The sequence below is a fragment of the Ornithodoros turicata genome, unplaced genomic scaffold (assembly GCF_037126465.1).
Source record: "Ornithodoros turicata isolate Travis unplaced genomic scaffold, ASM3712646v1 Chromosome39, whole genome shotgun sequence".
Taxonomy (NCBI): Eukaryota; Metazoa; Arthropoda; class Arachnida; order Ixodida; family Argasidae; genus Ornithodoros; species Ornithodoros turicata.
Genome location: NW_026999369.1, coordinates 890,791 through 962,879, shown reverse-complemented (window position 1 = coordinate 962,879; position 72,089 = coordinate 890,791). Strand labels below are relative to the sequence as shown.

General features: G+C 47.4%; 2 long non-coding RNA genes across 3 annotated transcripts; one reads left to right on the top strand and one right to left on the bottom strand.

The window, feature by feature from the left end:
- Window positions 1–13,162: 13,162 nt before the first annotated feature.
- LOC135374027 (uncharacterized) lies at window positions 13,163–22,161 on the bottom strand. Its single transcript, XR_010416722.1, has 4 exons — window positions 21,145–22,161; window positions 20,154–20,353; window positions 18,786–18,993; window positions 13,163–15,376 (listed from the first exon to the last, which is right to left on the bottom strand). It is a non-coding gene; the product is annotated as an uncharacterized LOC135374027 (long non-coding RNA).
- A 19,071-nt stretch (window positions 22,162–41,232) lies between these two features.
- Window positions 41,233–42,232, top strand: LOC135374010 (uncharacterized). 2 transcript variants are annotated; one of them, XR_010416716.1, is made up of 3 exons: window positions 41,388–41,617; window positions 41,694–41,770; window positions 41,922–42,232. It is a non-coding gene; the product is annotated as an uncharacterized LOC135374010 (long non-coding RNA). The 2 variants fall into 2 exon arrangements; XR_010416715.1 differs by having other exon boundaries at window positions 41,233–41,770.
- Window positions 42,233–72,089: the final 29,857 nt, after the last annotated feature.

The following is a 72,089-nucleotide window of genomic DNA, read 5'->3' as shown; positions in this document are numbered from 1 at the left end:
TTCCACCAAAGTGGAGTTCACAGTTCCCGACAGCATTCTTGGTGAGCGAACTGAGCCTTTCATGGAACAGAACATGGAACATTTCATTCTTATTCTTGCTTCTTGGTTTCTTCTATTCCTCTAATTTTTCTGTATGCTAATTTTCACAGATGTTCCTTCACGGCAAGATGTTCCTTCTGCAAAGGCCGCCCACGAAATCTTCCAAAGTGGAGTTGACAGTTCCCGACAGCATTCTTGGTGAGTGAACTGAGCCTTTCATGGAACAGAACATGGAACATGGAACATTTAATTCTTATTCTTGCTTGATGGTTTCTTCTGCTCCTCTAATCTTTCTGTATTGTAAATTTCACAGACGTTCCTTCACGGCAAGATGTTCCTTCCACCACCTATCTTTGTGCAGCTTCAGATGCGTTTTCGTAACGCGTAAGCTATATAACGCTAGTTGGATGATACAGATAACGCTTTCGGAGCAGATTGTTACAGCGTCAGATGCGTTTTCGTAATGCTCCAATTTTTTTTAACGATCCCGACGCAGAGAAAAAAAGTACTGCGATGCAGACACGTTGCGACCGTCTACGACCATAGGTGGGTATTTTCCAGCGGCCTCACTCATCCTCACCTCACGAAGCACAGATTTTATTGGCCTCACTCACCCTCACCAAATCTTCCTCACCAGTAACTAAACCTCAGTCACCCTCACCCTCACATTCCATTTTAAATTTTGCCCTCACAAACCTCATCTCAGGGCATCGGGATCCCGAGAGGCCTTATCATCCTCATCCTCACATGCCTTCACCTCATGAGGCTATTCACAACCCTTATGGCCTCACGTATCTTCACCTCATGAGGTCCTCATCCTCACGGCGCCTCACGTACTTTCGCCTAATGAGGACCCACATGGCCTCACGAGTCCTCATCCTCACGTACCCTCACCTCATGACGGGCCTTATGGTTTCACGTACATTCTTCTCATGAGGACCCTCATGGCCTCACGACCCCTCATCCTCACGAGTCTCGCCTCGTGAATACCGTTATGGCGTGACGTGTCCTTCAAGTCACTAGTAGGCACATAAGCCTTAAAAGAACTTTCCTTCATGTTCACCTGACACGTCGGCGTTGAACTACTGTGTCAGTAGTTGGTACTAATGATACTGCGCGGCATTCAACTGCTTCAGGGTTTCATCGAGTGATTGGATAAATTTGGTAACAATTGCTACTGTCACAGTGAGATATAACGTTAGTGTTTGGCATCAGCAAAGAGGAGCCCGAACCCATCACCTCATCTGTGAGCTGCGTCACGGACCGTCAGGACTTCACGACCTCATCCGTGAGGTCCCTCACGAAAGGCCTCACAGCCTCATCCGTGAGGTCCCTCACGAAAGGCTTCACAGCCTCATCCGTGAGGTCCCTCACGAAAGGCTTCACAGCCTCATCCATGAGGTTCCTCACGAAAGGCCCCATGGCCTCATCCGTGAGGTTCCTCACAAAGGGCCTCACGGCCTCAGCCGTGAGGCTCCTCACAGAATTCGTTGTACCCTCACGTATTGATGGCCTCACGACGACTGGCCTCATGAGGGCCCTCACAGTGGGCCTCATGAGGGACAATGCCTCACGACTGTCCTCGTGAGGAACATTCAGCGTGGTCTGGCCTCACTCACCCTCACCTCATCGTCGTGAGGTGAGGGTGAGGCGTTCTCATGAGGGTCCTCATGAGTGAGGACGCCCAGCTATGTCTACGACACAGTGGCTTAGTCGGTACTCGGTAGCCACTAAGGCGAGTCGGCGCCTGTGTCGTATTTTGGAGCACATTGTTGCAGCTTCACATGCTTTTTCGTAACGCGTAAGCTATATAACGCGAGTTGAATGCTGCAGATAACGCTTTTGGAGTATATAGATTGTTGCAGCTGCAGATGCTTTTTCGTAACGCGTAAGCTCTATAACGCTTGTTGGATGATACATATAACGCTTTCGGAGCAGATTGTTGCAGCTTCAGATGCGTTTTCGTAATGCTCCAATTTTTTTAACGATCTCGACGCAGAGAAAAAAGTACTGCGATGCAGACACGTTGGGACCGTCTACGACACAGTGGCTTAGTCGGTACTCGGTAGCCACTAAGGCGAGTCGGCGCCTGTGTCGTATTTTGGAGCACATTGTTGCAGCTTCACATGCTGTTTCGTAACGCGTAAGCTATATAACGCGAGTTGAATGCTGCAGATAACGCTTTTGGAGTATATAGATTGTTGCAGCTTCAGATGCTTTTTCGTAACGCGTAAGCTATATAACGCTAGTTGGATGATACATATAACGCTTTCGGAGCAGATTGTTGCAGCTCCAGATGCGTTTTCGTAATGCTCCAATTTTTTTTTAACGATCCCGACGCAGAGAAAAAAGTACTGCGATGCAGACACGTTGGGACCGTCTACGACACAGTGCCTTAGTCGGTACTCAGTAGCCACTAAGGCCAGTCGGCGCCTGTGTCGTATTTTGGAGCACATTGTTGCAGCTTCACATGCTGTTTCGTTACGCGTAAGCTATATAACGCGAGTTGAATGCTGCAGATAACGCTTTTGGAGTATATAGATTGTTGCAGCTTCAGATGCTTTTTCGTAACGCGTAAGCTATATAACGCTAGTTGGATGATACATATAACGCTTTCGGAGCAGATTGTTGCAGCTCCAGATGCGTTTTCGTAATGCTCCAATTTTTTTTAACGATCCCGACGCAGAGAAAAAAGTACTGCGATGCAGACACGTTGGGACCGTCTACGACACAGTGGCTTAGTCGGTACTCGGTAGCCACTAAGGCGAGTCGGCGCCTGTGTCGTATTTTGGAGCACATTGTTGCAGCTTCACATGCTTTTTCGAAAATACTCCAAAAGCCGGGAGATGACATAACGAAAGAAAGAGAGGACTCCGACTTAACGTAACAAATAACAACTTTAAGCAGACGTTTCGCCTGTCATACGACGGGCATCATCAGTGCAAGACTGAGCGGGAGAGCCAACAACCAGTCGCTACTTAAGGAGATGACAGTATTGTTCGGGAAGGGGGCCACGGTTTTTGTTAACAAAAACCGTGGCCCCCTTCCCGAACAATACTGTCATCTCCTTAAGTAGCGACTGGTTGTTGGCTCTCCCGCTCAGTCTTGCACTGATGATGCCCGTCGTATGACAGGCGAAACGTCTGCTTAAAGTTGTTATTTGTTACGTTAAGTCGGAGTCCTCTCTTTCTTTCGACATGCTTTTTCGTAACGCGTAAGCTATATAACGCGAGTTGAATGCTGAAGATAACGCTCTCGGCTCTTGTCGAGTAAGGACGTGTTTTGGGAATCTCCTAACCTCGTGTTAGCGCCTCCCAGCCTTAACAGCCCTTTTCAGGGCTAAGTGCCTCGTTCACCCTTTTGCGTTTTTCTTTTTTCTTTTACAGGAATGGACCTGGAACCGGATCCCGCCATGCTGCTACCGCCGCCGACCCCGTCGCGGGACCACGTGGCAGCGAAGGGCCCCCCGCCCACGCCAGTGAAATGTCCAAGGCGAGTTTCTCCTGACGACGTTTCTTTCCGTTCCAGATCCCGCAGCACAAGCGCCACCAGCTACCTGTAAGACGACGACGACGGCTTCGTCACGGTCGTGTACAAGAAGTCACGAAAGGCCGGCATCCCAGTGGTCTTCACGCCCGTCGACCCCGAGGTAAGTCTCCTCAACACTGACCCGAATCTGATTGCTGCGCAGGTACTCAAATCCACGCAGGAACGACTGAGGAATCACCGTTTCTCGCGGAATGGCAGCCTGACCGTCACCGTCGCATCGCTGCAAGCTGCCAAGGCCCTGCTCGGCGTCAGGTGCCTCGGAACCACCGCCGTCACCACCCGGATCCCGGAGTCCTACGCCAGGAACGTGGGAAAGATCGTCGGCGTCAACTCCAGCTACACGGACGCCCAGCTGCTGGAGTACCTGCGACCCTTCGGAGCCATCGACGCCCGCCGCCAGGTACGCTACCGCCCGAACCCGGACGGCACAACGAGCAGCGTCGTCGTCACCTTCAAGAGCGACGTCGCCATGCCCGAGGAAGTGCCGCTAGGCTTCAACAAGTTCAAGGTAAGCGAGTACTTCTCACCCACCCAGTGTTATCGTTGCCAGGGCTTTGGGCACGTTGCCAAGTACTGCCGTCGGTCGGAGCACTGCCGCGCATGCGCCAGGAGCCACGCCTTCAAGGACTGCACGACGCGGAAGGAGCAACGGTGCGCCAACTGCGGAGGTCCCCATCCAGCCAGCTTCGGAGGATGCCCAGGAGGAAGGCCGCCATCGCTGCTGTGAAGACGGAAGCCTGCGAGGTCCGCCCGTCCCGGAGCGGCCGCATCAACCCTGCCGTCGTGAAGCCAACGCGCCCGGCACCCGTCCGCAGCGCCGACGCCTTCCCAGCACTGCCGAAGCCAGCGGCCCCTGCCAAGAAGCCTGCCACAGCCAAACCGGCCTCATGTAAGATTCCTGACACTAATGCTACCCCCAGTGTTTGGGAGCTGCCCAGGGACCCTGTCCCGACCCAGAGACCGCCGCCGCCTGCCGCCAACAGACCCCCGCGGACGACGGCGGCCCCTCTCAAGCCTGCTGTACAGGAAGCTGCTGCCAAGCCGGAACCTGCACCTCCCCAGGGCACCCAGCTGGTGATGATGTTGGTCCCCTGCTCATCACAGCCTTCCGTGCCATGCTGGCTGCCATCCCAGCTGCAAGCAACATCCCAGAAGTCCAAGCCTTCAAGGTAATGGAACCAATGCTTACCAGTCTGCTTTCTACTTTCAGTTATGGACAGTAAGCCCCACCGGAGCCAACAACCTACCGCACCCGCCTTCCCCCGCGTCCTGCAATGGAACTGCGCCGGACTACGACCCAGGATGGCCGAGCTCAAGCAACGCCTCTCCAAGACCAGCTACAGCGTCATCTGCCTCCAGGAATGCAACATCCCGGACACGATGGGGCTACCTGGCTTCATTATGTACACCTCTCCCAGCATACCACACTTCGGCCACAGCTGCACGGCAGTCTTCGTCGCAAGGCACCTGGCACAAACCCAGCTGCCCACAGACCAGCTGTCGTCAGCCGTGATTGAAGTCACAGCTGTAAAGGTAAGTTTTGGAAATGACTCACTCAGTGTCGCCTCTGCTTACATCCGTCCCAGCTACGCGGTTACGGTGGACCAGATACCTGACGACTTCCTGCAGCAAGTGCAGTCCTCCCTGCCAGGCCCTCTGCTTCTCTGCGGTGACCTCAACGCGCACCATCCGCTCTGGGGTTCTTGCAAAGCTGACCGCCGCGGCCGACGCCTAGTGCAGTCCCTGGAGGATTGCAGTCTGCTCGTCGCCAACACAGGTGAGGTAACCTTTTACAGGCCACCATTATCCAGCGCCATCGACGTCACCCTGCACACCCCGGACGTCCCTGCGCAGTGGGAAGTCGGAATGGACAGCTGGGGCAGCGACCACTTCCCGATCGACGTGACCCTGGCCTACAAGCCCCGAAGCGACGGACCACCATCGTCGTGTGGGACTCCTTCCGAGCCTGCCTGGACGGACCTCCAGCCTCCCAGGACATCTGCGAGGACATCAGGACAGCCCTGGCCGCCGCAACCAAGTCCGGGACTGCACCAGCCTCCTCCTCCACGGCGGCGCCTCCGGCATCCCCCACGGACATGGACCACCCCTTCACGGCCTGAGAACTGCGCTTCGCCCTGGACCCCCTGAAAGCCAAGTCAGCCCCTGGGATGGACGGACTCACCTACCAGTGCCTGCGGAACCTACCGGACAAGACAAGTACACGGCTCCTGGATTCCATCAACCAGTGCTGGGACCACAGCATGCTACCACCATCCTGGAAAGAGAGCGTCAACGTGCCGATATTGAAGCAAGGGAAGCCCCCGGGCGAACTGAGCTCCTATCGACCGATATCGCTCACATCATGCTTGGCTAAGTTGACAGAGCGGTTGCTACATCGCCGCATTACATTTCCGCCGCCTCTTTTCCCCCCTGCATGACAGGTTTTAGACGCAACCTTTGTTGCCAGGACTCTGTGCTGGACCTGGTCTCGGACGTGGACGACGACGCCCAACGCAAGTGCAGAACGGCAGTGGTGTTCTTCGACATCAAGGCCGCCTTCGACAGCGTCCCCATCAACACAGTCATGGACTCCCTCGTCGACCCTGGAATCGGAGGCAAGGCAGCTGCTTTCATTCACGCTCTACTTTCCAACCGCCCTTTCAGGGTCCGACTGGGATCGACGCTGAGCTCCCCACCCCCACAGAACCTCGGTCTACCTCAAGGCAGTATCCTGAGCCCCCTGCTCTTCAACCTCGTCATGGCTGGACTTCCCAAGGCCCTACCAGCACCTCCCCTGCAACTCTCCATCTACGCGGACGACATCTGCCTGTGGACCAACGGCAAGGACCCCTGGAAAGTGATGAAGACCATCCAGAAGGGCGTGGACGCTACGACCGAGTACATCCGTGGCCTCGGACTCACCCCGTCAGACCAGGGTCATGTTGCTTGGTTCCACGGCAAACTGGTGTACGCTGCCCGAACCGATCCTGATGGAAAACACACCACTGGAACAGGTACGTGTCCACCGTTTTCTCGGAGTAACCTTGGATTCCAGGTCTTCCTGGGCGCCACTCGTCAAGGACCTCCAGACCCGATGCAAGACAACCCTGAACGTGACCAAGCGACTCAGCGGACCGCACTCCGGCTGCCCCCAGAGGACCCTCCTGACCATCCAGGACGCCACCACAGCCGCACGGATGCTGTTCGGACCCCCCTACGCCAAGCCCAGCAGATCAGCGCTGGAATCCCTGGAACTGCTCCACCGTCGCGGACAGAAAGCTGGCTCTCGGACTCCCACCTCGGATGCGGAACGTCGCCGTGTACGCCGAGGCTGCCGCTCTCCCTCTCCAACTACGAGCCACCCAACACCTGCTGAACCAGCTCACCAGACTGAACAGGACAACAACCGGAAGGGCGCTACTGCAGCGTCTAAGGGACCGACAACGGCGCTTCTTATTATAATTAGGTTGCATGCACACCTACTATGTAAATAACTAAGACTGGGCACGCGCCTCAGTCTTATAAAAACGGTGCATGCAAACGGAGATTAGTCAGAACAAAAAAAATGGCAGACCAGTTCTACATCAATTTACTCTCAAACGCTTCGACCGATGTATTTCCTAATAACACGATGAGTAAGTTCAGAGTTAAGCTTGCTCATCCCGTGCACTTAGATGGGAAGTGGGAAGTTGCCCTGACAGAGGTGAATGTCCCGTTTGCAATTAAGAACGTCACGGACACTGTTAACGCTATATCTGAAACTAGTCTCTTTGCTCCTACACTCACAACAGAGCAAATTAAGTTTCACGCAGGAGAAAACATTATCATACCAATTCGACAATTCCTAAAGAAACATTTAAAAAGCCAAGCAAGGATTCTACGTGTCGCTGGACATTATGAGCTACAACTGCAACTCAATACCACACTTGAGTTGAGCCTAGCTCTCTCTGCCAAGCTTGGTTTTCCTGAAAAGATTATTGGATGTTCGGAAGTGGATGAAGGTCAACCAGTAAAAGTATTGAAGTATCAAGAGGATACAGAAGAAAAAAATTACTTTAATCATGTACCGCTCACGTACAAAAAAATATGAAATTCCAGAAGGGTATTACGAGTCGGGAAAGGACCTAGTTGATGCAATAAATCATGCATACTGAACAAAGCTAGGGCTACCAGAAGGTGCACGTGTTTTGTTTTATAATCCATACAATGGAGTTTGTCAGCTGGAAGGTCGTAGCAAGGGCTATGTCACATTTCATCCATATTTGGCTCTGATGCTTGGATTCGGAAAAAGGACAACCTTCTCAAGTTTTGCTGTAGCCCAGCGGGATGTCTGTCTTTTTCCAGCACAAAATTATATCTTTATTTACAGTGACATCATCGAGAATGAAGCTGTCGGTGATATCACGGCACCTCTTCTCCGTTTACTCCCTTTCAGAGTGCAGAGTCGGAATGAAGTGATTTCATATTCTTTCACTAATCTTTACTATAAATATATATAAATATGTGATAGCAAAAGAACTGACCACCATTCAAATCGAACTGGCAAACGAGATAGGTGATTTCATTCCATTCATTGCCGGCTCAGGACATGTTGGAGTGACACTGCATTTTCGAAAATGTATATAACACAGGCACCCTGTTGCATAGCACATTATGGTACGGGCAAACGTGATCAACCACTGCCACATTATTCAGCTTCTCTTGATCAAGTCAGACCTGGTTATTTCTCTGATTTAGTGCAGCAGTTTATACCTATACTAACGAAGAAGGTAGCTCCCTACGTGAGTCGAAAGCTCCTCGACACTGGACGACACATAGCAGAAGAAGTTAAGCAGGGATTAACGTTTAGAGAGGCTCTAAGGAAAGGAGTTGGTCGTACAATCCATTCAACACGTGACAAGTTGCTTCAGAGGCTCAGAGGAAAAGGAAGGAAAAGAAAACAATCTGTCAACAATAAAAGCAAACGTAAGAGGGTGGGTCGGTCAGTAAAATCCCTGAAGAAGCGAAGAAAGGTCGATTTTTTTACTACAGAAAATGTCTAGCATCGCAATAGTACATAAGAATTCCTGCCTCTGCACCACGAACCAATTGGAACTGTTTTCTCTTCCTCCAACAAACTTTTCCTTGGAGAAGTCAGAATATGTGAAGTTTTTTCCAGTTTCTGCCCCTACAGCAAGTGGTGTAATCGAATATAATGTTCCAGGTCTCGGAGGTGGATTCTTTGACTTGCAGTCTAGTTTTCTACACATTCAATGCAAAATTGTACGGAAAAATGGAGATACAGCATCAAGTACAGTTGGCAGTACAGTGACACCAGATAGTGTGATACCTGTGCAAGCATTTGCATCCTCGCTCTTTCATCATGTCCACGTCTACCTTAATTCGACACTGGTTTCTAACTTCGAAAATTATGCATATCGTTCATACTTGGACATAATAACAAATGCTAATAATGTTACTCAAACTCACACCCTCTCTGCAATGCTCTACGAACCAGATCCAGTGGGAGAATCTGAAAATTTTGCCGCTCCTGTTGAGGCAAAATGAATTTTTGCACGCTACAAACGGACCAAAGGTTCGACACCCTGCGATCTTTATTCCCCTATCTTCAGTGATATATGTCAACAGGAAAAGTTTCTTCTCAATGGAGTCGACATAAGAATGTTCCTTCGTCAGAACACAGATGATTTTCGACTTCTTGCACCTGCCAGCGAGACTGAAAAACACACTATAGAGTTTTCACGAATTGTGTTGTACCTGCGACGTGTGCAGGTTTCTCCAAGTGTACTCGTCGGCATCGAACGAAGACTTCAGACAACTCCAGCATCATACCTCCTTCGAGGATTAGAGATTAAGTACAGGACAATTGCTCCAAATCAATCTCAAGTGATTTTCGACGACCTTTACAGTGAACGAGTTCCCTCAAAGCTGACAGTATTGATGGTTAGAAGTGAAGCCTACCAGGGTAACAGACAAAGGAATCCATTTAAACTTGAAAATTTCAAGCTTAAGAGAGCTGTGCTTGATGTTGGTGGACAACAGTACACAGATGACTTTGACTTTCAACGATCGATCTACTCTAAAGGATATATGAATTTGCTTCACAAGCTGAAGCGGAAAGACATACCTCTAGTTCCGGCTGCATATGAGAAAGAAACGTTTATGCTCTACTACCATCTCACTCCAGATGTGGAAGTGCAGTCGCTGAGTCCAGTGGTACAAGCCAATGTTTGTCTCACCCTAACATTTGGTGGAAATCTTACAGAGGCTGTTACAGTTCTCTTTGTTTCAGAAACACCTCGTGTGCTAGAAATCAACAAAGACAGACGAGTCAAATTCGTATAGAAAAAAATGAAGGAATGGGAATTTTATGCAGCCTTTGCTCGAAATCACTGCACAAGGCCACTGTTTCGTGGAACATTTGCATGCAATGAAATTGCAAGTCAAAAAGCTGAACCAGGGCTGTATGCTGTAAACACAGCTCCTAGATCCTCTCCTGGAGAACACTGGACCTTATGTTACATCTCTAAGAACAACAGCATTTCTTATTTCGACAGCTACGGCATACGACCAGTTTGCAAAGAAATCTACCAGTTTATTCACCCAACATCTTCCTTTCACTACAATGCAAAACGACTTCAGGGATATGGATCTGCTACATGTGGACTGTACTGCTTGTATGTAGGTAGTCTTCTAGCCTGTGGTTTCTCTCTTCAAGAGTGCACTCAGAAGTTTTCACCAACCAACTTCAGACACAATGACAGATTGATAGAAACACTTGTTCGAAAAAATTTCCCAAGAAAAACAGAGGATATGTCATGCTGTAGTGTACTATGAGCATTCAATAAAATTTCAGTTTGCCTGAAAAGAGCTTTATTTGTCAACTTAATTTGCACACTATATAATGAATCATTGGTAATAAAAAAAATCTCATCTGAGATAGGCTATTTACAAACAGTGACTTGCAAACAAAGACATTGTTGATGATTACATACATGCTATTAGAAACTGGTTATTTCATACACATACAGTCAAACTCCTTTATAGCGAACACGTTTTTAACGAAAATACCACTACAGCAAATTTTTTTGCGGTCCTGCTGGAGCCCTATAGGTCCAATAATGGCGAATAATGCGAATTTTTTTTGCTGTCCCCTGAGTTTCGTTGTAAAGGAGTTTGACTGTATAATCAAAAATTTTCTGACACGGATCATTAACAAACAGTGACTCTCATCTGAGACAGGCTATTTGCAAACACTGACTTGCAAACAAAGACGTTGTTATAGATTAGATACATGCTATTAGAAACTGGTTATCACATACTCTTATAATCAAATTCTTAGAAAACAGGTTATTTCACGCACATATAATCAAATTCGTCTGAGACAGTCCATTTACAAACAGTGACTTGCAGACAAAGTCAGTTGTTATTTCCATCGCAAATGCATGCAGCAATATGGGAAAGCAAACTGTCTCTTTCACTGACATCAAGAGCTACACATTACTTCAGGAAGACATGAAATTCATCAGACCAGGTCTTAGCTTAGTCATCACTCGTGGCTAACAAATATCCTCTAGCTCCTAACTCACAGTTGTAAGTAATCCCACACTGACAACCATAGATGTGGAATAATGCAATAGCTTTAGTTCATGGTTCTAACATGACATCGTTCTAATATATGACAAACCATAGCTATATGGATGTAACATCTTTATTAAAATTTTTTTCTGTGGGACCAGGAATAGAAGGGCTACATCTGTTGCGGGGGTGATAACAGATGAGTTCCCTCCTACTCCTGTATGCCAACTCTGTAATGAAACCTCGTGACAGTGCACACCCCAACACCATCGCTTCATTAGAGAGACCAATCCGTACACATTTAAAAAATTCAACCATAGCCAAAAGGTAGCGTGTCAATTCCATCATCACAAATGAAGCGTTTCGTATCCAGTGGATTGAGGGCTATTTTTGTCACTGACACACTTTTGTTGACATTGTCCTTGTGCACAATGAGGTTCTGTTTAACTTTATGCATTGTGCCCTGCTCGAGAGCATTCGTGTACATAGAGAAGCGGAGTTTTTGTGCTTCACATTGTTTAACACCCTTAGCGCAATTGTACTGCTTTTTGCTGCACAGATCGAGGGCGTACAGCTTTGGCTTCAGACAACAGAAGCCAAGAATGTGATCACGAGGAAGCTCATTTTTAAACTTTCCTAGTACCATCCTGTTTTTTGTCGAATAGAGTGGGTGATCAGGCTCATATCCAGAGTTGTCTAGATGCTCGTCAGCTAGTTCGTGGAGTACTTTATCGTCACTCAGCATCACAACGTAAGAATCAGTGTCCATGTATAGCAGTCGTGTATCAGGGGCTACACGGAGAAGATGGTTATGATAAAAATGAAACATCTTCAGCTTAGACAATTCCAATATTGTGAAGCCCAGGTACAGCGGTTGCTTCATGCGAAGAACAGACTGACTAAATTGGAACAAGATGACGTGAGAGCTCAGCGGGCGGAACTGTTTCAAGTTTGGTTTACGTAGAAGCTTCAACACTTGCTCATCTGTTACTGTGAGGCGACAATTTACGAATTTCCTGACTTGCATACATGTCCTGCCATATACACTATTAATCATTAGATTTGATTGCTGTTTCTCAAATGCGTTTGTAGCTCGCTTCTGAAGTTCGTGATTGAAGTCGACATAGGATCGCAGAAAGGGCTTCTGATTGAACTTGAGAACCCTGTGAACTTTAGTGAGACGCAACCCCAATTGCAGATACAGTTGCAAATTGCGATAGTGGAGAAAGTACCTCTCTTTATCAAATAATGTTAGCAACAGTTTTGCTTCGGTAGCTTTCTGTGGAAGATTGAACTTCTTCATGAGCGCCTTCTCATAGTCTGACAATAGCTCATAACGAACGGACATTTTTTCAGGGGCAACGGGAAGATCTCTGTGGCGTTCATGAGTTGCTCGGTCATACACTAGGTCTACCTCAAGAAAGTAACCCACAGGGGTATAATCTCGTATCTGAGCTATATCCAAGTTAACAATTTCCTCCTCAGTGAGCCACTCAAATCCTCCATAAGGCAATGGTCCTCTCATGACTGCTCCATACAGGCCATTTACATCAATGTAGTTAATTATTTTTTTTTCTTTTTCGGGATCAAACTGTTCTGTTCCTGGCACATTCGCAGTTGCTTTTCCCAGGGAGCACTGTGTGACACCTCCTCGTAAGCCATTCTCGATGAGCAGGTACGCGTTGGGGTCGTTAATTAGTTCTAGTTCTACCTGACTCATTTTTAGTGCACAAGACATGCTTAATCCTGGAAGGGATACAAAATAAAACGGTTCAATCTTGTGCACATCGAATGTCCACTTTCGAAAGTTCTGAAACACATCTGCTAAAAGCAGTGTGTCTGTCAGAAGGTATAAGTCCGAATACTCTCCAAGACTCTTGAGCCGAAATTTTTCATACACATTCTGCGCGTGGTTGTAGTCTTGTTCACTTACTTCGGTTCCATTCAAAATGTTAAAGAACTTATCTCGAGGTGGTAGCGAAGGCTTATCATAGGCTTCAAAACTGGTGACAAAGTTATAACAGAAGACCCCCTTACGAACAACCAGCTGAAAGTGCTCCTCATTTGGAAAAAACTGGCGAAGGCATTGAAAGTTGGATTCACCTTTATCACGTAGATTTTTCACCAGTGTTTCAAGGCTTGCGTTCAGAAAACTCAAACTGTCCAAGAATCGATAAGAGCCGATGTCAATTGCTTTAAATTTTTGACAGCTGGTGGCAATCACGTTGATGTCTGACTTCTTAAGCAGATGTAAATGAGACAGGAGAAAACTCATGTCATAGTTAGCATTATGTGCAATGATTGGAATCTTGGGTGGCACTCTCAGTTTCAGGTTACACGTCTGACATAGTGTTTGTCGAAATTCTACGCTTACATGGTCATGGTCTCGAACTTTTTGTCTTTTAGCAAAGGATTCTTTGCAGATATTACAATGAGTGGCTGCTGTATGTTGACGCTCATTCTCTTCGGTCATTTCTAGAGGTGCAAAAGCATGTATCCATCCTAAAATTTCGTCATGCAATTTCCGCAGCAGCTCCATAAATACTGTGACACAATTAGGACCACGGAAAAGATGCTTTTGCAACACGTGTGAGTCGGATGCACGTATAACCAAAAGGCAAAATGAGGAAGGACAGTGATCCTCATACACGTTTGTTTCCCCCAAACAAGGTGACAAAACACTTTCAAAATCATATACACAGTTGAAAGGGACTTCCGACATGAGATGTTCCCCGGCAAATGCTACCGTCTCTCCCTTCTTAGGGTAAATTGTCTTAGCAACCTTCTGATGCAAACACATCTTTAAATGATCACTGAGGATTCTGTCTGATGAGAAGCCCATCATACACCTCTTGCAATGGAACCGTCCGCTAGGTTGAAATAATTCATTAAAATTTGTGATAAGCAGAAAATGAGAGTCGATTAGCAACAGATCCACATGTTTCTCACGCTCGTCATCGACAACCTTGATGGGGTACAGAGATTTGTCTTCCCTTTCGTAGGCGTACACATTGATACTGATACCATTATTTTTTTCAAATGCTTCAACCTCTTTTGGGAAAGCTACCGGGAATGTTTTCGGAAAAACATACTCCGAAATATATGGTCTGTATGAAGATGCCCTATGCCTGCGATAACCAGTAGCAGGATGCAGTGCAGCTATTACAGAGAAGGCAAAACACATGTTCTGCTCATCTTCATGCAAACCAAAGTCCACACACAACAGAGAACGAAACTTATGCTTCAATTCTCGCGGTAACTCAAACTGGGCACATCCAATCAGTTGAGGCATCAAACGTCCAATGTTCATGATACAGGCATGAATGCGAAAGAGAAAAAAACCTGAACCTTCTACTTCGAGGTTTTCCAAATTTTGTGCTATTTCAGCAGTCACTTGAGTGATAGAAGGTTCTATATCTGCCTCTGACCATACTGTCACTACTTTGGAAGGCACGAAACTAATTTCGAGCTGTAACTTATCATCTGGCGTGTGACGACCAAGTTCCACTTTAAGCAATACAAAATAGCGCAGTGGGAAACCAAAGTGTCGTAAGACATCAGCAATGTACTGTCTGTACTCGTGAAAAAAGGTTGTAACATCATGTCCGCTAAAGTCCCTGTCGTGTAAATGTAGCTCGAACTGATTAGTATAGTTTCGCAGTGTGCACAAAGTCTCACAAAAAGGAATGCAGGGGGCTTGAAGATTGTGAACATTTGCTAAGTGAATCTGAAGACCTAATGCTGTTGCATAATACTGCCGTTCGTGCTGGGAGCATAAGTGACACATCACCATATCTCATTACTTTCTCTTCGAATTGGTGAAGATAATATCTGGCAAAATGACTTTTTTAACATCTTTGGTAAACCGTTCTTTCTTCTCCATTTTGAGATTTGGAAGCAGTCGCATTTCCTCTAGCTCTTCCTCCGACAATTTTTTGAAGCGTCCAGGTAGATACACTTTCACTGGCTTGTCGTTTTCCATGCGGAGCTCCACGTATACTGCCTCGCCATACATAGTGTCAATTTTCTGAATGTCCAGCACTTCGAACTTTTCGTTTTTGGGTATGTTGCTCATTTTCTGAATTTCACCGTCACCACATTTTTTCAGTTTATCCAACTTTTCCATGACGGATGACATAGCTTACTTGTGTTGTGGAGGCTTCGCTGTTATGATGACAATTTGCTTTCTCCTCTTGCTGTATAGAATGAACTGAAAGAGAAGAATAGATTTGTAAACTCTTACATCTTCCACAGGAATATGTAACACACCTCCTCAGTCTGACGTTCTGAATGAAGAACCACTCTCTATGTCCGCTCTTATATAGCGATTGCATGCAGCTCTCTAACATGTGTGCACAGCCTTGAACGTCTACATCCTTGCAACGTTATACGTGAAGACATGTTTCAGTGTGTCCTATCTAACTTCATTGGTCAGGTAACTAACATACCTGCGTGCAGAACCTCGAATGTCTACAACCTTGAACGTGCGTACTTCGACTTTGAGCAAGCTTAGAGCACAGACTTGTCTTTGCTTTTTGTTGTAACCTTCCATTATAGAATGCTCCTGGTCTGATAACTAACACGGCTGTGCGCAACCTTGAATGTCTACAACCTTGAATGTCTGTATTTCAGTTTAGCCAATCTGAGAGTGATGTACAGGCTCGTCTTTGCTGTAACCTTCCTTTATGTAATGTTGTGATTTCATAGCATGCTTCATTCGTTTGCAAAAGATGGCTGAGGTTGGACCTTATAGGTTTACCACTCCGGTCTCAATGACCATATCAGGTCAAAGCCAGAGTGGAAAGACGACACTTGTTACACGTCTAATTAAACATAGAGCTGCTGTCTTCGACAAACCATTTGATCATATATTGTACATATACTTGTACAAACAACCAATCTTCGATAATTTTCCAGAGGTAACCTTCAGTCAGGATATTCCTACTAATCTTGATACTGTAAGAAATTCTTTAATTATATTTGATGATTGCTTAGCCGACAAACAAAGGCTCAAAGAAATCTGCAATTTTTATGTAGCTGGCTGTCACCACCTCAACTGTTCAGCTATTTTCATAACACAATATTTATTTATTAATGATCCTCTGTATAGATGCATTCAGTTTAACAGCAGTGCCTTAATTTTATGTCGTTCCGCCTGCACTGCGGACCAAATGCAAATACTTTCACGACAACTGTTTGGTAGAAAGAAAAGTGAACTACTGCCAAGTATATATAAAGATGCTTGCAAGAAACCATATTCATACCTTGTAATTGACCTATCCCAAAACTGTTCAGACCAATTTAGAGTGTGGACTAATATATTTCCAGACGACCAGCGACAAATAGTATATAAAACATGAAACGTGTCAAGAAGAATATTCATTTTCTTCAGTTGCTTGCTGATGCAAAGTTGCCGGAGCAACGTTATTTTCTCCTGGAACATGCTACGAGAGAGCAACTAACTGCTATTCGAGAGATTTGTATGAATCTTTGTAAAGGAAACATTAAGGTAGCTCCAAGAGTGAGAAATCAGTTGCAACCTTATGCAACACCTATCCGCTTTTTGGCAAAACGAGACACTACAGGAGTGAAGAAAGTTCGAAAGGTATTGCAACAATCTGGTGGTTTTCTACAGTTCCTTTTGCCACCTTTGCTGGGTCTCCTCTCGACTTTAGGTGGAAGGGCGATAGCAAAAGCAATCGGAGTGTAGTCGATGCAGAAATACGAGCTTGTGCCTTACCGGGAAACCCCCATCCCACAGATATTGAAGAAAAATGAACCAGACGATATCAAAGCAAAAGAGATAATCCAATATCTTCACTCCTTGCTACATCCCACTGTGAGTGAGAGCACACCTACACTGGGTTCAACAACAGCGAGAGAAGAGGAAACACAGGACCGAGGAAAAAAGTAATACTGTCGTTGATTTCATGAGCAGTGGCTATAAAATCAGATCAGAAAACCTATTACGTCTTCTGGAACCAACGATCTCATGGGATAGGAAAACATTTCAGATAATTGTCGACGGTGAGCGAGTAGACAATACTAATATAATTGACCTCGTATACTATCTCGTGACGAAAGCAAGAAATGTTCAAAGACCACCCTATTTTGATCAGATTTTGCCGCTATTGGTCAAGCTAAACTTACCAGCACTTATTGTGCACCCATCTCGTCTTCAAAAACATACAGCAGAGAAAACTCTGGCCACTCCTTCACCTCATTCCGTAAGTGAAGCTTCCACACCTCGACGTGCGTCACCACCGCTCACACGAGCCGCGAAGCGCGCACGACAGCTCACATGGACACCGTACTGAACTCCGAGGAGAGAGGCTACTTCGAAGAAGAAAAAATACTGTCACACTTCCCTCCAAGACATCATAAAAAGGTATTAGCTATGCTTCAGCTGATGACAACGGTTCTGGCTTACGACGAGTACGGAAGAGTTATCTGTCACGGAAAGGTGGTGCCACACTCATCTATTGTTGAGCTTTTGAAGTACGAACTTCACAACAGGCAACCTCCCTGGATGAGAGGAGGCGTTTCAGCTACAATCAACGCTTATCTATCACTCGATGCTCTTAGAGTTTGCAGTAGGAAGAAGTACTAATGGCAGCCTACTATGACCCGCAACATGTCGGCAGCTTTGGTGGAGTGCAGAGACTTGCTCGAGCCATTGGCGAAAAGAAGAACAAAGTCACTAAATTTCTGGAGACAAGTGATGTGTACAATTTGCATAAGGAATACAAGCGACCCACGAAGTTTCGAAAAAACCATTGCACTTGGACTTCGCGAACTATTCCAGGCTGACCTAAAGGATTTGCAAAGTCTAAAGAACCAGAACGATAGTTTTCGCTATTTGCTCTTTTGTATAGATGCTTTCTCTCGGCTTCTTGCCATTGTACCTATTCGTAATAAACAATCTCCCGAGGTTATTCGAGCTTTTAAACTTGCCTTTAAAAGAATTGGGACACCCAAGCTTTTGCACACAGATCGTGGAACAGAATTTACAAACAAGGTGGTACAACAGTTTCTGAAAGCAAGGGGGATCCGGCTCATCCACACAAATTCACCTATGAAGGCTTCAATCTGTGAGCGATCTCAGCGAACAATTGTGACCACACTGTACCGTATCTTCACATTCCAGGGTCACAAGCGATATGTGAACATTTTACCTCAAGTAGTGAAAGCTTACAACAATCGCGTACACAGATCGCTTTCTGCCAGAGCCAGTGGACGTAAAGAAAGAAAACGAGCACATTTTCCGAGAGAGACTGTACCCCAGCCCGGTTGGACCACCAAAAAAGCCGTGCTACAGTGTTGGAGACGTAGTGAGAATTGCAAAATACAGACATCAGCTAATAAAACGTTATTTAGGGTCATTTACGTCAGAACTCTTCGTGGTGAGAGCGATCAAGTTAGGGTATCGTAACACGTACCTATTACGTGATCTTAAAAATGAAGACATCATTGGTGGGTTTTATGAGAGTGAAATTGTACGAGTGAGAGAGGTTCCAAAAGTAGAGAAGATCATAAAACGACGAGTTAGAAATGGGAAGCTTCAGTACTTGGTTCAGTTCACTGGCAGTCTGGACAAGAAGTGGATCGCAGAAAATTACCTTGGTTTGTAATGACCAGTCAAGACAAGTCAGCCGCCGATGACACAACATGGCCTGAGGTTGATCCTCGGCTTGATGGCGCATGGTCGTCATCATCAGACGCAGATGAAGAGCAGCCTGTGCTAGGTAGAGATGTGTGTGGCAGATGGAGAAGAGGTTACACACACGAATTTCGGATGCAGCCTGTGTGTCGTCTCAAACACGTCTCCTACAAGAGATATTGGAATGTGGGTTAACACAAGTAGGCAAAACTTCGCTCGTGGAAGCTTTTAAAATTGTGACGGATATGGTGTTGTTTCAAGCGTTGCCAGATCAACCTCCTGACAGGGTTACTTGGAAAACTGCAAAAACAATGTATGCCAGAGTTCACACCGCCTGTACGTTTGCCTCGGAATCACCTTTCGCCTTACTTGCTGAATGGTCACGTCACGTGGACGAAATTTTGACATATGCTGACGAGGTTGACGCTATGCATCTTGCTGCCGAGAGTCTATGTTTCATGGAACAAGCCGAGTCTGAAGGTTGGCACTACTTAACAGGCTACATCAGCAAGCTAACACTTGACCTCTTCAAACATCGACTGGTGCACAATGGAGCATAAAAAAATGATCACCGCTCGTGTATCAGGGAAATAAAAATGTACATTTGTACTAAGCCCTCTCATTTCATTGTGAGTGAACAGACATGGATAGATGTTTGTGTGTTCTCTTCTCCGTTGTGTGGCACACGTTTTTGCTTGTTGTGGTGATCATCGAGCTAACGAAGCTTCCATCCTCTTCCCTTCAGCTTCATCAGGGCAATTGCAGCAAAGAAGCTGAACTGGAAAAATATGTTTATGTACATTCGTGCCCTTCTGACTTGCTTGTGGTACGCATTTGGAGTGAAAACGGTAAACCGAAGCGTTCTGGTGTTACCCTAACACGAAATGAAACACGCCAGCTGCAAAAATGCTTAGAGACAGCCAATCTTACAAGGACCTATTACGATAACGAATGCTCAGATGTATGCTGTTTGTGCTTAGAACGTGAGTTAAAACTTCGCCGCTGCCCAGGCAACATTTACTCTCTTGGCAGAACAATTGGTCGACATCACTCTGGCTATGGAATCTCACTATCTAAAAGGGCTGTGATTTCACTGTCCTTGTATCTAAATAAAAAAAAAGTAACTGTTTGCAAACGTTTTCACTTCCTGTGATGGACTAGGAAAGCATTCCTTAAATCACAAAGACCTGCATGTCGCCACTGAAAGCGGGAGGCATGAAACCTTGTCGTTCCTTATATTTGCATTTCCATAAATGACTTGCATGTTCATAGAAAAGCATTATATATATATGTATTGCAAAAGAGGAGGGCAAATCCATGTACTTACCACAGTCTGTCTTTCCAGTCAAACACTCTCACGAAGAAAAAAATCTTCATCTGGAGTCCCGAGTGGATTAACTTGAAAAAAAAAGTTTTTCCACCTCTTCTCCATTGTATAGCACACATTTTTGCCTTGTTGTCAAGGAAGATCTCAAACTCTTCCCTTCAACCTCCTCGGAGTAGTTACAGCAAAAGAAGGAAGATGAACTGGAAAATATGTTTTATGTCAAACCAAAATCAAACGATTAAAAAAAAACACCGTTTCGCTAAGTTTAAATGCAAAGAAACATGCAGTAGCAAGACTGAACATTTCCTAAAGTAGGCTTTCCCCCAATGCACGTAGGAGTTGGGTGAAGACTAGCTACATCTCACAAATGAAGGTAGACACATTCCTTTCTTTCTGACCTGTTTGTCATTGACGTGCAGGTGAAGTGTTCTGTTGTTACCCGAACATGAAATGAAAGAGAGAAGCTAAAAAATGCTTAGAAGAAGTCGATCTTACAAGCCCAAAATGTGAGATGGCCCTTCAACCTCGTCGGAGTAGTTACAACAAAGACGATGAACTGGAAAATATGTTTTATGAAGAACCAAAGTCAAACAATTAAAAAAAACACCGTTCCGCTGAACTGAAATGCAAAGAAACAAGCAATCCAGCAAGACTGAGCATTTCCTAACGTTGACTTCCCGCAACGCACGTAGAAGTTAGGTGAAGCCGACTTGTAAATTAGCAATGTCCTCCAAAACATACAACGCAATGCAATGTCGTAAATAAAAAATAATGTTTTACTGTTTGCAATCGTTCATTTTTCATTTCATCTACTGCGACGATCTAAGAAGGTGCACTTTAAAATCACAAAGATTTGCATGTCGGCAGTGGGAAGGAATGAACCTCTTTTCTTTTTTTCTTTCACGTACATGCATTCCATAAATGGCTGTGACCTTGCGCGCTCACAGGGGAAGAACTTATAACAAGAGCAAAGAAAAAAGCATGTACTCACCTTAGTCTGCTTTTCCAGTCAAACACCCGCACGGAAAAACCTGAGCTGGAATGTCAAGTGAATCCACCTGAAAACAATCAAGTGGCATTCACTTGGCATTCCAGCTCAGTCTGGAAAGCGTTGCGGACGAACCGTCTTATATAGAAGTCGCTTCGTTTGCCTATGAGACTGCAGCGTCGACCGTCTCGCCCCAAAGACGTGATGAGGAAAGTGATATTATCGTTTATCCTTGAGAGGTAATTACGGCTTTACCCGGGCTGGCTCGCTCTGTTCAGAAATCAAAGCAGTCAGCATGGAGGTAGCTTCTTCTTCTTCCACCACTAGGAACAGTGGCCACCAGCCACACAGGGCGATTGGCCAGGGTTTGGTGCGGAGTAATCTCTAGAGGCTCATGAGACCCACGGTGACATGTTAGTAGAAGGAAGCCATAGCAGAGGGGAGGGAGGAAGCGGGAGGTACAAGATGTTTCAGAAGCGGCCGCAGATGGTCAGAAAGACGGCGGCTCTCGACGCTATTTCAAACCGCCATTTTTCGGTGTGGGAGGCTCCAAATGACAGGATGGCGTCCAGGGAGAGGGGAACCCCTCCCCCCCTGGAGGTAGCTGTCATTAGTATACTGCGTCTTTTCTTCTTCTTCTTTTTCCTGCGGCGCAACATGTATCGCATAGTAATTATTTTTCCTGTCTTCGAGTTGCAAAGGCGACACCGGCTAGAGTAAAAAGGTACGACCTTTATCCAACGAGTTGTCTTATATGCAAATGCGTGCTATTGCAATAACATCGTGTATCTTCGAGCGTTTATTCGACTTGCTCGCGTGCTCATGCAAATCAGGAGAAGAGATATCACAGTCTGAGTGGAAACAGCGTGACCTTCAGCCATCCCGTCGTCTAATATGCAAAGCGTCGCTAACACAACAACATCTTAATGGAATACGGAAAAAGTGATCTTATCATTTCTCGAGAGTTAATCCGTGTCGTACACAAAAACGGATTAATGGGGAGAGGTAGCCTGGTCGACTGCAAGTACAAGCATGTTTAATGAAATCTCTACAATGAATATCATGATGTTCCCCCATGATGCGTCGGATCTCGAATTTCGAAGCGGTAAGCCTTTTGTCGGTTACACGCCCTTAGCACCCTGTCCATAATCACTTCTCAATACTAGCTATGCCATATCCTTGCAATTCGCAACGATGTTGTGGCGGGGGCCGGTGCATTTTTTCTTTTTTCGATCGGTTGTCGAAGGTCAGAGCTGTAGGCTCTAGCTGTTTTTGTTTTTTTTTCGGTTACGCTCTTAGCGCTCTGAAGTTTAAGTATATACTGTCTCCTCGCACTTCGGAAGGAGACGACTGGCTCATCAACCATTTCCATTAGGCAGACGATAGCGAGGTGTCCTACTTGTCGACTTTAAAACGTAATAAGAAAAAAAAATATTTGAACAATGTTGTGCCATGTATGAATCGAGCTATCGTTTTATCCTTGCAGGGATCCAATAAACAAAATACAGAAGCCGACACTGAAGATTTTTGTTTAAGTTTAATTTGTACAAGCTTTCGCGTGGAGGTCCACGCTTCCTCTGTATTTTGTTTATGAGATCTACAGGACTTGACTCCCCTCTTCGTATACGCTTTTGCAGGGTCGAGTAAGAATTGTGCAACTATCCATAAAGAATTAATCTTCGTAATCTTACTATTATTTCTTTTTTTACTAAGATCCTTAGATGGATGAACGGTTATGGCACATTTCTGATTTCATGACTAAGCTAATTATTCATTGTTAACGTAGTTTGTTTAAAACAAGAGGTATATCATTCTGATGGAACTACACAATTAAGATGACATTCAGTGAGTGCATCCTACAGGCAAGCAAAGGGGTTGGTGCCCCCACGTGGTCAGCCACAACTGGTCAGGTTTAAAATCTGCGAGAGGGTGGAGGTAAACTTATTAAGAAGTATAACGACAGCTTCGTGGGCTGGTTCAACCTTCGTGAGATGATGGGGTGCTGCTGTAGTGGGACTGAGGGGTAGTTCAGTCATGATTAAAATACGATCTTGCAACTGTGCTTTTTATGTAGTTCCTTCTAATCTACAGTAGGCATGCAACCTAATTATAATAAGAAGCGCGTGTTGCGCGTGCGAGGGACTTGCTGGAGGCTGGCTTACGATATGGGGGCTGGTGCCCACGTGGTTAATTCCTCAGATGACACAGTGAGGTCGGTATCACTCTGACGTGGTTTACTCCAACACAGTAGGGCGTGCACCTAATCATAATATTAAGAAAGGCATGTTGCAGGGATGGCTTACCAGATGGAGTCGTGAAAGTGGGCTGGTGCCCACGTGGTTAATTCCTCAGATGATACAGTGAGGTCGGTATCTGTGGGCTGGCGCTCACGTGGTTTAGCCCTAATTAACATTCGCAAGAGCGGGATGGGGCGGGGACGGGGGCGGTCTTGTTTGTTGATGCTAAATACGCTAGCTAGCGTATCTAGCAATTGTTTTGCTAGATAGGCACTGCTAGATACACTAGCTTTTCTGACTACTCAACCGATATGAACACTGCCATCTTTCTTTCAGAGCACACCAGAAGCTGCAGCTCATCCTGGCATCCGGTCATCGCATCGCGCTGCACTGGATCCCATCCCACAAAGGCATCCCCGGCAACGAGATGGCGGACTCCCTGAGCAAGCAGGCCACCACCAAGACCCTGGTCCGCCAGGCACCATCTACCACCAGCCAGGCTAAGAAGAGGATCGCCCTCCACGTGCGCAGCTTCCACCCGGACAAGCCCACGGCGGATGGGACAGCACCCCCACCCTGCATGACGGCCGGCCTAATCAGGGACGAGGCATCGCTGCTGCTATGGCTCCGTGCGTCGTGCGCCTTCACCCCGGCGTACGGCTTCACGATCGGCCTGGTCGACGACCCACGCTGCGGAACCTGCGGTGTCCAGGAGAGTGTTGCTCACCTAATCACCCGCTGCAGAGATACTGCTTCTCAGAGAGATCTTCTTTTCCAGAACCTGTCCAGCGCCGGCATCTCCGACCACAGCCTGGTTAACCTGGCCCGCGACACCATCGCCGACGCATCCAGAGGGAGCTGCTGCAGTTCCTGAGCTCTACCGGCCTGGACACCCGCCTGTAGCTGCCTCCTCCGGACCTCCTCCGCCTGACGCTGCCTAGGGCAGCGTAGGACCCCAGGACCTGCCAGGACACCAGAAGCCACCCCTTACCTGACCCCAGGACTTCTCCAGCTGCCGCCACCTTCCTGACCCGCCTTACGTCACCCACGGAATTGCCTGTACATCAAAGCCACCCCTGACCTGACCCCTAGACGACTTCTCCTCCTGCCGCCGCCATCCTGCACCGCCCTACGTCACACACGGCGTCGTTCGACCCCTTTGCACCTGCCAGACACCAATTCCACCCCTGACATGACCCCTGGACCACCTCGCCACCTGCCGCTGCCACCTTGCACCGCCCTACGTCGTCGCACGACCCCATGGACCTTGCCAGACACCAAAAGCCACCCCTGGACCACTTCGCACACCTGCCGCCGCCACCTTGCGCCCTCTACGTCACCCACAGCGTCGCATGACCCCTTGCACTTGCCAGGACACCACAGCCACCCCTGATCTGACCCCAGGACCACTTCTGCAACTGCCGCCGCCTCCCCCCATCGCCTTACGTCACCCTCAGCATCGCACGACCCCTATGGACTTCCCAGGACACAACAGCCACCCCAGGTCCCCCGCCGCCGCCATCCTGCACCACCCTGCGTCGTCCACGGCGTTGCACAATTCCCACGGACCTGCCCCGAACCCGAGAACCTGCCTGACCTAAAAGACCTCCCCAGCAACCTTGGACTTTCCCACCCCGACCGCCCCTTTCCCAGCGGGAGAAACTTGCCGTCGGTGTTGACAGGCAGACCTCTCCCGTCTTCCTCTACGCCACTCCACTCCACTCCACGGAGTATATGAATTGTTGCAGCTTCAGATGCTTTTTCGTAACGCGTAAGCTATATAACGCTAGTTGGATGATACAGATAACGCTTTCGGAGCAGATTGTTGCAGCTTCAGATGCGTTTTCGTAATACTCCAATTTTTTAACGATCCCGACGCACAGAAAAAAGTACTGCGATGCAGACACGTTGGGACCGTCTACGACACAGTGGCTTAGTCGGTACTCGGTAGCCACTAAGGCGAGTCTGCGCCTGTGTCGTATTTTGGAGCACATTGTTGCAGCTGCACATGCTTTGTCGTAACGTGTAAGCTATATAACGCGAGTTGAATGCTCCAGATAACGCTTTTGGAGTATATAGATTGTTGCAGCTTCAGATGCTTTTTCGTAACGCGTAAGCTATATAAAGCTATATAAAGCTGCAACAATCTATATACTTAGCGCTATCTGCAGCATTCAACTCGCGTTATATAGCTTACGCGTTACGAAAAACCATGTGAAGCTGCAACAATGTGCTCCAAAATACGACACAGGCGCCGACTCGCCTTAGTGGCTACTGAGTACCGACTAAGCCACTGTGTCGTAGACGATCCCAACGTGTCTGCATCGCAGTACTTTTTTCTCTGCGTCGGGATCGTTAAAGAAAATTGGAGTGTTGGAGCATTACGAAAACGCATCTGAAGGTGGAACAATCTGGTCCGAAAGCGTTATCTGTATCATCCAACTCGCGTTATATAGCTTACGCGTTACGAAAAAGCATGTGAAGCTGCAACAATGTGCTCCAAAATACGACACAGGCGCCGACTCGCCTTAGTGGCTACTGAGTACCGACTAAGCCACTGTGTCGTAGACTGTCCCAACGTGTCTGCATCGCAGTACTTTTTTCTCTGCGTCGGGATCGTTAAAAAAAATTGGAGCATTACGAAAACGCATCTGAAGCTGCAACAATCTGCTCCGAAAGCGTTATCTGTATCATCCAACAAGCGTTATATAGCATACGCGTTACGAAAAAGCATCTGAAGCTGCAACAATCTATATACTCCAAAAGCGTTATCTGCATCATTCAACTCGCGTTATATAGCTTACGCGTTACGAAAAAGCATGTGAAGCTGCACAAGTGCTCCAAAATACGACACAGGCGCCGACTCGCCTTAGTGGCTACCGAGTACCGACTAAGCCACTGTGTCGTAGACGGTCCCAACGTGTCTGCATCGCAGTACTTTTTTCTCTGCGTCGGGATCGTTAAAAAAAATTGGAGCATTACGAAAACGCATCTGAAGCTGCAACAATCTGCTCCGAAAGCGTTATCTGTATCATCCAACTAGCGTTATATAGCTTACGCGTTACGAAAAAGCATCTGAAGCTGCAACAATCTATGTACTCCAAAAGCGTTATCTGCAGCATTCAACTCGCGTTATATAGCTTACGCGTTACGAAAAAGGAAAAAGCATGTGAAGCTGCAACAATGTGCTCCAAAATACGACACAGGCGCCGACTCGCCTTAGTGGCTACTGAGTACCGACTAAGCCACTGTGTCGTCGACGGTCCCAACGTGTCTGCATCGCAGTACTTTTTTCTCTTTGTCGGGATCGTTAAAAAAAATTGGAGCATTACGAAAACGCATCTGAAGCTGCAACAATCTGCTCCGAAAGCGTTATCTGTATCATCCAACTAGCGTTATATAGCTTACGCGTTACGAAAACGCATCTGAAGCTGCACAAAGATAGGTGGTGGAAGGAACATCTTGCCGTGAAGGAATGTCTGTGAAATTTACCATACAGAAAGATTAGAGGAACAGAAGAAACCATCAAGCAAGAATAAGAATTAAATGTTCCATGTTCTGTTCCATGAAAGGCTCAGTTCACTCACCAAGAATGCTGTCGGGAACTGTCAACTCCACTTTGGAAGATTTCGTGGGCGGCCTTTGCAGAAGGAACATCTTGCCGTAAAGGAACATCTGTGAAAATTAGCATACAGAAAAATTAGAGGAATAGAAGAAACCAAGAAGCAAGAATAAGAATGAAATGTTCCATGTTCCATGTTCTGTTCCATGAAAGGCTCAGTTCGCTGACCAAGAATGCTGTCGGGAACTGTCAACTCTACTTGGGTGGAAGATTTCCTGGGCAATATCGTAGGAGGTCCTTGCAGAAGGAACATCTGTGAAAATTACCATACAGCAAGATTAGAGGAATAGAAGAAACCTAGAAGCAAGAATAAGAATGAAATGTTCCATGTTCCATGTTCTGTTCCATGAAAGGCTCGTTCAGTCGCCAGGAATGCTGTCGGGAACTGTCAACGGAAATGCGAGCCAGACTTAAAAAAGCCCTCCTTCTTATCGTCTTTGGTGATCTTGAGCCTGAGTCTAGCGCCGCCATTTTACGCGGGCGTTGGTGATAAGGCTGCAACACGTCCATTGTCCAACACTATGTCCATTCTTTGGGGGGAAATAGGACGTTATGAACGCTGTAGCTCCGAAGCTATTTCATTTTAGTGCAATGAGGGATAGAAGAATGCGCAGATGGCGCAGCGTGTTGGCATACTATGTGCGCTTACAGCGCGGAGAAAACACAAAAAAGAAGAGGAAAGAGGCGTAGAGGCAGGCAAGAGGGTGGACGACATGCATGAAGAACGAAACCTGAACGTGGGTTCTACGTGGGTTTCTTTCAGTGTTCTCCCTGAAAAATAGTTTTAAAACCACTCAATTGTAAAAAGTGCCGCCAGAAAAACTGCTGGAAATTTCCAACACAATCCGGGCGCACTTGTGCCGAGTAAACGAGGGCAAAATATCAACAAAACATATGCGTCTTTGAGGTAGACCAAACAAAAAGCTATTCCACCTTTTATTTGTATGGGGAACAACGCATTGAACAATATCAAACTGGTTTAACCAATGAGCGTCTCTTTTCGCCACCCGCTTACGACGTCGTGTCGTTCGTCGCCAAGTGAAAGCTGGCCCTTATCCAATAGACCTCTCCCTGTTTGTAAACAAATGACGTCATAGTGCTCGAGAGCGCGACTAATTTGGTAGAGTTGATATACGTTCGAAGTTAGGAACTTACAAGGTCGCGCCCGAAAGCCACGCGCGGTCTTGGGGGAATTAATATGGTCCCTGAAAGAGACGCGACCTTCGCTCCTGCGTTTCTTTCAATCAGCGGCAGCGAACGAGTGCCCATTCGTGGAACCCAGTCCTCCCCTTCCCAGTTGTTTCGGTTTCGGTCTGTCTACCAACGTCATGATGACGTTTCTCGGGTAGAGGTCTATATAGAGGGTCGGGGAGGGGTTAATATTGTTGCTCGACGAATGGGAGATTATTTCGCACCAGGCGTCGCGCCGTGTGTTTTCACCGTAGGGTGACTCAATACAAGCTTCCTCTGCAGGGGGAGCTACCATATTCTGGCACCCTATTTCCCCGTAGCTTCAGTCGTGATTATAAACTGTTCAGGGTTTTCTGTCGCACGTAAAATTTGCAATGCGGGCGCTTCTTTCGGAATAAGCTTTCAAATACCGCTGACAATATTAACAGCCTGCCTGCTGCAGAGTACAGTCTCTCCAGAGTCCAGAGCGCTGCCGTTCTACTTGTGGCGGCACGTGGATGACTATGAAGACATGGCTGTGCTGCCGCGTGCCACTGCCCCTTGCAGCCAGTTCTACCAGCACCGTCCTAGCGTGAGGCCACGATCATCTGCCCGCTGGGACATTCCATCATCGCCGGTCAGGACTCATGTAGAGGAACACCACTTCCTCTACATACTCAACGGTATCACTCCTTTTCCGGAGCGTGGCGCTTTTGATGCACTCTCACGCTCCAGCTTGCAGGTCGGAGTGCGTAAGTGTTGTTCTGGACCCGTGACGTACGGGGGAAGGGGACGTCGGAAAACCAATGATACGCCTCGGAAACTTCGCTGGGGAGTGTATCGCGCTCGTGGCCCTGAAAGACCGTTTAGTAGAGGCACCGGAGTACGAGGGAGAGAGTACACCGAGCGCGTTGGATAGAGCTGCTACTTAACCTTCCCATCGACATTCTACGTCTTCTTCCTGGAGCGTGGCCTATATGATGGTATATGATACGCGGGGCCACGCACCGGTTGGTTACTATGGCAACCTACTGGCGCACGCACTACAACGCAATAGTGTGATCCGGACTTGGTGTGAACCCTGGTGTGAACCGGGGTTTAATTTTCGCACTAAGTTAAATAGTGTCACATAAAAAAAAAGAAGAGAGATTGGGTACAAACTCCGCGGCATTTTAATTCTTTAGGAGTCATAGTAGGGTAGCATAGTCGGAGCTATCCATAAATATCCGCTAGCTGCTTTTCTCCGATTTTTCTGTTCTTTTTCCAAGTTCAAGCTGTGAGCAAAGGCAACAATACGGTGTGTAAATAGGTAGTATATAATTTCAGTGCTCTCCACATTGTCATGATTGCTTTTGAAGAACAACGTATTCTTCTCTAATCATTTTTCGCATTTCCGGCACCCGATCTGGAAAGGCAGTTTACTCTATTTGTATTGCTGTGTCAAGTGGATCTTTCAGTAATGAATTCTTCACACACCTTCGACTCCGCAATGACTACTACACCGCTATGCTGTTTTGCGTAATTTTTATTGTATGGTATTTTAGGCGGAGGGTAATTTAAGGTACGTAATTACCGTTATTTTTGTATTTTTCTTGTTTTCATTATATTGTAATGTATTATTATAGGTATTGCTTTGTAAAATCATTATTATTTTATTATTATTTATTGTATTATTTTATGTGCATAATTATTACTATGGTATTTTGTTATAATAAAGACGTGTTACTTTGTATTTCTGTATATCAGGGCATTTTAAGGCACGTAATTACCATCATTTCTTTTCCTGGTTGGCCCTCCATGGTGTGGTCTAAGGCGAATGTGTACCACGACTAGTTTTGAGTCCTGAGTCCCCTGATCCTAGGGAGCCTAGGCATCCTATTGGAAGACGCCGTTGTATTGGAAACTATTAGGGATGACGTAAGGGATGACAAGAGCATCTTTAAGGAAGAACACTAGCTCACATAACGGTTACGAGGGGCGTTCAAGTCAAACGGGGACTTTTCATTTTTCGCAAAAGTAAAACGAACTTACATGCGAGAAATTAGTTTTATTTTTCAACGTAATCTCCAGCTGGGCACTAATGCACTTGTCTCAGCGTTTCACGAGGGCTTGGGTGCCAGCAGCGTAGAAATCCTTACCGACGCGTAGCAGCCATGATCGGACCGCATTCTTGACCTCGTCGCCGCAGCTGAAGTGGCGGCCCCCAAGGAACGCCTTCAGTGGCCCGAAGAGATGGAAATCGCTGGAGGCGAGGTCTGGAGCGTAAGGGGGATGTGGCAGCAACTCCCTGCCAAGTTCCTGTAAGGCGCATGTCGTGAGATGCGCGGTATGCGGGCGTGCATTCTCCTGTAGGAGGAGGACTTCTTTAGTGATGAGGCCTGGCTTTCCGAAACTGGATGTGTTCATGAATGATAGTGTTCAACGTTCCCACAGAAAAGTCCGTCTTTTGAGCCAGTTCGAGACATGTTATCCGTCGGTCCTTGAGGATCAGGCGCTCCACAAGTTGGATGTTCGCAGGAACTCTGACACTGGGCTCTGAGCCGCCCCGGCCGGGATCGTCCTGCACTGATGTACGGCCGTCTCGGAACCGTTTGCACCACTCAAACGCTTTGCTGCGGCTAAGTTTATCGTGGCCATACTGAGCCTGAAGTCTTCTGTGAATTTCAGATGACCTTACGCCTTCATTCACGGGAAACTTCATGACAATTCGCTATTCGATGTGCGCGCTCACCTCGTTGTCGGTCATCTTGTCTAGCACGTGTCTTCTGTTTTGCACAAACTTTGGACCACTACGTGGTGAACGCGGAGGCCTGTCGCGTGTGAAAATTATGAAAAAGAAGTAGCGGGAGTCATTTGTACACTCAGGAGACAGAAAGTCCCGGTATGACTTGAACGCCCCTCGTACAAAGTCTCTTGACGTTTCGATGTCTGTACGGACGTCATCATGATGACGTCCGTGGAGACGTCGAAACGTCCAAAACCTTTGTTACTCTTTGTTATGTAAGCCAGTAATCTCCTTCTATTAAACATGACTCCTGGCTTCTGGTCTACTTTCAGAAGCATCTTACAATAGCAGCGTTTTCCTTTTTTTTTTGCTTGGATTACTCGAGAGCGGGTGGGTGGCCCCGAACGATTTGTCTGTTGGTATTTTCCTGGGCTCCCGAGCCTCCATATTATGGGGGGGGGGGGGTGAGTTGGTCAGTGGCGTACTCAGGGGGAAGATTTCGGGAGTTTAACCCTCGCCCCGAAATCTTACTGCCCGAATCTGGTAGTGCATTTTGGGTGCAACGAGGGTGAAGTCCTCCTCTCGCACGTAGGGTCCCCATAGAATACATCGCTAAATGCTTTTTCCGGCTACGCCACTGGAGTTGACTCACACGTGGCGAAGGGTTATATGCCGCGACGGCGCTATTGCTTTGGGACCCCCAAACACTTTTTGCTCTCCTGTGCTAAAAGTATTGCGGTTGCTCACTAAGAGGGCGCTTCTCTTCCGTACGCTCGCTCACTGTGGTGATAGAACGCTTCACAGGAGACCATCATGAGCGGAGAGAGAGACGTTTGTTTGACTTCGCACCCTAACCGTAGAATGCGTTCCACATTTTAAAAAAATATTCAGTGGCGATTTAGCTGTAAATGCGAGAGGAATCAGTTAGCGCCTTTTCCAGTCCATACTTGACTTTCGGGTGTCGACTTCCGGTCTAAACTCGACTTCTGGTTCTCCACTTCCGGTCTAACCCGACTTCCAGTCTACACTTGACTTTCGGGTACCCACTTCCGCTCTTAATCCCGCTTCCGGTCTAAACACGACTTCTGGTTCTCCATTTCTGGTCTAACCCGACTTCCAGTCTACACTTGACTTTCGGGTACCCACTTACGGTCTAAATCCGGCTTCCGGTCTAAACTCGACTTCTGGTTCTCCATTTTCGGTCTAACCCGACTTCCAGTCTACACTTGACGTTCGGGTACCAACTTACGGTCTAAATCCGGCTTCCGGTCTAAACTCGACTTCTGGTTCTCCACTTCCGGTCTAACCCGACTTCCAGTCTACACTTGACTTTCGGGTACCCACTTACGGTCTAAATCCGGCTTCCGGTCTAAACTCGACCTCTGGTTCTCCACTTCCGGTCTAAACTCGACCACTGGTTCTCCACTTCCGGTCTGAACTCGACTTCTGGTTCTCCACTTCCGGTCTAACCCGACTTCCAGTCTACACTTGACTTTCGGGTACGCACTTCCGGTCTAAATCCGGCTTCCGGTCTAAACTCGACTTCGGGCTCTCCATTTCCGGTCTAACCCGACTTCCAGTCTACACTTGACTTTTGGGTACCAACTTACGGTCTAAATCCGGCTTCCGGTCTAAACTCGACTTCTGGTTCTCCATTTTCGGTCTAACCCGACTTCCAGTCTACACTTGACTTTCGGGTACCCACTTACGGTCTAAATCCGGCTTCCGGTCTAAACTCGATTTCTGGTTCTCCACTTCCGGTCTAAACTCGACCTCTGGTTCTCCACTTCCGGTGTAAACTCGACTTCTGGTTCTCCACTTCCGGTCTAACCCGACTTCCAGTCTACACTTGACTTTTGGGTACCCACTTCCGGTCTAAATCTGGCTTCCGGTCTAAACTCGACTTCTGGCTCTCCATTTCCGGTCTAACCCGACTTCCAGTCTACACTTGACTTTTGGGTACCAACTTCCGGTATAAATCCGGCTTCCAGTCTAAACTCGACTTCTGGTTCTCCATTTCCGGTCTAACCCGACTTCCAGTCTACACTTGACTTTCGGGTACCCACTTCCGGTCTAAACCCTGCTTCCGGTCTAAACTCGACTTCTGGTTCTCCACTTCCGTTCTAACCCGACTTCCAGTCTACACTTGACTTTCGGGTACCCACTTCCGGTCTAAATCCGGCTTCCGGTCTAAACTCGACTTCTGGTTCTCCATTTCCGGTTTAACCCGACTTCCAGTCTACACTTGACTTTCGGGTACCCACTTACGGTCTAAATCCGGTTTCCGGTCTAAACTCGACTTCTGGTTCTCCACTTCCGGTCTAACCCGACTTCCACTCGGCGCGTTAAGCAGGCTCCCGAGCGCCATAACCCGGGTTTTCAGGGGAACGTACGCTTGGTGTCTCTACATGATGGTGTTTGTGAGCCTATCCGGAAGCCGAGCGCCAGAGCCGCTGAGCGCGCGCCTCCTATCGAGCTTTCTTTTGTCGTCTGCTTTTAAGTAAACATAGCAGTGGACCATAGCAGTCCTCTATAATCGTATAACTATTTACCGCCGACATCCGCTGATTCCGGAAACACAAAGAGCATGGGCGGTTGCAACGTCTTCCAACGGTTGCGCCATTTCGAAATGCAGTACACCGGAACATGCGTCATGCTCCGGAACTGGCCTCGCTCTTCCCCAGCGTTCTTCGTCTCCCCGGCTCCGAAGAAGGGGTGCGCAGGGTGCACCCGGGAACGTGCACCGGAAGTCACTTTGGAGGTGTTAAATGATCCCCTGAAAGAGGGAATGTTCCCGGAGCACGAACCTAACGCGCCCAGTCCATACTTGACTTTCGGGTACCCACTTCCGGTCTAAATCCGACTTCCGGTCTAAACTCGACTTCCGGTTCTCCACCTACGGTCTAACCCGACTTCCAGTCTGTACTTGACTTCCGAGCAACTTGAGTTAACCGTTGATTAGCCTCAATTAATTTCAGTTACTCTGCAATTACCTCTAATTACCGAAGATAACCACAGGATACTTGAGGTAATCTTGAATTACACATCAGATATTCCAGCACTTACTATCATGGTTAACCATTGCATTTCCTCGTGATTCCGCCAAAACTAGCCAATAGTTCAAAGCAGCTCTTTGAGCTTTCAGGTTCTTCGCTCGCTAGGTAGAGCCCGTGGTGCCCTACCTCCTCGCTTCATCTTCCTCTTTTGGCTCCGCCGAAGATGGTCACGCTTTTTGGACAGTCGCGCGATTTTCACTTTTCTCTTTGCTTTTTTTGTGCGTAATATACCCCACCTTTCTTTTTGAGTTTATTGTTTCGTTTCCCTGATTGTATACAAGATACAGGGGTATGTATCTGACCTTTCCTGCGCTTTCTATATTTCGTTAACGCTAGGTGCAACCTAGCTACTATCGGTGTTCACCGGGTGCAGTGTCCCGCGCGGAACTGAAGCCTTCGTTCCCGTTAGCGTCACACTCCAAAGCAGCACTCCAGAACCCATTAGCATCACATTTCCAACACCTTCTCACACACTCCTTGCTGTTCGATGGGAGCCTGGTTCTCCCTTCAAGCGAGCATGCAAGAGGCGGCCATGGCGCATTAGCGCAACCCCCAGCGAACCGCGTACAATTACACTAACTCTACACTCTCCTTGCTGTTCGTGGGTGCCTGGTTCGCCCTTCAAGCGGACATGCAAAAGGCGGCCGTGGCGCATTAGCGCAAAAGCGGACCGCATTCAGATACACTAACTTTACACTCTCCTTGCTGTTCGTGGGAGCCTGGATCTCCCTTCAAGCGGGCACTCAAGAGGCGGCCGTGGCGCCCAGCGCAAAAGCGGACCGCATACAACTACACTAACGTTACACTTCATTGACACTCGTTGGGAGCTTTGCTCTCCCGTAAAACGGGCACTCAGGAATCTGACGTCATGCATAGCGCTAAAAGGACAGCAGAGAGTTACAATAGCTGTCACACCTTTGTGAGCGCTCAGCCTCCGGTTACGTTCCACACAGCAGTGTGATGAGAATCCCAGATATTGCAGCAATTTGGCTTTTATTTGGGTGTCCCAATCGCACAGACATGTCCTACTTGCCACTGTGCCATGTACATGGTAGGCTAGGCAGCTAGCTTACTGACCGTTTACTTATTCACCATTGAAGTTGGCGCATTATGGCCTTTGTGGTTGATGCGCCAATAAAACCCAAATCAAATCAAATCAAACCCATTGGAGTTTGTAACCTTCATGCGGCCCTCTTCCCTGGGCGAGAGGCAAACTGATTTTACATATTCTGCTTCCTTCTTTGTCTCAGTATGTCTGACCCAACGACGTCCCGCCTCAGCACACTCGAGACCTCCAGGGGTGGAGAGACGATGGAGGTGGACATAGGAAATATGTCCACCTTACTACAGGATCTGTTTGCAGACAGGGCGCACGCGCTCTTGCGCCCACCACATCGTCCTGAGCAAGTGCACCGTGAGGAGGTTGATTCTTCGGGGCAAGACGAAGTAATAGAGGAAGTACCCCAGGACGAGCTGCCGGCACACCAGATACCCCCAGTTCAGTTTGAGGGCCCTTCAGGCGATGCCGCAAGAAACGCGGCAGAGGAGCCTGGGACAGCTTTTCTGCTACGCCAGACTACTCCGGGGTCCGTAGCCTGCCTGGAAGCAGTACTCAGCTTCATCCAGAGTAATTGGACAAGTGAAGGCCGTACGGAGCGGTGCAAGGTAGCCAGGAAGACCTCTCTCGACCTGGCTATGGCATCCCTCCAGCCGCCGGCTTGATCGGGAGATCAAGGAGTTCGGTGTCCGTAGACACCTCAAAATAAATGCTTCAAGGGACCGCACCCTGAAGTCTCTACAAGCAGCGCTGCTTGCGGTGCTGCGACCCATGGCAAACCTTCTTGCCGAGGCAATACAAGGGCCCCCTGCAAAGTCTTCTGTCGCCAAGCACCTGAGAGGGGCCATCTCTCTCCTGGCCCAGGCAAACTCGCTGGCTCTCTCCGAGCGGAGGGAGTCGGCACTAGAGAGCTTTCCCCCTGCACTGAAGTCTTTGGTAGACAACCTCCCGGAGCCTACAGGAGAGGATGCGGGGAGGCTTTTTGGGCGAGCATACCTCTCGCGCCTCCAAGAAAATGCCCAGGTGTGGCAGTCTTTGGACTCTGCTCTGGAGTCCTCCACCAAGCGGCCTACCACGAGCAGCCAGGGCACTGCTCCACAGAAGAAGGCACATACGTTTGTGCCAGACGCTGGTGCTTCATCAGCAGTGACACCGAGGCCCTTTCTCCTTGGCCTCTCCCCGGCTGGTGGTTCCAGGGGGCGAGGCGTGTTCTACAGAGGTAGAGGTAAGTCATTCCACCCTTACCAAGCCACAAGCAACATTACACATGCAGGCAGGTCGAATAGCACGTTGCATGGAACATGGGAGAACAATAACGGACGACCCCTGGATTCTTCACTGTGTTCAGGGCTACACACTCGACTTGCTGTCAACCCCTTGCCAGCTAAGGCTAACGCGCTGCCCCGACCTTCCAGCAGCTCAGAGGTCCCTTGTCGATCAGGAGATCAAGGCCCTACCGTCGAAGGGAGCAGTGGTTCCGGTCAGCCCCACACGAAACCAGTTCGTTTCTTTCATCTTCCAGGTCTCCAAAAAGGAGGGGGTTGTCGGCCAGTTCTCAACCTGAAACCTCTTAATGCATTCCTTCGGTACGAGCATTTCAAAATAGAAGGGTGGCATACGGTTCGGTCATTGATCCTCAGCAAGGATTTCTTGACTCGCATAGACCTCCACGACGCGTACCTTTCAGTCCCTGTTCATCCGAAACACAGGAACCTTCTCTGCTTCGAGTGGGGTGGCCTACGTTTCCGTTGGGAAGTTCTCCCCTTCGGCTTTGTATCGGCTCCACGGGTCTTCACAAAGCTCCTGAAACCAGTCATCGCGTTCTTTCGTTCCCAAGGCTTCCGCTTGGTGACATATTTAAACGATATACTTCTCATGCATCAGAGTCCCCTACAGCTCTCACAGCAGACTTACCAGGTAATGCTTACTCTGCATACCCTGGGTTTCCAAGTAAACAGACAGAAGTCTCAAATCTTACCCTGTCAGTCACTGCAGTTTCTGGGCTTCATTGTCAACACCCAGACCGTGCCTATTCAACTCCCATCGGAGAAGAAAGAACGTATTTTGTCCCAGGTCCGGTCTCTTCTCGCAAAACCCAGGACCTCACCGCGGGAACTCTCTCGGATGTTAGGCACGCTCAATTCAACGGTACTAGTCGCGTTTCCAACGCCGCTACACTACAGAGCCCTACAGCAATCGCAGAAGGTAGCTCTGCGCACGGGTTCATATGAAACAACTGTAGCTTGGACTCCTGCAGCTACGGAGGAGCTCATCTGGCGGGAGAAGAATCTCCCGCACTGGAGCGGTCGGTCCCTCCTAGACGAACAGATTGTCTTGGTGATTCAGTCGGACAGTTCACTTCTTTGCTGGGGAGCGGTTTGCAGAGGTCTTCATGTGGGACACCTATGGTCGCCCCAAGACTGCAGGCTTCACATAAACGAGCTGGAGCTCAAGGCGGCACTCCTAGCCCTCCAAACATTTGCGAAAGATTTGCGGCAGGGTCGCGTGCTGATTCAGATGGACAACACAGTCGCGATAGCTGCGATCAACAAGCTAGGAAGCGCACGCTTTGCAACCTTGTCTTCCTTAGCACTCGAAATGGGGTCCTGGTGCTTCAGAAAGGAGTTAACAGTCAGAGCGGAACACATCCCAGGGAAACTGAACGTCCAGGCAGACTGGGCAACGAGGGTGGATCACGACAGCAGCGGCTGGAAACTCGATCCAGACCAGTTCGACAAGGTAAGTTGCCTTTGGGGCCCGTTTCAGATAGACTTAATTGCAGACTCCACAAATTTCCAAATCCCAGCCTTCTACAGTTGGAATCCGGACCCTCTGTCTCAGAGGGTGGATGCCTTCACCAAGGATTGGACCAACGGCATCAACTATGCTTCCCCCCTTTCGTCTGGTGGGGAAATGCCTCCAGAAGCTGAGACAAGCCAGGACAACGTTGGTCCTAATTGCACCGGTCTGACCTGCACAGACCTGGTACCCAACTCTGCTTCAGGCTCTCGTAGACCATCCCAGGCTGATTCCACACCACCCACAGCTTCTTCTCAATAATGCCCAACTTGGTCACCCCTTAGTTTTGAGCGGTGGACTCCGCTTGGCAGCGTGGAAAGTCTCCAGCAGTCTTCCCCAGTCTTCGCAGTCGCTTTCACTTCACACTGCCACTCTCATCAATGCATCATGGCGCCAGGGCACCAGAGCGGTTTATGCTTCATGCTGGCGAAGGTGGTGTAGCTGGTGCAGTGCACAACAGGTTGATCCACTTCACCTCACTTTAACAAACTTCCTCAACTTTCTGAGTGAACTTCACCTTCAGGGGCTTTCTTATCGTTCAATTGGCTGTTATCGATGTGCCATCTCCCAGTCGGTTCACCTACTTAACGGTGTGAGTTTGGGAGATCACCCACTCACGTCTCGCCTTCTTAAAGGCATTTTCAACTCTACACCCCCGAAGGGGAGGTCCATGCCATTATGGCAAGTGAGCAAAGTAACTACATACTTGAGCAGTTTAGGACCTAACTCCTCCTTAACTCCTATATCTCTGACCTATAACCTCTTTATGCTGTTGGCTTTGGTAACGGCAGGTCGCTCTGCCGACCTTTCTATGTTATCGATGCATGCTTTAGCAAAGGCCCCGGTGGGGTGGCACTTACAACTGTTATGACACCGTAAGACCTCTCGACCTGGTCACTGCCTCAATTCTATGTTTGTTCCTAGCTTCCCACATGGTGAGGAACTTTGTACTCTCAAGTGCCTCGAGGAATACCTTAGTCGTACAGCCCCGCCTCGCCAGGGCACTGAGCATCTATTCCTTATCACACGCAAGCCGTTTGCTCGTGCCACCAGGGACAGAATTAGCCACTGGATTAAGCGTACGTTCGCTTCAGCTGGAGTGGATATGAATAATTTTACAGCACACTCTACTAGAGCAGCAGCGGCCACCACTGCTCTAGCAAGAGGGGCTTCGTTGGCAGATATCTTGAAAGTAACTGACTGGTTATCAGAATCTACTTTTAACCGTTTCTTTTACCGGCCGGCAACCGCTCTATCCTTTGGGGTGCAGGTCCTACGCTAGGCTTTGAACATGCAATGGTTAACCATGATACAACAACAACAACAACATAGATGAATGGATGATGATGATGTGGGATGTTTCCCTGCGTTGAGTGCAGGACCCTACCCCATTCCAAAGAGGTTCGTATGAGAGGATGACGAGGGAAGGAAATCCCTACAGTTCATGAAGGAGGCCGGTAGCCCTCAGAAAGGAAAGGAAAGCACCAAGTGCACGGCACTGATGTCCAGGGTTACTCCATGGGCCATGATAGTAAGTGCTGGAATGTCTGAAATGTAATTACCAGTTTTAACGAATGGTACTTACCTGAAGTTAAAGCGGGAATTATACGAAGTAAATGGAAGCACTTACTATCATGGTGCTCCCACCCGACCCTCCCTGCAATCCTAACGCCTCTCCTTACACTTTCAGCGATTTCTCGCGGAGCCGGTCGAGGTTGTTCTGGCTTTGCTCAGTGAAGTCTCAAGCGAAGTGAAGCAAGCACTACAGATTCAAACGACCTGATTACACAAATTTGCACCCTTTAGATTGTGTTTTGCTCGGTTATGTTATTCTGAACTTCACTATCTTTGGACTGTCCTCGGAGGCTCGACGCGACCGACGTCGCCAATTCGGAAGAGGACGCGAGGAGGTAGGATGGGCAGTGAGTGAATGATTCGTTCTTGGTGAACGAATCAATAGCTTGAACTGAGTGAATCAATTCACCCTCCCTAAAAAGATTCGTTCATTGATTCACCTTCAATGAGGGTTCTCGAAAACTACAAAAAAAAGAGGAAACACTGACTTCAAAATATTTGACGAGGTCGGCGCGGCGCCATCTCTGAATGCGAGCCGCAACCACAGCACACATCCGCAGTGACATGCGCATGCGCGCACACGGTGTGGTCGTGTGGCCGTAGGGTGGGGGGGGGGGGGCGCACAGCAGCGCGCAAGCGAGACTGAATCAAATGAATCGGTCTGAACCTTTCGATGCTTTTGATTCAGTTCAGAGGCGCATGGATCACGGTTGGCTGCTGCGCTGCTGCTCCCCTTGAGTCGAGGTGACTCGTTTGCTGTGCGTTTTAGATCACTGATTCATGTAGCAGTCCGTTCGCTTCGGACAGTTCGAGTTCGAGGGAGAACCTTTGTATGGTTGTGCGGCTCACCGATTCATTGAGTGCTCCATTTGCGATAGAGGTCGGTTAGGTGGTTCGGTTGTGCGCTGTGCTCGTGTGGCTCACTAACTCGTTTTCTGATCCGTTCGCTTCGCGCCGTTGGCTGGCGGGAGTGTCTGGCTCGCTGAGTCATGGTGTGATTCGTTCTCTTCGGGCTATTCTGAGACTGTTCGTTCGCGCTTGATGGCATTATCCACGGAATGGTCTGACCGCTCCTGATCGAGTGAGTGGGAACGGGGCTTGGACTGTTTTGCTCTGGACTGTTTGGTGTTCCGCGGCTTATCCTTTACGGGGATGGATCCTTTCGGTAGATAACGAGTTAATTATATCATTAAGCGGTCTTAATAACGATAGCAACCCCGACGCGTCCGTTCGAAAAGAGCTGCAACAGTTGCCGTGCTGCGCTGTAACCCTTGATCTTTTTATTAGGATTTGTCCGTTTCTCGCCGTATAAAGGCGATAAAACTGGCAACGTGAGGTAATGAGATATGCATGAAACTGCTCGAGACTCGACTTTAATGAAAGGCGGTGTCCGTAGCATATATACATTAGCGATAGCATACATTCGGCATGATTTACGTTAGGAAACGGATGGAACACGAATGAACAGGTAATTCTAGTGAACAAAAGTGTAAACATGACGCGACTCGCGTTTTGAGTTCGAATGTTCGAGCTCTGGTTATCACATGTTCGTGTTTAAAAACAGGATCTTCGACACCTTTGATGATGTAAGTCTGCTTCTTCGTTCTGTTATGACTTGGCCGCCTTTTGAAAAGATTCGTTCGCATGGAACGCTTGTAGCTGGGACGCACACTCTCGTTAGCATCACTTCCCAGTCAACACACATGGTTGACAGAATGTAAAATCCACGTTGAATATCGTTGAACAATGTGAAACGTGAATTGAGAACATGAATTTCACGCAGATTTTACGTAAAATTTCAACGTGCGAATTGTAATGCAGGAATTCAACGCTGGTTCAACACTCATATACCAGCAGCGGAATGGAGCACGTTATGACAGCGTTGATACTTACGCTGCAATTTAACGTAACTGAAAACGTAGAACGAACAACGTTGTTTCTGCACAAGTTTTACTTCAGGATTTCACATGCAAACTGCACACGTAGAAATCACGTTGGTTTATCATACGTAAAGCAACTGCATTATCCAATCCAATCCCATCCAGGATCCAATTCAAGTCAGTTCCTTTCAAAGCGAGAATCGGGGAAGCCGCACCAGACGCCATTCTCCTCAGATCGTAACCGCCATTAACTGATGCTGGCGTTTCAAGTGTATTTCTTTTTTGCGGCTCCTTCTTCTTTGTTTCGTGGCTTGTTTTGGTTTCGAACCGGGTTGTGCTGGTGACTGTGATATCGGTAAGCACAGGTTTCACTCGCACTGCTGGGATATACGAATCGGTTATGACGGTTACGGCGGCCTCTCTACTACCAGGAAGCTGGCTCAGAGATTATCGCCGCTGCTAGCAAGTCCAGTGTGTGCGTTTTATGAGTGATTCGTAGAAAGCGCAGGTATGTGCACGTCGGATTTCTGTTCATAATTGTGTTTACATTTGTAGAGTGTGCAAATAAGGTGACTGTTACATGGTGGGCTCCTGAATTGTTTTTCAGCGTTGTTGGCCGTTTCAAATTCGTGTGATAATTATCGTGACTTGTATTTCAGGACAGAGAGCGATGCGTGAAAGAAAGGCAGATGTTGAGCAAAGGGCGAGCCTGTACACAGACATAACGTAAGTTTTCTCTTAGCTGTTCGAATTGATCTTTTGCTTTGTTTGTGTTCTCTTTTATGCAGGCGTAGTCGCAAAGAAAGAAGACAGCCTGGATGCCGAAACGACGTGGCTTCCCGCGAGGTTCTAGTGCATTTCAACTATTAGAACGGTCAGTTAACTGCCTTTATTGTTCACAAGAGAGAGTATGGAAAAATGTAGCAGTGCTAATCAAATGTAAGGAGAATAAAACCTTTTGGCAAGCATATTCTTGTGTCATTATTTGCGACTATTATCAGGACATTATGCCTATTTGTGAAATAAAAGCATCGAGAAATAACATGTATTCAATAATAATTAAAAATGTAGTTACGTGTAATCTGCATTTTCATCGCACGTTAATTATACGTTGTCAGTTTGCTGTTGATTATTCCACCTTTTCAACGTTGGTATACGTTGAATTCACGCATAAACTACGTTTCAGTTACGTGGAATATGCGTTCTGGTCGCTGTTAATTTAACCCGTTTCTGCCTGTGACATTAGCCCGGTTGAATCAACGTTAATTGTTAACGTCGACCCTGCATTGACATGGTTGATTTTGAACGTGTTTTCAGCGTTGAATTTGCAATGTTGTGTTGACTGGGTTGTTATAGGCGTGGATACATGTCTTTCCGTTATCTCCACCACGCAAGCGGGTCGCATGCTCGAGGGACGAGAGGTTCTTGCAAGTACGTGTCAACCTCTATTATTCCCGCTGCTGTGGCATTTGCGCTCTGGGTGAGGCTTGATTGTTAGAGCGTGACGCGTAAGCTATATAACCCTAGTTGGATGATGCAGATAACACTTTTGGAGTAGATTGTTGCAGCTTCAGATGCTTTTTCGTAACGCGTAAGCTATATAACACTACAGTTGGATGCTGCAGATAACGCTTTTGGAGTAGATTGTTGCAGCTTCAGACGCTTTTTCGTAACGCGTAAGCTATATAACGCTAGTTGGATGATGCAGATAACGCTTTAGGAGCAGATTGTTGCAGCTTCAGATGCTTTTTCGTGACGTGTTAGCTATGTAACGCTAGTTGGATGATGCAGATAACGCTTTAGGAGTAGATTGTTGCAGCTTCAGACGCGTTTTCGTAACGCGTAAGCTATATAACGCTAGTTGGATGCTGCAGATAACGTTTTTGGAGTAGATGCAGCTTCAGATGCTTTTTCGTAAGGCGTAAGCTATATAACGCTAATTGGATGATGCAGATAACGCTTTAGGAGCAGATTGTTGCAGCTTCAGATGCGTTTTCGTAACGCGTAAGCTATATAACGCTAGTTGGATGCTTCAGATAACGTTTTTGGAGTAGATGCAGCTTCAGATGCTTTTTCGTAACGCGTAAGCTATATAACGCTAGTTGGATGCTGCAGATAACGTTTTTGGAGTAGATGCAGCTTCAGATGCTTTTTCGTAACGCGTAAGCTATATAACACCACAGTTGGATGCTGCAGATAACGCTTTTGGAGTAAATTGTTGCAGCTTCAGACGCTTTTTCGTAACGCGTAAGCTATATAACGCTAGTTGGATGATGCAGATAACGCTTTAGGAGTAGATTGTTGCAGCTTCAGATGCTTTTTTGTAACGTGTACGCTATATGACCCTAGTTGGATGATGCAGATAACACTTTAGGAGCAGTTTGTTGCAGATTCAGATGCTTTTTGGTAACGCGTAAGCTCTATAACGCTAGTTGGATGATGCAGAAAACGCTTTAGGAGCAGATTGTTGCAGCTTCAGATGCTTTTTCGTAACGCGTAAGCTATATGACGCTAGTTGGATGATGCAGATAACGCTTTAGGAGCAGTTTGTTGCAGCTTCAGATGCGTTTTCGTAACGCGTAAGCTATATAACGCTAGTTGGATGCTGCAGATCACGCTTTTGAACTAGATGCAGCTTCAGATGCGTTTTCGTAACGCGTAAGCTATATAACGCTAGTTGGATGCTGCAGATAACGTTTTTGGAGTAGATTGTTGCAGCTTCAGATGCTTTTTCGTAACGCGTAAGCTATATAACGCTAGTTGGATGATGCAGAAAACGCTTTAGGAGCAGATTGTTGCAGCTTCAGATGCTTTTTCGTAACGCGTACGCTACGTAAAGCTAGGTGGATGCTGCAGATAACCCTTTTGGAGTAGATTGTTGCAGCTTCAGATGCGTTTTCGTATCGCGTAAGCTATATAACGCTAGTTGGATGCTGCAGATAACGTTTTTGGAGTAGATGCAGCTTCAGAAGCTTTTTCGTAACACGTAAGCTATATAACACTACAGTTGGATGCTGCAGATAACGCCTTTGGAATAGATTGTTGCAGCTTCAGATGATTTTTCGTAACGCGTAAGCTATATAACGCTAGTTGGATGATGCACATAACGCTTTAGGAGTAAATTGTTGCAGCTTCAGATGCTTTTTCGTAACGCGTAAGCTATATAACGCTAGTTGGATGATGCAGATAACGCTTTAGGAGTAGATTGTTGCAGCTTCAGATGCTTTTTCGTAACGTGTAATCTATATAACGCTAATTGGATGATGCAGATAACGCTTTTGGAGCAGATTGTTGCAGCTTCAGATGCTTTTTCGTAACGCGTAAGCTATATAACGCTAATTGGATGATGCAGATAACGCTTTAGGAGCAGATTGTTGCAGCTTCAGATGCTTCTTCGTAACGCGTAAGCTATATGACGCTAGTTGGATGATGCAGATAACGCTTTAGGAGCAGATTGTTGCAGCTTCAGATGCATTTTCGTAACGCGTAAGCTACATAACGCTAGTTGGATGCTGCAGATAACGCTTTTGGAGTAGATCGTTGCAGCTTCCGATGCTTTTTCGTAACGCGTAAGCTATATAACGCTAGTTGGATGATGCAGAAAACGCTTTAGGAGCAGATTGTTGCAGCTTCAGATGCTTTTTCGTAACGCGTAAGCTATATAACGCTAGTTGGATGATGCAGAAAACGGTTTAGGAGCAGATTGTTGCAGCTTCAGATGCTTTTTCGTAACGCGTAAGCTACATAACGCTAGTTGGATGATGCAGATAACGCTTTAGGAGCAGATTGTTGCAGCTTCAGATACTTTTTCGTAACGCGTAGCTACGTAAAGCTAGGTGGATGCTACAGATAACCCTTTTGGAGTAGATTGTTGCAGCTTCAGATGCGTTTTCGTAACGCGTAAGCTATATAACGCTAGTTGGATGATGCAGATAACGCTTTAGGAGTAGATTGTTGCAGCTTCAGATGCTTTTTCGTAACGCGTAAGCTATATAACGCTAGTTGGATGATGCAGATAACGCTTTTGGAGCAGATTGTTGCAGCTTCAGATGCTTTTTCGTAACGCGTAAGCTATATAACGCTAATTGGATGATGCAGATAACGCTTTAGGAGCAGATTGTTGCAGCGTCAGAACCCCAAGAACACACACGGTCCTCAGGATGTCCTCACAGTATCATCCTGTCCTCGTCCTTCAAGGCGTATCCCCAGAACATCCTGACGATGACACTCGCGGACAGTCCGTGAAGAGTCATTCAGGTACGTCCTGTGCCCGTCCCTGTGGGTAGATAGTGGGACGAGAAATATTACTTTTAGTTTACCAGCTCAGACTCCCTAAAACACTTTTTTTTTCCCGGCCGATGCTTGGACCCGATTGACATTTTTCTGAAATAAAGGTTGGTCCAGCATAAAATTATCTGCCTCCGAAAAGGATGATTGTATATGATACATTCTCGTGAGGCCGACAACGGCAAGCCCAATTACCATCACCACCACCACCACCTCGTGGGAAGGACAGAAACGTGCGATTCTGTCCTATTGCTTTTGACTTGCAAAGGCCCCACCTGAATTTCTCAAACCAGAATGAGTAAGAAACATAGACTTTGCAGTGATGTAGAGCTAATACTTCAATTAATTCTTCGCTTTTAGTAGCTTTCGTCGCGTAATCGAAACGAACATGGACAGCTCACCCTTTGTTTTGTGTTGCAGACCAGCATGGCTCTCGAATGTACGGAGAGTCGCGTGAAAGCAATAAACAGTATCTGTTTCAGCTTCGGAAGAGAATACCTTTCGGTGTTGTTTCCGGGAAGATTTTTCCTAATACCTTTCGGAGGGCGTCTGCGCTTATTGTCCATTATGTACTAGAAAGGAACAGTCAGGCTTCATTCTGGCAGTTAACTAAGATGCATGGAGTCAGTATGCAACTGTTCTCTGTGCAATAAATAAAAAAACATTGATATGGGTTCTCTGACGACTTGGGGGTGTTTTATAAGTGCGCATGCTGAAAAAGAGATATGAATAGATAAAAAACCAATTGCATCCTTCAAATGCTCCAGCAGTATTCCCAAGTGGTCCTTACGTAGGATCTGTGGATGATCTGAGGATGCCATAGGGACGCTATATAGTGTCAAAATGACATGTTGAGGATGATTTGAGGATCAGATTCACCGTCCTGCGGATGTCACCCCCGTTCATGCATGATGCTCTTAGAATATCCTTGGGATGACAGTGTGTTGTTGGGGAAGCGTTTTCGTAACGCGTAAGCTACATAACGCTAGTTGGATGCTGCAGATAACGCTTTTGGAGTAGATCGTTGCAGCTTCCGATGCTTTTTCGTAACGCGTAAGCTATATAACGCTAGTTCGATGATGCAGAAAACGCTTTAGGAGCAGATTGTTGCAGCTTCAGATGCTTTTTCGTAACGCGTAAGCTATATAACGCTAGTTGGATGATGCAGAAAACGCTTTAGGAGCAGATTGTTGCAGCTTCAGATGCCTTTTCGTAACGCGTAAGCTACATAACGCTAGTTCGATGATGCAGATAACGCTTTAGGAGCAGATTGTTGCAGCTTCAGATGCTTTTTCGTAACGCGTACGCTATATAACGCTTGTTGGATGATGCAGAAAACACTTTAGCAGCAGATTGTTGCAGCTTCAGATGCTTTTTCGTAACGCGTACGCTACGTAAAGCTAGGTGGATGCTGGAGATAACCCTTTTGGAGTAGATTGTTGCAGCTTCAGATGCGTTTTCGTAACGCGTAAGCTATATAACGCTAGTTGGATGCAGCAGATAACGTTTTTGGAGTAGATGCAGCTTCAGAAGCTTTTTCGTAACGCGTAAGCTATATAACACTACAGTTGGATGCTGCAGATAACGCCTTTGGAGTAGATTGTTGCAGCTTCAGATGATTTTTCGAAACGCGTAAGCTATATAACGCTAGTTGGATGATGCAGATCACGCTTTTGGAGCAGATTGTTGCAGCGTCAGATGCTTTTTCGTAACGCGTAAGCTATATAACGCTAATTGGATGATGCAGATAACGCTTTAGGAGCAGATTGTTGCAGCTTCAGATGCGTTTTCGTAACGCGTAAGCTACATAACGCTAGTTGGATGCTGCAGATAACGCTTTTGGAGTAGATGCAGCTTCAGATGCGTTTTCGTAACGCGTAAGCTATATAACGCTGGTTGGATGCTGCAGATAACGTTTTTGGAGTAGATTGTTGCAGCTTCAGATGCTTTTTCGTAACGCGTAAGCTATATAACACTACAGTTGGATGTTGCAGGTAACGCTTTTGGAGTAGATTGTTGCAGCTTCAGATGCTTTTTCGTAACGGGTAAGGTATATAATGCTAGTTGGATGATGCAGATAACGCTTTTGGAGTAGATTGTTGCAGCTTCAGATGTTACGTACCATAAAATGCCCTCCGCCCAAAATACCATACAATAAAAATTCCGCAAAAAAGCATAGTGGTGTAGTAGTCATTGCGGAGTCGGACGATGAGTGGAGAATTCATTACTGAAAGATCCACTTGACACAGCAATACAAATAGAGTAACCTGCCTTTCCAGATCGGGTGCCGGAAATGCGAAAAATGATTAAGGAAGAATACGTTGTTCTTCACAAGCAATTATGACAATGTTGGATGCACTGAAATTATACACTGCCTATTTACACACAGTATTGTCGCCTTTGCTCACAGCTTGTACTTGAAAAAAAGAAACAGAAAAATCGGAGAAAAACAGCTAGCGGACATTATTGACAATAGATAGCTTCGAGTATGCTTCCTTATTGTGACTCCTAAAGAATTAAAATGCCGCGGAGTTTGTACTTAATCTCTCTATTTTTTATGTGTCACTATTTAACTTAGTGCGAGAATTAAAGCCCGGTTCACACCAAGTCCGGATCACACTATTGCGTTGTAATGCGTGCGCCAGTGGGTTGCCATAGTAACCAACCGGTGCGTGGCCCCGCGTGTGATATGCCATCATATAGGCCGCGCTCCAGGAAGAAGACGTAGAATGTCGATGGGAACGTTAAGTAGCAGCTCTATCCAACGCGCTCGATGTACTCTCTCCCTCGTACTCCGGTGCCTCTACTAAATGGTCTTTCAGGGCCACGAGCGCGATACACTCCCCAGTGAAGTTTCCGAGGCGTATCATTGGTTTTCCGACGTCCCCTTCCCCCGTACGTCACGGGTCCAGAGCAACACTTACGCACTCCGACCTGCAAGCTGGAGCGTGATAGTTCGTCAAAAGCGCCACGCTCCGGAAAAGGAGTGATACCGTTGAGTATGTAGAGGAAGTGGTGTTCCTCTACATGAGTCCTGACCGGCGATGATGGAATGTCCCAGCGGGCAGATGATCGTGGCCTCACGCTAGGACGGCGCTGGTAGAACTGGCTGCAAGGGGCAGTGGCACGCGGCAGCACAGCCATGTCTTCATAGTCATCCACGTGCCGCCACAAGTAGAACGGCAGCACTCTGGACTCTGGAGAGACTGTACTCTGCAGCAGGCAGGCTGTTAATATTGTCAGCGGTATTTGAATGCTTATTCCGAAAGAAGCGCCCGCATTGCAAATTTTACGTGCGACAGAAAACCCTGAACAGTTTATAATCACGACTGAAGCTACGGGGAAATAGGGTGCCAGAATATGGTAGCTCCCCCTGCAGAGGAAGCTTGTATTGAGTCACCCTACGGTGAAAACACACGGCGCGACGCCTGGTGCGAAATAATCTCCCATTCGTCGAGCAACAATATTAACACCACCCCGACCCTCTATATAGACCTCTACCCGAGAAACGTTATCATGACGTTGGTAGACAGACCGAAACCGAAACAACTGGGAAGGGGAGGACTGGGTTCCACGAATGGGCACTCGTTCGCTTCCGCTGATTGAAAGAAACGCAGGAGCGAAGGTCGCGTCTCTTTCAGGGACCATATTAATTCCCCCAAGACCGCGCGTGGCTTTCGGGCGCGACCTTGTAAGTTCCTATCTTCGAACGTATATCAACTCTACCATATTAGTCGCGCTCTCAAGCACTATGGCGTCATTTGTTTACAAACAGGGAGAGGTCTATTGGATAAGGGCCAGCTTTCACTTGGCGACGAACGACACGACGTCGTAAGCGGGTGGCGAAAAGAGACGCTCATTAGTTAAACCAGTTTGATATTGTTCAATGCGTTGTTCCCCATACAAATAAAAGGTGGAATAGCTTTTTGTTTGGTCTACCTCAAAGAGGCATATGTTTTGTTGATATTTTGCCCTCGTTTACTCGGCACAAGTGCGCCCGGATTGTGTTGGAAATTTCCAGCAGTTTTTCTGGCGGCACTTCTTACAATTGAGTGGTTTTAAAACTATTTTTCAGGGAAAACACTGAAAGAAACCCACGTAGAACCCACGTTCAGGTTTCGTTCTTCATGCATGTCGTCCACCATCCTGCCTGCGTCTACGCCTCTTTCCTCTTCTTTTTTGTGTCCTCTCCGCGCTGTAAGCGCACATAGTATGCCAACACGCTGCGCCATCTGCGCATTCTTCTATCCCTCATTGCACTAAAATGAAATAGCTTCGGAGCTACAGCGTTCATAACGTCCTATTTCCCCCCAAAGAATGAATATAGTGTTGGACAATGGACGTGTTGCACCCTTATCACCAACGCCCGCGTAAAATGGCGGCGCTAGACTCAGGCTCAAGATCACCAAAGACGATAAGAAGGAGTGGCTTTTTTAAGTCTGGCTCGCATTTCCGTTGACAGTTCCCGACAGCATTCCTGGCGACTGAACTGAGCCTTTCATGGAACAGAACATGGAACATTTCATTCTTATTCTTGCTTCTAGGTTTCTTCTATTCCTCTAATCTTGCTGTATGGTAATTTTCACAGATGTTCCTTCTGCAAGGACCTCCTACGAAATTGCCCAGGAAATCTTCCACCAAAGTGGAGTTGACAGTTCCCGACAGCATTCTTGGTGAGTGAACTGAGCCTTTCATGGAACAGAACATGGAACATGGAACATTTAATTCTTATTCTTGCTTGATGGTTTCTTCTGTTCCTCTAATTTTTCTGTATGCTAATTTTCACAGATGTTCCTTCACCGCAAGATGTTCCTTCTGCAAAGGCCGCCCACGAAATCTTCCAAAGTGGAGTTGACAGTTCCCGACAGCATTCTTGGTGAGTGAACTGAGCCTTTCATGGAACAGAACATGGAACATGGAACATTTAATTCTTATTCTTGCTTGATGGTTTCTTCTGTTCCTCTAATCTTTCTGTATGGTAAATTTCACAGACGTTCCTTCACGGCAAGATGTTCCTTCCACCACCTATCTTTGTGCAGCTTCAGATGCGTTTTCGTAACGCGTAAGCTATATAACGCTAGTTGGATGATACAGATAACGCTTTCGGAGCAGATTGTTACAGCTTCAGATGCGTTTTCGTAATGCTCCAATTTTTTTTAACGATCCCGACGCAGAGAAAAAAAGTACTGCGATGCAGACACGTTGGGACCGTCTACGACACAGTGGCTTAGTCGGTACTCGGTAGCCACTAAGGCGAGTCGGCGCCTGTGTCGTATTTTGGAGCACATTGTTGCAGCTCCACATGCTTTTTCGTAACGCGTAAGCTATATAACACGAGTTGAATGCTGCAGATAACGCTTTTGGGGTATATAGATTGTTGCAGCTTCAGATTCTTTTTCGTAACGCGTAAGCTATATAACGCTTGTTGGATGATACATATAACGCTTTCGGAGCAGATTGGTGCAGCTTCAGATGCGTTTTCGTAATGCTCCAATTTTTTTTAACGATCCCGACGCAGAGAAAAAAGTACTGCGATGCAGACACGTTGGGACCGTCTACGACACAGTGGCTTAGTCGGTACTCGGTAGCCACTAAGGCGAGTCGGCGCCTGTGTCGTATTTTGGAGCACATTGTTGCAGCTTCACATGCTTTTTCGTAACGCGTAAGCTATATAACGCGAGTTGAATGCTGCAGATAACGCTCTCGGCTCCTGTCGAGTGAGGACGTGTTTTGGAAATCTCCTAACCTCGTGTTAGCGCCTCCCAGCCTTAACAGCCCTTTTCAGGGCTAAGTGCCTCGTTCACCCTTTTGCGTTTTTTCCTTTTTCTTTTACAGGAATGGACCTGGAACCGGATCCCGCCATGCTGCTACCGCCGGTGACCCCGTCGCGGGACCACGTGGCAGCGAAGGGCCCCCCGTCCACGCCAGTGAAATGTCCAAGGCGAGTTTCTCCTGACGACGTTTCTTTCCGTTCCAGATCCCGCAGCACAAGCGCCACCAGCCACCTGCAAGACGACGACGACGGCTTCGTCACGGTCGTGTACAAGAAGTCACGAAAGGCCGGCATCCCAGTGGTCTCTACGCTCGTCGACCCCGAGGTAAGTCTCCTCAACACTGACCCGAATCTGATTGCTGCGCAGGTGCTCAAATCCACGCAGGAACGAGTGAGGAATCACCGTTTCTCGCGGAACGGCAGCCTGACCGTGACCGTCGCATCGCTGCAAGCTGCCAAGGCCCTGCTCGGCGTCACGTGCCTCGGAACCACCGCCGTCACCACCCGGATCCCGGAGTCCTACGCCAGGAACGTGGGAAAGATCGGCGGCGTCAACTCCAGCTACACGGACGCCCAGCTGCTGGAGTACCTGCGACCCTTGGGAGCCATCGACGCCCGCCGCCAGGTACGCTACCGCCCGAACCCAGACGGCACAACGAGCAGCGTCGTCGTCACCTTCAAGAGCGACGTCGCCATGCCCGAGGAAGTGCCGCTAGGCTTCGACAAGTTCAAGGTAAGCGAGTACTTCTCACCCACCCAGTGTTATCGTTGCCAGGGCTTTGGGCACGTTGCCAAGTACTGCCGTCGGTCGGAGCACTGCCGCGCATGCGCCAGGAGCCACGCCTTCAAGGACTGCACGACGCGGAAGGAGCAACGGTGCGGCAACTGCGGAGGTCCCCATCCAGCCAGCTTCGGAGGATGCCCCAGGAGGAAGGCCGCCATCGCTGCTGTGAAGACGGAAGCCTGCGAGGTCACCCCGTCCCGGAGCGGCCGCATCAACCCTGCCGTCGTGAAGCCAACGCGCCCGGCACCCGTCCGCAGCGCCGACGCCTTCCCAGCACTGCCGAAGCCAGCGGCCCCTGCCAAGAAGCCTGCCACAGCCAAACCGGCCTCAGGTAAGATTCCTGACACTAATGCTACCCCCAGTGTTTGGGATCTGCCCAGGGACCCTGCCCCGACCCAGAGACCGCCGCCGCCTGCCGCCAACAGACCCCCGCGGACGACGGCGGCCCCTCTCAAGCCTGCTGTACAGGAAGCTGCTGCCAAGCCGGAACCTGCACCTCCCCAGGGCACCCAGCTGGTGATGATGTTGGTCCCCCTGCTCATCACAGCCTTCCGTGCCATGCTGGCTGCCATCCCAGCTGCCAGCAACATCCCAGAAGTCCAAGCCTTCAAGGTAATGGAACCAATGCTTACCAGTCAGCTTTCTACTTTCAGTTATGGACAGTAAGCCCCACCGGAGCCAACAACCTACCGCACCCGCCTTCCCCCGCGTCCTGCAATGGAACTGCGCAGGACTACGACCCAGGATGGCCGAGCTCAAGCAACGCCTCTCCAAGACCAGCTACAGCGTCATCTGCCTCCAGGAATGCAACATCCCGGACACGATGGGGCTACCTGGCTCCATTATGTACACCTCTCCCAGCATACCACACTTCGGCCACGGCTGCACGGCAGTCTTCGTCGCAAGGCACCTGGCACAAACCCAGCTGCCCACAGACCAGCTGTCGTCAGCCGTGATTGAAGTCACAGCTGTAAAGGTAAGTTTTGGAAATGACTCACTCACTGTCGCCTCTGCTTACATCCGTCCCAGCTACGCGGTTACGGTGGACCAGATACCTGACGACTTCCTGCAGCAAGTGCAGTCCTCCCTGCCAGGCCCTCTGCTTCTCTGCGGTGACCTCAACGCGCACCATCCGCTCTGGGGTTCTTGCAAAGCTGACCGCCGCGGCCGACGCCTACTGCAGTCCCTGGAGGATTGCAGTCTGCTCGTCGCCAACACAGGTGAGGTAACCTTTTACAGGCCACCAGTATCCAGCGCCATCGACGTCACCCTGCCCACCCCGGACGTCCCTGCGCACTGGGAAGTCGGAATGGACAGCTGGGGCAGCGACCACTTCCCGATCGACGTGACCCTGGCCTACAAGCCCCGAAGCGACGGACCACCATCGTCGTGTGGGACTCCTTCCGAGCCTGCCTGGACGGATCTCCAGCCTCCCAGGACATCTGCGTGGACATCAGGACAGCCCTGGCCGCCGCAACCAAGTCCGGGACTGCGCCAGCAACCGGACCCAAACTTGACCTGAAGTACTTCCGGCTGTGTTCTGCGAGGCGCCGCGCACAGAGGGCCCTGCGTCGGAACCACTCCCCCAGGCGTCTGACGGCTTACCGACGAGTTTCCGCCGCCCTTCGCAGATAGACTATCCTCGCGTGTGTTGACCAAGAGCGAGGGAGGCTCCGCCTCCTGGCTGTGTGCCAATAGGAGGATGCAGAGGGCGGGCACTTCCCAAGCCTCTGCTTTCGCCTAAGAGATGGCACAGCGTTACCATTGTTTTGCGTGTCACAAGGCTTCTGCCACACTCTTAAAAATGAACTTCACCGCATAGCATGCTCCTAGCCAACCATCATCTCGAATGGTATCATTACCTGATTTGTTAAAACCGGGAGGTGCACGCCTTTTTGTGACAATGATGAACAGCATAAGTGTCACAATAAGGCATGCCCCTCTCGTTTTCAACAAATCAGGGCGGATAATGACATAGTTCGAGATGATGGTTGGCTAGGAGTGTGCAATGTGGCGAAGTTCATTTTTAAGAGTGCATGGCACGCCAGCCGGAGGGGCCGTCGCAAGAAGCAGACGAATGCAAGTCACCACGCGCACCCGAAGCGGTAATGCTGTGCCATCTCTTAGACGAGAGCAGAGGCTTGGGAAGTGCTAGCCCTCCGCATCCTCCTATTGGCCCTTATCCAGGAGGCGGAGCCTCCCTTGCTCTTGGTCAACAAATGCAAGGGTAGTCACGTTATGCACTACAAAACCCTCTTCTTCTGTATGTTGGAAGTACCTGTGTGTTGTGATATGAAAATGAAGCGCACACAGGAAAAAATGGCAGCTTTTGAGAAAGATAGGCCATACAAAATGCAGGGGGTGAGACTTTGCTCAGTTTTTATTTTTTGTTCTACGTGGCCAATAACACTCGTAAAAAATTCCAATAAGATTCGCGACAAATGGTCACCAGTCTGCAAAGTTTGATGCACGATAAATGCAGCCTTCTATGTTTGTGATGCGATTGAAATGTGCAATGTTTGCTAGACTAACCCTGTAGATGTATGTACCTATATGTGGCCATCTATCAGGTTCTGAACCATCCATCGTGGTCGACAAAGCCAGGATCAGCCGAAGAGGTCCGAGTGATCGAGACGACCGCTCAGGGGCTCATAGATGTCTTCAACGTATGCTGCCATCTTTAAATTTTTTTCATTTTATTATTGACACGCGTTCCCTAACGGTGCTTCAGAAAAAGATGAGGGTTGTACCTGAGACCGCCATTTTAGCCTACAAATTGCTCACAGACCACTTGCTGCAACAGTACGGGCAACCAGAGCGTGTTGATGATTGGCACCTGTGAGGCTTGTGGTACGTTATGCTCTTATTGATAGTGCACTGTCTTTCTACAGTACTGTCATTAGAGGCACTGACCTGTTTAGTTTGGGACAGATCTGCTCGTAAAGTAGCTTCTTTGCCCGCCTTCATGCAGTTCTCCAATGACTGTACTGCCAGACTTTCATCTTGACAAAGGCTTGATACAGTCTCCTTCTGTTCTCTTTGTAGATACTGAATTTCTTGCTTTGTATCCGTCTTGATGAAACTTGCAGCTTGGAATCAGTGACAATGATGGCATTCATTTCAGTCCACACCTTCTCCCTTCAACCAGGTGACACAACCATATTAAGTGTTGATCCACATCCTAATCATCACTCATTTTGAGCAGAGAAAGCTTGAGCAATAAAGCCAGTCAGGTAGCATCATCCCCGTCTGCAGGAAGTCCAGTTGTAGAACCAGCTCAGCTCAACGTTGCTTACATGAACCTGGAAGATGCATTCAAGGCAGTGGTTGCATGTGTCAAGCTGGTACGCGTGTTCTTTTTATGTTAATTGCTCGGCGTTAGTAGTACTTGCAGAGAAAAACCATACTTTTAGCGATTGTAGCCATAAAAATGATTTCAGACACTCGCAGACACCATTTTTCTCCAGCAGACGAAACAGAGCCTTTACACGTTAACAATGTGAAGGAGAGGCGTCGTTTAATCTAGACAAACTTCCTTAGACTATTATACAGACTCGTAGTTTAAAGTGTCCAAGGAGATAAATACCCTTCTTGCAAATATCTGCAGCATCTGGCATGCAAAAGAAGTTTGTAGTAAATGTCTAACGAATGTCTTGCATGGTATTGCGGATCAATATCAATTTTCTCGTAAAATATCTATCACAGAAAACATACGAAAACTCGTAAGAAATTTGCAAAGCATGTACAAGCGTGTTGGCATTGTACTTTGCTGACCAGGTTGGATTTTCTGTCTTCTTTATTGCTCAGGAACAGTTGGACAGTTTTGTCATCAGTGTTGCAGCGTTTGCCAGGTCTGATGAAAGATAGGGGCTTGGTGCTCTGTGGACAGTGTTCCATAAAGAAGCTCTGCCTTGCCCTGCGTTCTCGTGTGAGTAAATGTTCTCAATGTGTAGCACTACTAACTGTGACTTCACCTACCTACATAGTTAAATGGACAACGACAGTTTGACCTCACACCTAGTCCCATAAAATGCAGGTGGCTGACAAAGGCAAAAAGGCCTTCGAACAACTTCGTAGAGTCCCACCAGGGGTGGTTTCGTCTGACCTCATAGTGCTGGTTTTCCCTGTCCTCGGAGTCCTAACTATTTACCGCGGAGAACTGGACAGCTATGTTGTGGTAAGTCATTAGTGGGGAAATTTATTCCCAGTGGTGGCATGCATGGAAATCATAAGGTGACAGGCTAGAAGGAAGAGAAAGCAAAGGATCTGCTGTAAGGAAGAGGTTTCGGAAAATCTGGATACAGAACCTGTACGAGCAAACGTGATACTACCGACTGGATGTCAGTGTGGATAACATTATTAGTACCCACACAGTCCCTGTAACCTCTGCAACTGCGCTACTCGAAACAAGTGCATCACCACACATATTAAATACATCCACGAATATTGTATTTGTGGGAGAGAAACGTCTTTGCTTCTGAGCGTTTAGGAGAATTATGTCATCTACACTCTTCCAGCAGTTAACTGCACAACGAAGGATGGCATGCCATTTTCGTTCATTAACCACTCTCAATTGTGGCTCCACCTAGCTGGACACTTGAGCTTACCTACTTGAGGAGATCGGCACGCACTACATGCACTGGATCTGCGCATGTAACCTTTGTTATCGCACCTCACCTGCACACACCGCAGGTCTTGTGATTATGGTCACTGTATTCATTATGGAAGCTCAGCTGCTGGTATCTCCCGTATCGCTTTATACTTAGAGGTATGCGCAGGTTTGGTTATACCTGCAAATGAGGATTAGTGTCTCTGTCTACGTCCCCCAGGTGGAGCCAAAATTGACCCAAAGAATCCAAAATGGTGTCAAAGTGTGTCATCCTCTGCGTTGATAAGCCTGGAATAGCATTTTTTAGGGACAGTTGTTGATGACACAATGTTCCTGAGTGGTTTGCAACATAACATTTTCAACATGCGGATTTTTTCCCACAAATGCAGTGACCGCGAATGCGTGGATATACTCAAGATCTGCGCGGGTGCGGATACACCTATTCCAAGCAGCGCGGTTGTAGATGCAGTCGCAGATCTGACACACGCACGTACAGTGCGGATGCGGATACTGTGAGTGTTGTCTGTGCTCACCTCTGACTATATTGGTAGTTTGGCCATCGTATCATCAATCATGTTTCCCAGAATGTTCATCACCAGCCTAGAAGCGGGCTTGGTATCTAAGTCTGCCTGTACCTGCATTCGAGCTCTGATGCTGACAACACTGGAGATGCCCGATGCTATGTACAAGCTGTTTCCTGAAGTCCTGCAGAAGTTGGCTCAAACCTCTGCAACAGTGGCTGTTGCTGTGCCGCTTCTTGAGTACCTGTCAAGTAGGTTACTGCCCACGCTACCACTCACAGAAAATATTGAGAAAGTGCGCCTTCTGAAAAGATGGGCTAAAATATACCTCATCTTACCTTATCTTGAAGAATGAACCTTACCAGGGTGGTACATAAACATCATTTATCAAAGTTGAAGATTTCACACATTTATCCGAGGCATTAAAATTTAAACTTCATCCTCATCTCGCAACACTTATGCAACATATTTTAAGAAAATATCTTCCAGGGAACAGTAGTGCAAGCGATACTTCTCTGGCGACCTTTTTATCGGCCGCGCGACGTATTACTGCAATTTTCTGGAACAGTGTGGTAGCTTAAATTTGAATATGATCGTGGACTGATTTTTCAGCCTCCAAAAATGAGGTCACATATAACAAAGGGAGCCATTAAGTTATCAGTGGCTTTGAGCAAGATTTGATATTTCAGATGTTATCAGAATTCCTCAGCTGTATGTCAGGTTTGTGGAAGAAGAATACAGAAAAATCTTCGCTATTGCCCTGCCTTACACAAACCCTGTCAAGTGAGTGTCTATGATTGTCGCGTGAAGTACCTAATGTCCAATAGTCTTACATGCGTGTGAATTTTCTGTATTGCAGATTCAATCACTTCACTGTTGCGCTTGCTCTACATGTCATTGCAATGTGGTTTCTCAAGTGTCGTATCACGTTTCGCAAATATTTTGTGTCCTATATCATCAAGATAAGCATCACTGATCTCATGCAACAGAGTCGTTTTATTTTGCTATCAAGAGGGCACTTTGTTATCTAAAGAAGATTGGATTTTCTTATCTGGCACACAGTTAGTCTTTCCTATGTACTGGGCCTTTAGCAGATGCCCTTTGTTTCCCGCTACCTAGAAGACACTAAGCTTTTTACTAGAGGACACCCTTAATGTGTTATTCGGAAAATGCTTTAGCCTTCCTATAAACAGGACACTTTTTAAAAATTATTTATGGGGTGGACACTGACCTTGTCATCTAGCAGACTTCTATAATGAATGAAACTGGCACCACCCATAAGATGTGGGTAATGCTATTAGGGCTGTGCGAATATTTGACATGTCGAATGCGAATCAAATATTTTTGGTATTCATATTCAATTTGACAATTTGATGTTTGTGGCTTTCGAATGAATCGAATATTGTTGAATATTTATTCGAGAACTTCCAACTGCACAAGTCGTTCGCAACCCTACACGGACGATTTCAGGAAAAAAGATCCAAAGGGAAAGAAGATCCATGCAGAAGAAACATCCATAGGGAAGGAAGATCCACTAGTGGATCTTCTTTCCCTATGGATCTTTTTGCCGCATGGATCTTCTTTCCTTATGGATGTTTCTTCCCTATGGATCTTTATTCCCTCTGTCACGTGACCACATTGGCACTTCTTTGTGTTGTACAGTTACAGTTCGCATTGCGACATGACTCCTTGCGTACATGTTTTCCTCCTAAGAAGTACTACGTCGTCGTCACTTAACCGTTCCGAGTAGGGTAGGGTTTTATGACTTTTCAAATTCGGGAGGGAAAATCGGGTGCTATTTACAACCGAGAATTCGGGAAGAAATCGGGCGCCGTGATCTCTGTTTGATACGTCACTAGGGAAGTTTCGGGTGAAACGAAAGGCGCATGAAACAAGCCGCTGCTGTGACACGGGGACGAGAAACAAGAATCTTTATATTTCCGCCCGGAACTAGGGCAGTGAATGACCGCGGTATTCAAACACTTGCCAGAGCTCCACAACAGCAAGTCTTTGACTCATGCAGGAGGTGATCCTAAATCGAGGACCAGTAGGTTGCACAAATAGCTGTCTTTGCTGACATTATGATTTACTTTTGCGACAGTTTACAGAGAACGACAAGTTGAAGGACCGCAATAATTTCGGGTAGATATCGGGTTTGATCCGAATTCTTGAAAACTGGTTCGGAACGGAACTATCGTGAAAAATCGGGTTTAACCCGAGAATGAAGTACCCTTAGCACTCGTTGTTATTGTTGTTGCTTACTGTATTTCATGAATTCTTCGCAATCAGTATTTGTAGAATAAGCAAATAATAATAAGTAATAATACCCTCAATATGTAATATGGTTCCTTGTCCGAATGGCAATCCGTCAGTTCAGTCGAAGCGATTCCGATCACCTGGTACTTCTCCTGATACTTGGAGAGCTTCTGGATCAAAAATGCTATCATCAAAGACATATATGATCAATTCAAGAATACCGGGCCTCGAACCACGAACATGGTACAAGACTGACACAACGGCCTACTGAGTCTAATCGGGGGCGGCAATCCAGTTTGGCAGAGCTGTTGCAGTGGCTTCGAACCTCGCAGCATGCCACTCAGAGTCGGATGCATGCTCTGAGGCTTGATCCGCTCGCCATAGGAAGACCACAGTGCCCAAGCGTGCTCCGGAGGAAGAGACTGTTGCTTTCCGAGATGGACAGATTAGCAACGTATGTAGCAGAGCACGTCCCCACGTTTCCTCATGTTGTCAACTACTTGGACTCAATTATTGATATCTGCGTGCAAGTTCGAGATATTTTGAAATTACTTTGTGGCTGTCGGAATGCAATGACATACTGCTGCAAAACGAGAGACTGCTCAATTCGTGTCCGAATAGTGGTGATTCACAACGGAGCATTTTCTTCTCTTAGGATGAGGAAGCTGGGAACTACTGCAAAACTCTAACGTGCGTGGCTCCAAATTTTTGCGAATTTGACAGAAGGCATATCTGCCGTACGGCCTGAATTTTTCTCTTTCTTTATAGTTTGCAGCAGCATCGGGGGAGGGGGGATAGGGTTATATATTTCCTCAATAACTCGGGTGTAATCGGGTTCCGCTGAACCTGATTCAACCCAGTTCTGGTGGAATCTAATTGAATCAGGTGCAATTCTTCGGAATGCTCTGCGTAATACACGTTACGCACCAGTAGACACAGAACATTCCGCAGTGTCTTTGATTTGTGTGTTGGACAGGCCGTGCCCTTCAACCTAGTGGGATTCGACGGGTGGATTCCCACAAGTTCTGTGGTCCCTGGTTCCCTGGTCCTGAGGTCTTCGTGGAAATTTCGGGTTAAACTTAATACAAACAGCAGTATGGTACGATGGCCCACTTATTAAGCATTCTTTTCGATCCGATATACACATTCACGCGCTTCCTCGCTTGGATTCCCTTTCACTATTGACCTTTCTGCCGCGTGGATCTTCTTTCCCTATGGATGTTTCTTCCGCATGGACCTTCTTTCTCATTTGGATCTTTTTTCCCTTTTGATCTTTTTCCATCTGTCACTTGACCCCGTTGGATGTTCTTTCCCGATGGATCTTTTTTCTCGTTGGATCTTTCTTCCACAAGCGTACACGAACCTCTCTTGCACACGTCGGTGTATCACTCACCAAGTCCGCGAAACGATTCCTCCACGAACTAACGAAACGTACATGGCGGACGGCTAAAATTTCACGTAAACATTGCGTATGGAATGTCCGCAGAACATATTGCTTCATGAATAAACGTTCTTCACAAAGGTGACATGGGGAAGTAGTACGCAAGAGAGCTGTGTTGTTTGCACTCTCGTGCACAATCGCTCTTGGCACTATGAGCTGTATGCTATCGAATGCGTTTCACTTTAGGGCACATATTGGTCCTTGTTGTGCTAACCTTTAACCCTCTCCGTATCAGCAACCAGGCAAGGGTACAGGTCAGCTGGTACATGTTAATCACACACAAAAAACCCAAGACACGTACACGATCTCAAACAGTGTTGCAAAGGGTCTGATTGTTTGAGATTGTGTATGTCGTCTTCTTTCTTCCCTGGCTCAGGTTTTTTCATGTGGTCCTCTTTGTGTGCTGAGAATACACGAATGCTTCATGAATCATAACGCCAACACTGTCAAATGATGTGCACTTTGACAGCTCCTACAGCACTGCATGCAAACAGGGGAGGAAAAAGAGGGAGTATTTGACACACAGGTTGTCCGTTACTGTGGAGTACAGCACTAGTAATCAGGTGCTACAAATACCAGCAAGTACTACGATGCCGTTCCACAACCACCTCAAACTGCATCCCGGTATCCTAAGCGGGTTTCTCAAAAGCAGGAACTGTGATCATCGCGGCTGCACTTTCGAGTGTCATAAAACGAAATCAACCACCTGAGGTTTTGATAGCGCTCGACCTGCATTCTTTCAGCATTGTGGAAGACCAAGTGCAGCTGTGTAGGATATATTTAGCTATACCTGCCATCGTTCTCCAGTGAAAGGGTGTTTTCTTCCGCTGCGAATCTTGTTGCTGTGCTGGAATACCTGCTTCTAGAGTAATCTATCCGTACTGTAGCCCGATAAGGGTGCTACTAAGGTTATCAGTATGTCACCATATCTATGGGACTGTACGTAACACTCTTTGTTGCTTAGAGTAATTGTGTCATATTTTCTCTTTAGTATTCGATTCGATACTCGACATTTTTATTATTCGCACAGCCCTACATGCTATGTCTCTATATGGTTATATGTTGCTCTCTATGCTATACTTCTTGACCCGAAAGTGTAGACACGCATGGACACACAGAGACAAAACACGAGCGCGTCCCTCTGTGTCCGTGTGTGTCTGCACTTTCGATTGTGGATGGAATACCAACATGCCCAACACTTAACTCTTCCACTATACTTCTATATGGTCGTGCAAAAGATGAAAATAACTTCTGAAGCAAGCGGATGAAGTACTTGCTCAAAACAGAAACCTACTATGCATAAAATACTTTTCAAATACACAGTCAAAATAACATCTATACAGAACTTGAGATCAAATCTGGACCTGCACCCTGAAGACTCTTCCCTTGATGGGCTGGCACAAGGAAAACGAAGTAGCAGTCTCAATGATCCTTCCTCTTCCTCTCAACAGCCACGAAGGTATGAAATCAGGTGTTCTGTTTAGTTCAGTCTGTCTAGTTAGTGTCAGAAATGAAATGAAATGAAATGAATGAAATCCTACTTCTTCATGTGAAGTTCCCGTAGAACCTTTTTTAAAATAGCCTTTTTAGCTGCGATACTGGCATTCAGTAATGCTACCAAGTTATTCCAGCGTAAGTGAGATACCCAGAACTGTGCAAAGCGCTGTTACAGAGTACGAGGACTGTTATCGGAAATGGTAACAGGAGCAAGAAACGTTAGCTACCCTACTTTTTACGGGAAACGTCAATAGAAACAGAAATGAAAATATTTTCATTTCTAGAAACCGAAACCGAAACAAGGTCCAAGGGCGGTAATGATAATGGAAACCAAATTCATGAACTTGTCTTTCACTGAATTTATGCTGATGCACATCGTCGGCCTTTTGTGGAGCTTTTCAAGTATTGTACTGAACGTAAAGCTCTCCAATTAATCCACACGAATCTCCAACTGTTGGCCACAAACGGTATCAAAAATATGTAGCTTGTAAACGAAAACACAAATGAAACACTGGTTCTGGAACAGAAACGGAAACCGACATCGAAATTAGCTTGGAGGTGAAAATGGAAACAAAAGTCTGATTTTTTTTTAATGTGCCAAAGACAGAAACATTATCTTCCTTAACAAGCCCTACAGTTGACTTTCTGGGAGCCATATAATTTGTCCAAACTAACCAAGCAGTTAGTGGCAGATTGCAGTTTCTCCAAAGCCTGTATGGAATTTAGCTAAAGAGGAAGCTCCGTATCACACAGACTGCTTATCTCGGCATGTAAATGGAAATTTTGCAAGCGTAGGTAGTTGCGAGACCAACGCTGATCCTCATGATTGACGGGCATGTTCGCCTCGAAACTTAGATGCCTTTTACCGTTGTCACCTCCACCTTTGCTGTACAGTGCTTGAGTAAGTTGACTACCGGGGTTTGCCATCTTGTTTACACAATTATGATGTTAATGCGGTTTTTGGCACCGATTACTGACACGGCAATGGCCTTTCTAACTTAACACTGAGTGTAACACGTTGGTAACTCCTTTCCCAAAATCCACTGGCATTGTCTGTGGGACCGTCGAGTACATCCACTCATGCCTACGTGCTGGCTTCAGTGCTACGTCGGCACAACCACTGCATAAGCTCCCTGAAATGCCACAATCTGAAATACATATACACTCTTGTGGCTTCTTGATGATCGGAATATGGACGCTCTGAAAACGCAAATGTCGAGCTCGAGCCTAACCCCGTATTCCCAACCAACCCTGAGGACTCCCTATGTAACCTGTAGCCCTGAGGGAGGAAAATTTTGTTTCCCAAAGCGCCCGTATCTGCAAGGGGCTCCCCAAGGGCACGCGCCAGCCAAGTGAGCTCGCGAGCTCACTGTACGCTCCCTGAGGGACGCTCGCCTCGAAACAAACATGGATTACATGTGCATTTGTGGATCGCGTCATGCGATTCGAGCGTTATACTCTCACGGTGGTATTGTCGTAGTGACGGTTCGACGAATTCGTGACTGGGAAAACCATCTTGTGCGGTGCGACGAATATGAATTGAAAGAAAGGTAAGTTGGGGGGGGGGCGTGTGCATGAACACTACAGACTATACTGAACATCAGGAGGGGCACGGACAATCCTGGCTTCCCTTGTCCGCCCATTCAGTGATTGTTACAATCTGGCCGTTTAGTACAACACACACACACACACACATAAGGAGACGATGGTGAGATGTGTACATATGATATCCGCAATATCCAACAGTTGTACAACATCTGAATACTGACATGAAGTAGCCCACCATACATGAAGTTTGCAAGTCAAACGCGAACAGAACAGGAGAAATACCAAAGTAGCAGACGACAGCCGTCGGAAGCGGAAATGAAGCGCGGTCCTGCGCATGCTCTTCTGCTTCGTTCTACGAGGAATCGGGCCGAATCCCCTTCGCAGGTCCCCCAAATTCACTTCGGAAAATCGTGCAACGAAGAAGGCCGCCACTAGATACCCCACTGTTGCCGTTCCGGATCACTTCAGCGCGCTAAGTTTAGCGGCAAAATGTTTTTGTTGTTTCTGCGAATGAATCTAGTTTTTATATGTCCAAATAAAACGCGTATAACAACTTTCTGTGTCGTGTTTCACTTTTTGGTCCCGTTTTTAAACGTGTTGAGCGATCGGAAGGCTCTAGTGCACGGCTGCGTGCATCACATAGCGTACCTGTCGTACCAGGCGCCGCACAGGAGCAGTCGTCCATTTCTCCTTCGGTGACTTGGCCTGGCTTGGATTGTGCTTCAACTGGATCTTTAGCGCGCTACAATGCAACGCAAGCCAACGTCTGGTAACAATGGGGTTTTAAGGGCGGCCTCCGGCATTGCGCGCATCGGGATAGGAACAAATACATGGGAAAATGGCGACCTTGGGGGACCTGCCCCTTCGAGCCCCCGACGGCCAGCCCTTCGCTGAGGGCGTGCAGGTTTACGTTTGAGAAACGCATGCTGCCCCGAGGGGATGTTCGCCCTCAAGGGACCCTGGGCTACGGGTGCCCTGAGGGCAAAGTTGCGGGTGGTTTGGGAATACGGCCCTAAGTGTGTACAAAACATTGAGCTGTTTGTTGAAGAAGCGGTCCCGAATATTGGACACGAAAATACGGGACTCTATCATATTGAGTTGTGACACATCCTGCAAGGAGTTCTTTCTCATTGCCATCGCACAGGTGCAACAAGTTTGGAACCCGAGGCATCCCTACGAGTTAATTTAAAAGTATCATCGATGCCTGGACAGCTAAAGAAAATTGCTGAATACAGTATTGACACTGAATATGAATCAACTTTTCTCTTTTCTTTTTCCATAAGTTACTAAAACAAATCTTAAAAACTGAGCATTTTGTTATACAATTTTTAACATTCCATATATCATTGAAAAAAGTTTCGACTTCTGTCATGCCTGCGGTATTTTTTATCAAGTGAAAGAAATACTGGACTTTATGTATATTGGTTCTGTGGAGAGCTGGATGGTGCCAGTTGCTGTCTCAAAAATCAGAAACTTTTTGTGAATTTTTAGGTGAACTTACAGTGGATTGACCCCACGTTAACCAAAGCAAAAATTTGTGTGAAACCAAAGAAGCGTGTTATCTTCTGAAACGCAATTTAGTCCAGCACATTTCTATGTGGTACTATTGCATTTGCATACTTGCGTGCTCAAAAATTTGTATGTAGCCCTTCTCTATTGTACTGTATATACTTGAGCATGCATTTTCCTCTAATGCCTACATTAGAGCCCCGTACACAATGAAGCATGCCGTGAATTGCACCATCGTGCCACGCACTAATCATTTTATCGTGAACTAGTTTTATTTGTGTCACTTTGTACGAATTTACGTCTTTTTCTATGCCTGCTTTAACGCCATCGTGTATTTTTTCCAATCCATTCCTTTTCCTTCTTGTGGCTCTCTGTGCTATTAAACGGCTATGGCACTTTGCTATTGCACTCTGACATTATCTTACGCTTGCATTTCATCAATATCGCACACCTTGCCCTTTCTTACAACTTTCGCCTACCCCCTTCTTCCCCTTTTGGTAACTATTCGCTCCTTCCCTATCCTTTTCGACCCAATCATTGCACTTGGCATGCTCCCCAAACCCTCCAGGATCGATCCTCGTCACTCAGTAGCAGAGGTGGGCACCCTCGCGAGGGCTTGTGAGGGTGAGGGCTCCCTCACCCTCACCTCACGAAATTTGAGGTGAGGTGAGGTGAGGGAAATTTTCCTTGGGAAAGACTGAGGTGAGGTGAGGAAAATTTTCTAAAAAAAAATTTGAGGTGAGGTGAGGAAATTTTTCTTCAGAAAGGCTGAGGTGAGGTGGGATGAGATACATTTTCTGAAAAATTTTTGAGGTGAGGTGAGGGAAATTTTGTTAAAATTTTCTGAGGTGAGGATTCCTTTTTCATGTGAGGTGAGGACTTTTTTTCGTGTGTCGAGAGAAGAAAAGAGAAAATTTGTCCGAAAATTTTTAGGTGATATGAGGCAAGTTGGCAAAAGGTAGTTGTTAGGGCTGTCTTCTTTACTGTATTTGTTTTTTCAGTGACTGTTGTAAACCGAACGACGCGAGTCGTTGCACTTCACTGTCAATAATCGCTGCTTATTGGCTGGTCCTGAGTCCTGACGATGGGTCTAGACTCTGGCTGCACATCCCACAAAAAGTAGGGGGCAATATGGGCACGACATTGGGTGCACTGATGACGTGACACTCATATGATTATGATTCACAAAGCTGCGCTTCGATTCGACCACCATGCACTGTAGCGCTCAACCTATCGTATGCCATGCGAAGGCGGTGAACGAGACAATTAGCAATGCACCTGCCATCCCACTAGCTGATGGCGAGCGGCCATGATATAATGCGTAGGACATGATCCGTAAATAATTTTAGCCATCATCGCCATTCATCAGGTACTCACCGCAGTCGTGGCGCTTTCTGGCCTCTGTTGCGCTTGCGCCACAAACACCTACAGTCACAACCTACCGCTGAAGCAGAGAGTCGGGACCTGATGCTTTAGTCTCGATAGTCGATACTTGCTTTACGCTGCGTACTTTCGTCATTTAAAAAAAGTGAGAAGCGTCGACCTTGAGCAGAGAGGGCACCCTCCTAACTGCAAGTGAGGTGAGGGCGCTTTGAACCCCCTCACCTCACGGAATTTGAGATGAGGTGAGGTGAGGGAAATTTTTTTTATGCAAGGCTGAGGTGAGGTGAGGGAAATTCTCTGAAAAGGTTTTGAGGTGAAGTGAGGTGAGGAAAGATTTTTTCAGGAAAGGCTGAGGTGAGGTGAGGAAATTTTTCTGATAATGTTTTGACGTGAGGTGAGGCGAGGCGAGGAAAATTTTCTGAAAAATTATTTGAGGTGAGGGCAGGCGAGGAAAATTATCTGAATTTTTTTAGGTGAGGGAACTTCTCCGAAAAGTAGTTGAGGTGAGGTGAGGACAAAGCTCCGTCCAGGAAAATCGAGGTGACCGTGAGGAGTTTTGCCCACGTCTGCTCAGTAGCGAGCGTAAACTACAGCCCCGGTGCATCGTCTTGCAGCGACACCGCCCAGGAAGAATTACTGGAGATATTTGTCGACCTGATGTCACAGTACTCCTTCGGCATGTGCTCGTCAAACCCGAAACTGTGAGTACCAACACCTAGAGCACTGTATGAACTGGTTCTGCAGTCTCAGTTTTCACACTGGGTCCAGTTGGAGAATTTTGCTGGGCTTTCACCAGTTGAACATGATGGCAGTTGATGTTTTGAGGCTAGAACACATAGAAAGGAACACATGACGAACCCTCGGAAATAACTGGGGACGTGTGCGAAGGTCATTGACAGATCATCAGAAGGTCATTGACAGGTCATTTGAGCCTTCGTGTTTGTGTTTGTTTACGTGTTCTTGTCCATCGCTCAGGCTTGCCTATCATGGAACTGGGGACGTGTGTTAGTTTAGTTCAATTGGTGGAGCCCTGGACCGGTAATCCAGAAGATGTGGGTTGAGTCCTAGAGCTGGCTAACGTTTTCAGTGACTTCCTCCTTCTTTCGTCATTAATTTGTTAGGCACTTGAGGCTTTGTATGTAATTGTCCCTTCTGTGTGTTCCATCCTCAGAACATCAATTGCCGTCATGTTCAACAGATGCCGTTTGCGTCACCCCGTCGTGTGAATGTATGTGCGAGTGAGGAAACGTGTAAGAGTGAAAGTGGAGTGAGTGAGTGAGTGTGCTTGTCCCTTCAAATGACGCACCCTTGGAAGTCACTGGAGAGGTGTGTTACACGAGTTCAGAAAATCCCAAAGTGCTTACCCAAGCAACAAACAAAGGTTCGGCCAAGCTAGGCTATAGTTACGCTGGCCTACCAGGCCTTGCTTGGTACATCATCGGCCAACAAGCTTGTTTCTTGATACGGATCTGTTCCGAAACCGATTCCAGTGACGTCGGGCCGCACGCTGTTGCCTGAATTCAGCCGGGACCACGCAGCCGGCCGCAAGATCCAATTAGATTCATTTTCTAACGTTTCCGACTGTTTCAAAACGAAATACCCCGGTTACATGTATTTCAGGCACCCACTATTCCGATCGCACTTTCTTGTTCGGACACCTTGTTACACTCGGAAGCGGAAACGTGTGTGTGAAAGAAATACCACCATGTATGACGTCCTCTCTTGAGATGCATGATGAACAAATCACACGATGTATGACATCATGCTCTCTCTCTTTTGAGGTTCGCTCGCGAGGTTTTCGGTGTGCTTCGGCGACATTCGTGACGTTAATTGCCATAATGAGTTGAAGATTTTGACTGGCAAGTTGACAGTTCTGACACTGCGCATGAACCTCTCGAAGTCGACGTTGACGGCTGTTGCTGTGATCCAGGGCTTCGAGATCGTTGGGTCGAAGGTTGCTCCGCTGATTTTCTGCCCCTATGCTCTCGGAGACGCTTCTTAACGCCAGTGACGTTACGTAGGGTTTCTTTAATGATGGTGGTGGAACTGCCTGCCGTAGTCGGACGTGCTCATTATTCTTGAGGCTCGTGTTTTCCTTTCCTCAGAACATCATCAACTTCCAAGGCTCAGGAAGGGGGGGGGGTTGCGTCCGGGGCCTACTTCGACGTCCAAATGCCACATATATTCGACGTCCAAAATGCCACAAGTGCAGGAAGATTGATGCAATCTTCCTGCACTTGTGGCATTTACCAGGTAACGCACCTAACGCACCTAGCCGGCCATTCATTCTGAATGATGCTAAAAACGGGAGGCCATTAACGTGAAACCCGTACGTTAACGTTATGTTAAGCTAAAGGTGCACCCTGTGCTAAAATCAGGAGTGGTCGCATTAGCTTTAGCGTGGTAAAGTTTCGTTTCTAGAAGGTCGCCCCCACACAGATTGCAACCCCATCAATCTATTTCGGTCGTCATCCAAAAAAGACGACTTCCTCTTCGCCTTCGTAACCAGGGGGACACTAAAAAATATTGCACCCAAACCCCAAAAGGAACACTCCGCCCTTTTCTCCATATTGCTGTCTATAGTGAGCTCCGACAGCATGCAGATGCTACTTGAAATCAAGTATACATAAGCAAGAACGGTTTCTCTCATACTCTATTTCTTCACTCTTAGATATGAGCTCTGCATATACATGTATGTATATGCTGGTATGTAGTTTCCTGACCAGCGAAATGCACATTTCTGCATAATTTAGAGGCTGCCTCGAACATTCGGCATGCCTATACGCAAAGTGTTCGTCTGCCAACTTCCATCGCAGTCATCATCCGCCAGGACGATAAATTTACGGCCATATAACAAGGACGCATCGCCGTCATCATCAATTACCGACCGATAATTACGTGTTCTCAGAAAACGAAAGGGAGAGCGTCACAAAGGATGCACAAATTAAAACATTTCAGTAAAAAAAAATGCGCGAAATAAAATATACATTACCTTAAAAGGACTCCATCGCGCCATTCAATGCATAATTTCATAGCCGATAGGAGCTGCTCTCCGAGTCCTATCGCAACCTCACACCGTACACCGCACATATATATATATATATATATATATATATATATATATATCAATTCTTAAAGAAAGGGAACCGTTGAGGACAGTAATGTGAGGATAAAGTACTGCATGAGGGATAGCCTCCACGGGCGGTCTCTCTCAGTTTTGGAAGATTCAACAGATTGGAAGGTCTTTACGATAGCTAAAACTCCCGCAGTGCCTCTCGCGTGATGTCGTCCACGTCATCCGGCAACACGGAGGAACGAAGAATAATCCTTCACATGAGAGAACCGATGTTCTGAGGCTGGAACAACGTAGAAGGGACAATCACATATAACGCCTCAAGTTGCTTAGCTCAATTGGTAGAGCCCTGGACCGGTAATCCAGAAGATGTGGGTTCGAGTCCTACAGCTGGCTAACCTTTTCAGTGACTTTCATCTTTCATCGTTAATAATCCTTCACATTTCGCTTTCGCTGACCTGGGCACGTCGGGGACAACGTACCGGTAGTGGAGAAATCGGAATAGTTTGGAGGTCACCCGTTTCTTTCGTATTAGTAAACCCCTATAGTTCAAAGCGGCGCTAAGCACTCTGGGATTTTCTGAACTCGTCTAACGTGTATGGGCGTTGTTATGGCGTGGGGGCAGTGCTTGGCTGGCGGTGCCAAAAGCGACGATTGAGGTTGGGACGCCCTTTCAGCACCATTTGACGACCGCAATATCCTTCTCTTTTCTGACGTACCCCATATGGAAGAAACTATTTTGGGTACCACAAGGTGCTTGCCGTTCTTTTGCATATCGTTACACAAAAAGACGTGCTCTCCTCAAATCAGAAGCGGTAAAAGCGGTGGCTATACAGACATATTCTCTTTTAGAACCCGAAGAACTGAGGGAAACGTCATACACGCCCCACTGCTCACGGGAGGATTCAATGACGATAATTGGTAGCTTTGCGCCGTCAGACAACCACGACTGCATTTCCTTTCCGATCATATGCATGGAAATGAGGGAGGGACTTTCTTGCGCTTCTCTAACGCACAAAGGCTAGTGATGATCAAGTTAAGGCCTACTAGAACGAAATCGATATCTCACCAGGATTACGAGGACAGTCCAGTGTGATTTTCAGATGCGGTGATAGTAAGATAGCACTGATAACCGAGATAATGCGGTGACTCTTTTGAGGTAGGACAAAACGTTTCTCTCAAACACCAGTCCATGAATTTTGCAGGGTGACATCATACGTAGGTTTTCTCTCATTGGGTCCATGCATCCTTGCAGAAGCACCTCCCCTGCGCCTACCCATTATACTTTCCTATACTGAATACATAATGTTCAACCATTCGGTATCGCTTTTGCCCACGGCAAATGAACACCTCCATGTCTCCATCTAAATGAGATAACAGATGGCGAACAAGATATGTGTGCGATCAGAAACCGATATTCGAGCACGAAACAGACGGAATAAATAATACATCAAACGACGGAAGGCCCTAATGAGATCTTCCCGCAATTTCACCCGATCCCAGCGCGGAAAGAACACCTCTGGCCTGGGGGGGGGGATATGTTTAATGATAAGAAAGAAGAGGAACGAGGGAAAGGTCAGCCAAACAGGGTGTCGGCTTGCTATTCCAAAAAAAAACAGAGAGAGACTACCCAGGCGGGCACAGTCCGGTTCACAGGGCGACCAGTAGGTCGGTTGCAGCGAGGTAACGGAGGAGCAGTCTGGTGACTACGCTCTGTCGGGCGCGCTGCACGGGGCCGAGTAAGGTCCGCAGCGTGAGGTGCAGGCCGAGGTGTGTGAGCTGTTGCTCAAGTGCGGCTCTGGCTGAGGAGTACAGGCGGCAGTGCAGAAGGAGGTGGGTAGTGTCCGCCACCACACCACATTTCGTGCATAGTGGGGGAACCTATGTTGCCCATGAGGAACTGGCGCGATGGGGTCTTAGCGACGTTGAGTCGTAGGCGGTGAAGGAGTGAGCTCTCCCTTCGAGAGAGGCTCAGTGGGATGGTGAGCTCCATCTTGGGATCGATGGAATGAAGGAAAGTGCGGGCTGGGACGGCGCTCTCAGTGAAGAGGCGAGTTTGCTGGGCGCACATGCGGCGTATGTGGAGTCGGCATGACGAGGGTGATAGCGGGCTTTTGGCCTGGTTCATCCAATGTAGTCGTCGTGA